This window comes from Coenobita brevimanus, chromosome 86 (assembly GCF_032717465.1).
Source record: "Coenobita brevimanus isolate Jiangsu-jjx chromosome 86, ASM3271746v2, whole genome shotgun sequence".
Lineage (NCBI taxonomy): Eukaryota > Metazoa > Arthropoda > Malacostraca > Decapoda > Coenobitidae > Coenobita > Coenobita brevimanus.
The window spans coordinates 7412816-7484904 of record NC_137039.1 but is presented as its reverse complement, the minus strand read 5'-3'; the positions used below and the strand labels follow the sequence as shown (position 1 = coordinate 7484904).

The following is a 72089-nucleotide window of genomic DNA, read 5'->3' as shown; positions in this document are numbered from 1 at the left end:
AGAGAGAGAGAGAGAGAGGGAGAGAGAGACTGTGGTGGATAGTGGCAAGTCTTAGCCTGCCGGTCTATGGAAGACAAGTTGTTATCTTGGATTCAGGAATTCAGGATATTTAGCCAGTATCTTCTCCAATACAGGTGTTTGTAAATGGTGCATGAGCTGCTCATTAAGTGTAGTATTTCCTCTTAGCCTAAAGTCTGTGGTTTTAGGACACACCATTATATAATGTCTCAGCGTGTGTTTGTTCTCCTCTTCACATAGGCGACATCGGGAGAGATCTGGCCGATCTGTCTGGGTAATCTCCCAGATGTAAGGGTAGCCAATTCTCATTCTTGCCATCACCGTCTGTAGTCGTCTTCCTCTGAGTCGTTTATAGTCGGTTCTGTGTTGTTCGGCCAACCCTAAGTAGTGTTGAAGAGTGGTGCTCTGTGGGTTTTCTCTAGCGAGTTGTTCTTTGTATTGTTCGTGAAGAAGCCGTCCCACAAGGCGAGATATCTGGCGGACGGAGAGGTGAACGTCACAGTCCACCTGACCTCGAGTAGTCGCCTCGTTAGCTAGGCGATCAGCTAGTTCATTGCCCAGTATTCCAGTGTGGGAGGGAGACCAGACAAAGGAGATCCGCTGTCCAGCTTCTTTAGCATCGGATAATAATTGCCTAATTTCTCCCACTAGAGGATAGTTGACTGGATTTCTGCTGGTGAGCGAATTGAGCGCTGAGGTGCTGTCCGAGACAATGGCTGCTGGTGCGCCTCGCCGTCTTGCTTCACGTAGGGCTAGGAGGAGCGCGAGGGTTTCACATGTTGTGGTAGAATGATCGGGAAGCCTTGCTGTGAAGCCTTGGACTGGGACGTTGGAGCTGAGCCGGTACTGGATTACTCCCGATCCTGCTCTGCCACCATTTTGTACACTGCCATCACAGTAGAAGATGTCATGTGGTTGTAGGGTGTGAACTATGCTGTTAAAGAGGCCTGGCATAAAGTGATGGTTTGTACTTTGTTATCTGATAGGGGCATAATATGTATGTCAGGGACTGTGATTTTCCAAAGAGGTAGTGCTGGTAAAATGAGTGTAGGGGCTAGTATCATGTCCCTAACATCAAGAGAGTTAATTTTATTGATAATGATTTTCGTCCACTTTGTGGTGAGGTGAGGGTTGTCTGGTCGTAGATAAGGTAGGATTGAGTATTTGACGACTGGGACACGGATTGTACGCAGGAAGTGAGCTAGACCTGTTTGAGTTATTTTGTCATGAATGGGAGGGATGTCTAATTCTAGACGTAGTACGTGTAATTTAATATTTCGAGTGCACCCTAGAATGATCCTCATGGCCTCGTTCTGTATGCATTCTAGTTGATTGAGTTGTTTGGCATTAAACAGTATGATGGGAATAGAGGAGCCAACAGAGTCATATGTAACCATGCGCATACAGTGTAGGCGCTGGCATGCATAATTATGTTTTATTTTTTGTAACTCTAGCCTGTTGGCCTCCTGTTGATGTCCCACGTATATTTCTACATACTTGTGTGCTGGCACAGTTTCCAAGGGATGTCCTTGCAATGTTGGAGCCGGTTGTTGATCAGGTGGGGCAATTACTTTGGTTTTGTATAGGGCAATAACTAGACCCAGGTCATTGCAGCTCTGTTCAAGAATGTTTAGTGATAGGGTGGTGGTTGGATTAGAGGGGCACTGAAGGAGGATGTCATCGGCGTAAATGTGTAATTGACAGCCATCGGGGAGGGTTTTGGTGGCCAAGCCATTCATTAGAATGTTGAAAAGGGTGGGACTGAGAACTCCGCCTTGGGGTGTTCCATGTTCAGTATTTCTAGTCTGGGACCGATGGCCTTCAAAAAGGACGGTACCGGATCTATCAGTCATGCAGTCTTGTATGATAGTGAGTAGTGTGCCTGAGATATACTGGGAGAGATGATGAAGAATGGGTGCTTGGTTTGCTTTGTCAAATGCCCCCTATATGTCTACAAATACATTATATTTATCATGAGAATTTGTTAGAAATGACTGAATACAGACATGAGTACCCTTGCCTTTTATGAAGCCTGATAACCGTGGGCTGAGTTTATCTTCTATGAAGTAAAGGAGCCGATTTAAGACGAGACGTTCGAATGTTTTGCAGAGGCATGAGACGAGTGAGATGGGTCTGTATTCACCTTTACGACCTGGTTTGGGAATAGAGATAAATGATGGCGTGTTTCCATGACCTAGGGAGCTTCTGTTCTTCCCATTTTAAATTGTATAGTTTAAGGAGAGGGTTACCCGGAACTTCCGCTAGAATTCTTATAATCTGATATGTTACATCATCTTCCTCAGGAGCAGTATAGATTTACCTTGTTTGAGACCGTGGAAAAGTTCTTGTTCAGTGAATGGGGTATTGTCTAAGGGATGTGGTGTGTTACAGTCTCTAAGAATGTCATCCTCTCTAATGGGGACTAGCCTTGCGAGTGCAGTTTGGACTGGGGCTGGGAGGGTTGTGGTGGAGGATGCACTTGAACATTGTTGAGAAAGTGTCTCGGCTTTTGTGACGGGATGAGGGTATCGGTTAAGGGGTGAGTTGCGTTTGTGGATTTGCTTAACTTTTTTCCATACATAGCCCATGTCTGAGTCATGTGAGAGGGTTTTTACAAACTCCTCCCATTCCCTTTCTTTTACATGCTGTTTGATTGTGATTAGCTGATCTTCTAGCCTCTGAAAGATGGTGTAACTTACATCAGTTTTGGTGCTTATCCATTTTCTTTTAGCTTTGGTATATTGGTTCTGAAGTCTGCGGACAGCAGGGTCAGCCTTATACCATTGTTTGATCTGGGACATTGGGGGCCTCTTTGATTTGGGGGCATAGTATAGGATATGAGAAGTTTGAGGTTGTCTATGAGGTCAAAGGACTGAGCATCAGTGGGCGTGTAGAAGGCAAACCATGTGCCAAGGTTTCTAACTACATCAGCCTTATATTTTTCTGGAATGAAGAGTCTAGCTGTAAAACAAATAACTCAAAGTCAAATGGCCACCCCTAATGGGATTATGGCGTCTGGCATAAGATAAGAAGAGTCTAGCCCTGGGCGGGATAGATGTCCTTCAGGAGGGGATAGAGAGGGTGGTTTGGATGGCAAAGTGGTCTGACGTAAATGTATCAACTATTGTGGAGACTGATGGAATGTCAGTGTTGAATAGTAGAACACAGTTTAATCTATTACCTCGTGTATGTGTTGGTTGAGCAGGGGAGATAACAGATACAGATGGATATGTTGATAGTAGAGCAGAAAGAGCTGTCCCACTGGGGCTGGCATAATGTGCCTGTGACAGTGGTTGTGGTGTCGGGTGGACAGCATTGAGGTCTTCCATGAGAACTGTGGGTGCATCACCAACATTGTCAAGGATGTCACTCACCTGCAACTGTGCAGACCTAACATAGATGTTTAACAAAATTAGTTTGCCTTGATGTAGTGTGATTTCAAGTTCGTGCAAGCCTGTATGAGTTGTACGTACATTGCATTCCTTAACAGGAATGGACTGCTTAATATACGTAATGAGGCCATGAGTTTCATTTAATGTGGTGTATGATGCATATCCTGACAACCGTACCCGTCTGAGGTGCTAAACTCTCGCCTCCTGCAAGCAGACGACGTCTATGTCATTTTCTCTTATGTAACTGTCGAGCAGTGTTTTGCATTTAAGGAAGGATGTAATGTTCCATGTGATGAGAGTAAGAGGTGTTTGGGTGGAGGGATAGCGTGTGGGCAAAGATAGTTGTTGTGGTGTGGTGGTACTGTTATGCTGGATGTTTTTAAACCGACTTCTCGCTCTAAAGACACCAGCTACTGAGCGAGGTCCTCTTTCTAGACCGAAAATAGAACACTTACAAAGGAACAGGGCATAAAAACTCGGCAGGATACCTTAACACATCTATTGTCTCAGTTCAATTCCCTTTCAATATACATACAAAGATACACTGAATATGGATGGGGTAAAGTGACAGGTTAATATTATTAATACTAGCATAACATACCACGTTGAGTACACCGCTTCCCGTCCGATCAGCGAAGTTAAGCAATGTTGGGTCTGGTTAATACTTGGATGGGTGACCGCCTGGGAACACCAGATGCTGTTGGCATCCCTACGTGTCAAGTGGGGTTGGTGAAGGATTAGTGCCCCTCCCTGTAAAACAATTAACTCTAAGCCGTTGGCCACCCCGTTTGAGATACATGGCGTCTGGCAATGAATGAATGAATGAATAACATATCACATGGGCACGGTGTTTACGTCTGAGTTACGAAGTAATACACGGGAGAATATCACATAGCCGTGGTGTTACTGTTCATACACTCGGTCTCTTTGGACTATATGTGGTAGGTTGGTCTCTTTGCCACACACTAGGATATTACTCTGGTTCTGGGGTGCATAGGCATATGCACAGTACTCTGGATAAACTGGAATAGAGACCTTTATGGGTGGTGTCTCTGTCTCACTGTTTTATATCACTGATAGTCACTTCACTATAAAGTCTTTTACCACGACACTGGGATCTGGAGGCGTCGTCACTGGGCTGCTGAGACCTGGGTTTAACTGAGGTGGCGCCCAGGAGTGGGAGGGAGCCCTTCTGGGGAGCCCTCCTGCAGAAGGCACGGGACAGCTCTCTGGGGCATCGTGGCCTGGGAGCGTGTCTGGTCTGGGGTGCAGGGAGGCCCTTTTCTGCTCGGGCCTCGACCTGGCAAGGGGCCCTCGGGCCTGGGGCATACAGCGTCAGGAGTTGGGCCTGCCGCTTCTTGCTTCTGGCAGAGGGCTGACGGTGAGTGGGGCCAGAGCAGTCCCGCCTTGGGGTCTGTGGGCTGGCCCTGGGAGGCCTGGGACTGCAGTCACCTCCTGGTCGGGGCGCCATCAGGGGTTGTCTGCGGCACCTCGTCCACGGCGCGTCTGTCAGGATCCGGCGTCATCCAGGGGCAGACTGTAGGGCACGAACCCCGCCTTCGACGACAGGACCTCGCCACCACTCCTGGAATGACAGCACCTCCAGGGAACCACACCTGGAGGGAGAGAGATAAGGGCATCCCATGCAGCCTAGGGGTGGAGGGTGGGCCGCACAAGGGACCTTCCCCCCCCCCCTGGGAGAACCCTCGGGACTGTGGATGAAGGGAATACAGTGGCCGTCCCTTCCCCGACACGTACAGTGGCCATCATCATGGTTCCACAGCCCCTTGGGGTAGCAGCAGAAGGACGTACAGTGGCTGTTCCTTCCCCGGCACGTATAGTGGCTATCGCTGCGGGGCTGCTCCCGAAGGAGGAAGAGGCAGATGAGGGACGTACAGTGGCCATTCCCTCCCCAGTACATGCAGTGGCCGTTACCGTGGGGCTACTCCCGTAGGAGGAGGAGGAAGTGGATGAGGGACATACAGTGGCCGTTCCATCCCCGACGCATACAGTGGCCGTCGTAGCAGTTCCACTCCTCCTGCCTTTCCCTGTCAGTGTGTGCTCAATAGCTGCCACATCGAGGTGGTTCCAGATGTGGCTGCAGCAGAAGGATGTACAGTGGCCATTCCTTCCCTGATGAGTACAGTGGCTGTCGTCGTGGGGCTGTAGGGGAAAACAACTGAGGGACGTACAGTGGCCGTTCCCTCCCCGGTATGTACAGTGGCTGTTACCATGGTGCTGCCTGGGACTGTATCTGGAGCAATCTCACCCCGATTCTGGCGAGGGCTGCCAGTGTTGTAGTTGAGCAGGTTGAAGGGAAGAGGGACATATGGCCGGGATGTACCTGGGCCCATTTCGCTCTTGGGCCGGGCAACTGTCATCACATCCCACCGTGGTATCCTCCCGGGATGGGGGTGGGGATGCAGCTACGTAGTGGGGTGGGGGGTCTCACTGCGGGAGCGCTCATATTAGGTACGATCAACCATAATTCTCGTCTGTATTACTGAGAGTGAGAGGCAGGAGGGTGGGAGGAAGGTAGGCTTATTGGTTCACTGAGGGCGTCTCGCATCCAGGCCACTGTTATAGTTCCTTGACTGTTTGATAGCAGTGGCTGCGTTCCTCCTTCTTTTTGGTGTCCAGGTTTGTGTACCTGGTTTTCATGGTAGCCAGAGGGATTTCCAGGCTGAGATCTCTTTCGTTGAGTGAGGACGGAGGTAGAATATTAACTGGAGAGTCTCTCTTGTTGTGTGGGATGACTGAGGATGACGAAGGGGTTGGAGAAGTTGGAAAGAACGATTTGAGTAACGTTTCTAGGATACTGGTTTGCTTTTGTGTTTGCTGTTCGATTGTCTTGAGAATATCAGTCTGTATTTCCATTTGGGCTTGATACTGCTGTGACACTGCCTGCATTATGTTTGTTTGTAGTTGTGCAACGGCATCAATTGTTTCCCGAAGTACTTTCTTAATCGTTGTCTTGATGGCAGAGATGATTTCTTGGCTGGAGTCTATAGTGTTGTCGGCTATGTTCGGTGGAGTGACTGCATTGGGTGTTTGCTGCGTGGGTGGACTTGTAGGGGTGCATTCACTCTGACTTCATGCACTCAGAGTAGCAGGGCCTCTCCATGCACTTCTGGGGATCAGGGCTGGAGGGACTGCACTGGGTGTTTGCTGTGTGGATAAATTTGTGGGGGTGCATTCACTCTGACTTCCTGCACTCTGAGTAGCAGGGCCTCGTCATCCACTTGCGGGGATCGGGGGGAAAGCTTCTTCATCGTTGAGCCTGAGCAAGGGGTGCCTGCCTGGCAGCCAGTGGCGCTGGCTGATGCTGGTTGCATGTTTGTACTTAGAGGCGTGATGGAGGAGTACCTCTCAATAGGTCTTTTCGGGTCAATTATTCTTGATGCAGTGTGTTCACCGCTGCAGTTTGCACACTTGGGAGTGAGATTTTCGCCTTCATTCGTTTTTCTTGCACATGAACGCGAATCGTGATCCCCAACACAAAACCGGCATCGAGCTGAATATCTGCACTGGGATGTAACATGGTGCCAGCGGCAGCACTTTAAGCACATTATTGGGGGTTCTACATATTTTTCAGCCGGGAAGGGCGACCCACAGCCTGCAGTTCTTAGCATGGGTGGGAAGACAGTGCCCTCCCAGAGGACAATTAAGTTGTCTGTAGGGTTTCCCCTGGAAGTGTGTCTGGTGACGTGAGTAATGGCACTATATTCATCCAGCAGCATTTCAGGGTTGAAGGCAACAGGATATTTTTTCACAAAAAGTTTGGTCCGTGGAGATCCACTTTCATGCAGAATAACGCCTTCCATACCTGTGGTTGTGAGTAGCAGTCTGTCCTGGTGGTCTGATGATTTAATAAAGGAGCCGTATTTCCCATGTATGATTGTTGTTTTCCCCAGGTGTAGTGCACCACGTGCTTTCATAAACCATTGTAATTTCTCGTCATCGGTGAGTTTGCGTTCTTTGGGGAAGACCAGGTTCTTGAATTTTGGAGTTGTAGGCTGGGTGGTTGGTTCATTGGTAGCAGGGACTGTGACTGGTTCATTATTATTAGGCACACTCTTGATCTGAGGAGTTCTAGGCTCAATGATAGGTTTAGTATTGGTGGACTCGGTTATAATTTGTGCACTCTGGCTACTAGTTTCCTCCATTTCATCTACTTATTTTGTCGTCTATGGATGCCACTGGTTTTGAGTTCAGATTCACCTTCACATATAATGCTGTGAGCACTATGTTTGGACAGGGTAGTGAGAGATCGAGACCGATTTCCGTCGTGGGTCGCCGTCGTGTGGCGAGAGAGTGAGGTCAAGCAGTGACCTCTGACCTCTATGGTTCCCAGCACGCGACTGCTCTGACCGTTGTTTAATAACCGAACTGAAACTTAACAAATCAATCACTAGTCTGACCGAGATTCGATCTCAGGCCCTCGCGCTGCACACGCCCGCACATTACCACTGAGCCAAACAGAGGATCCCCGCCTGCTTCTGGGCAACGCGGGCTTTTATAGACCCCAATACACTTGGTTTGGGCGTGATTGAAAGACAAACAAACAAACAAACAATGCGGCTCTTTTATATATTTATAGATTATGCTTCCGTCCTTCTCAATAAAATTGCCATGTCATTTCCTGAACTGTGCACGTTCACCTCAGTTTTTCATGTTAATTTAAACTAAAATTAAGTTTTCCTGGCAGAGGACTGCGTTTTTTTTATTTTTTTTATTATAATAATTATTTTTACTGCCACTGTTTTGTCATAGTACTCATGGTCACAGTTATGTGAGCTGCCTGCCATGGGGTGTCTGGCAAGGTGATGCAACAATTCAGAAACAAATATGAAAATAATTCAACACTTCCCCTTCTTGTTGATTATATTTCAGGTGGTCCAAGCTCAGGGTGCGGATGCTCAAAACTTTAGTCCCGGTCGTTGCTCGCCAGCGCATTGGCTGCCGTCTGCGATGTTCAAAACAGTATGGGCGCCATGTTGTGACGTCAGTGGGACTATCTCTGGTCGCAACTCCATCAAAACCAGGGATGTTCTACGTACGATAATTATCGTATTTGTACTATAATTTGGGATGCTTGTACGATGTACGATATCACATTCAAAATATACGATAATTTTTGTCTATTTCGGCTTCCCTAGATTTTTTTAAATATATGGTTATAACAATATTCACTATTCCCGCCACACGGTTCATTGTGCCCACACCCCAATAACCCACGCTTCCCCTGAGTCACTCATGAAATTCCTTTCCCCTCCCAGTCCCATGGGAGGTCAGGGCCAAGCCCGGCCGACCCCATAAATGTCAAGGACGGAAGTTCAAACTTTACTTGATGCTTGGTAGTGATCTCGTTCAGTGCCCTGGCCAAGCTGTAGTGCTGCTGTACCCACTACCCACTCTGCAACTTTGCATAGGACTTCAGTAAAGTCGTAAGTACAGTTGATATGCTGGTATACATGAAGCTTTGTAGGATATTCTTAATTTCTTACCGGGAAAGGTGAGTGTAAGGAAGCCAAAGTAATGTACCGTATTATTACTAGTTTGTATTCACCTAATTGTGATTCTCCTGGATTGACTCAGTCAAGCTCATGATGTCCCGTCTACATTTACCATTTCATCATACTTTTTGTACACACCATCTAGTCTGGTAACTTGTTTTAATTGAAAATTTAGCTGTACGATAATTTTAGGGTAAGATACGATAATTTTCATGCTACGGTACGATATATTGGGTCTCTGGGCAGAACATCCCTGATCAAAACTTACGACTGGTACCGAGCAGTGCTAAAGCCCATTCAGCACGGTCGTAAGGAAGCTTTGAGCCTCTCATCAGCGTTATCTACCCCTCAAAACATTAGTTAAGGCAAGTGTTTGTAATACATACAAGCATATAGCAGTATTTTATTATGGCAAGGATCCCAGGGAACTCTCTCATGCAATATTTGAGCTTGGTTATCGAGTTTTAAGTGACTAGCTATTGATGCCTCTTATGAATTGTAGATGTGCAGCATAATTTTATCTCATAAGACTGTGAATGCCTCCCTATGATGCCACATATTTGCCGTAAATTGTAGGCTACTCATATATTTTCATTAGGTATGGCATGTGAGCTTTTTTGCTTCTACAAACCCTCGTTCTAAGTTAGATGTTGGCAGAATTGGTATTTTTTCCGGTATATTACACTTTAGGACACAACTGGAACTTCACATTTTAACCTCCATTCTCTGGAGTATGCTTATTGAATTCCAGAGGTGTCCTAAACTGTTAATTTACTTTTTTTTCCTTTAGGGACTTTTCATTACCTCAGAATTTTATTATGACCAGTATGGGCTGTGAAGTGATAGGTTACCCTAGTGTCTTTAGGTAAGGATAGGGTAAATGTTTACAAGTGCACCTACCTTATGGTAATGAATTTGATATAGCTCAATAGGTATATCTTGATGTCTGCGTCAAATTATTCTAATCAATCCATGGCAAAATAAGTCTTTGAGATATTAACAAAAACCCACCACCACTTTGCACTTAGCTTAAAACCTAACCTAACCTACCCTAGTCTAATCAGAAGCCTAACCTATCATTACTTAACTGCACCCCACTGACCTAAAAACAACTTATCACCGTAATCATGAGGCCTTGGCTTGACAACCTCCAAGCAGGTTTGGGGTTTAGGTTAGGTTAGTGAATTTAGGTAGATTAGGTTAGATTGGGACTAAAACATTGTTAGTACTAATGGTTATTAAAAAATATAAAATCTGTCAAAGATTATAAATTAGAAAAGAAAAACATTGCAAAACAGGTCTTAAGGAAAAAATTTCCAGTTTATTGACTAAACTGAATGCTTGAATTTTGTTTTTACGTCCGAAACATCACGCTGAATTCTAGTGACAGCATTGACAGGATCAGTAACATACTGCCAAGCTGCCGCCTTCATCCTGACTTATGTTGTGGCACTGTCAAATGAAAATTTTCCCAATATAATGTCTTGCTTCTCTGCAACACTTGTTGCCATAGCCAGCAGCTTTGCATCAGTGAAGTTTGGGTGCCGAGGTCTCTTGGCTTTAGGTTCAACTTCCATTGTGCAGTAGGCTAGTATTAGCAGACAGAGAGGCGTGTGGCGAGTATCTCTGGCACTGGCAGTGATATTTGTTGTTACCAGCATGCACGTGTTGTCTGTTTAGAAACAACCTCCTTGATTCTTATTGGCTGCCTTTTTTGTTACATTGATTCTCATTGGTTGCGATCAGATCAGCTGGCAAACTGCCTGCCCTCTGCCGCATGATGGGACTAACACTTATACCCACCCTACGACTGACCACTTCTTGTTTGAACATTGGTGGAGGTGGTCAGTTATAAGGCGGAAATAACTTATGACGGGACTAGAGGGGCGACCACCGACGGCGGGACTGAGATATGACCAGTTTTGAGCATCCGGCCCCAGCTTCTAATCTGCGGTGAAATCTGGTGAAGCTTACAGCAATTTCTGGGTACAGTAGGTTGACAATCTCAAAGTTACATATTTATATACACGTAATATGATTATTCGTATATCTTTAAAGTACACCGATCGTTCACTTAAGGTTACTAGGCAACTATATAAATGCTTGTATGCAGCCTAATGTTAAATGACGAAGTGAAACATCGTTCACCACATCATTATATTTATATTTTTTTCGTTACCACTATTTGATGCCACATTTTACATTTATTATAGGAACAATAAACCACAATCACTTGGCAATCATATAACTCAAAATCTAGTATACTGTATATGCTAAATAAACTAAGATGAAAGTACCTGACGGGGAATCGTTCAGGCGGCGAATTGTTTTGTTTTTGTTGTGAGGGCGAGTTGTGCTGACCATTGACTAAGCCGCACTCTGCTTGCCCCTCAAAACGCATACAAATAAGCCACCAGCCACTACACAGATGACCTATGTTTAGCATTAACTCCACATCTACCTACATCAGCATCTGTAGCTTTGTGGGTCTTTTCCCCGTCAGGACCATCGTGTGGAGGGGGCAGAGAAATCATTTAAAACTCCACAAACTAAATGGTGACCATATTAATCCCAGTCTCTGTTTGTTGGGTGTAATTCCGAAATAATACCCATTACTCTGGCATTCAAGGATAGTCACCACCGGTAAGTTAGTGTTAACCAAGTGATATGCTAATGTTGATGTGTATACGGTGTTCTCTGGTTAGTTTTAGTTTGTCATTCTTTTTTCAGAGTTCTCAAGCTGTATTCACCTTTTATGTTTTATAGTACGGTAATCCAGTTTTCATGACAAAGTAGAAATCATTGGCTTTAATACTGGGAATGGTAAATGTACGTTTTATATCATGCAGTAAATGGATCTTACCAATTCAGTCCATACTACTCCAGTTTGTTCTCTGTATTTTCTTCCTCATGGTGGTAAACAATTTACTTCTGATTCATTCTTCATGAAATGAGCACAGCCTTTCCATATTTTCTGTTGAAATATGTCTTTCACAGGTTACCTGCATTACCACAATTACTGGGCTCATTTATAAACCCACCCCTGAAAGCTGGGTTAGGTTTGGTTAAATCATTAAGTTCCCATTGCTTTGACACAGGATACACTGATGCGTCCAGTCGGAGCAGTGGTTGGTAAACAACGCAGCCAGCTGGATATATCGTAGGTGAACATTGTCGTGGGCGACCTGGCCACTTCCATAAATACCCAAAATAGGTACGGTATAGTTTTTGCCTTTGTCCATTCACTTCTTGCAGTCACAATGGAACAGTTAACTATCTGTGTTGTTTATGTACCAAAATTACTTACTTTGAGATTGTGAGTTTGGTATAATATAGGTGGAATTGCCGTGCGTGTTTGGTAAAGCATTATCATTTTCTGTTGACTTTTTTGCTTTTGTTTTATCATTACCGGTATGTTCCTTATGCCAAAACAGCACTTGTAACGACAGACAGTAAACGTACACTTTACTTGAAGCAGTAGAAGGACTTTACCAATTCAATTCATATTCCTTCAGTTTGTTTTCTGTTTTTTTTTTTTTTTACTATTTTCAGGATGGTAAAATTACCTTTAACTGCTGAAAAATTTTCCACATTTTATCATCACGACCTTTAAGCCATACGTACGATTGTCTGTCCAGCTCAGCATACCTTACTCAAAGATGGTTCTCATTTCCCAGCTCCCTAACTGGATGCTAGTCTAAGCTAGGTTAGTTTAAATTAAATTAAATTATTTGGTACAGTTAAGCTAGGTTAGGTCAGTCCCTTCCACCTTCGCTGACCAAACAAACTGACACAGCGGAACAGCAAAAAATAACGGACAAACGGATTTCACATGAAATGTTTACTTACCACCCCAGAAATAATCAGAAAAATATAACAGACTATCAGGAAGAAGATGAACTAATTTGGTAGGGTGCTTCTGCTGTTTCAAATAAAGCATGTGTGTACCCGGCAGACTTACTGGGTAGTTGAATCTTGGTTGAGTTAGGTTAGGATGAAATGTAAGGTTAGGAAGAGGAACTAAAAGGTGACGGGGACGTATGTTGGAGTAAGAGTCCGCCATTGCTCTTCAGAAACAATTGATACAGCAGAAGGACCCTGGCCAAAAACATTAAGGAAAGAAGTCTAATGTGACAGATTCATTTACCACCCCAAAAATAACCCGAAAACTTAAGATCAAGAAGTGAATTGATAAGGTGCTTCTGCTGCTTAAAGTAAAACTTATTTTTACCTTGGGAATTATTTCACATGTTGACTGTCAGATGTTGACTTTTTTTCTATATTAAGCAAATCATGCGAACAGTACAGTAATATCCCGCTGTACGAACCTCCTTTATGCAATACCCCGCCATTGCGATGTAAAACAATTAACACCATTCCCCACCTGTCAGTGGCCAGTCTCTGGTTATCCGATGAGAATTGTTTGTTGATTTTAACTGATCATTATTTTTTTCAGATTTTGATGATATTTTAGACTTAATTTTTGTATATAGGTTGATTGATAAACTGTTTTTAGTCTTAGATTAATGTTTTAGTCATAGATGGGGTGAACACTGTCATTTTGAGATACAGTTCACTAAGTTTGATTTTTTTTTTTCCAGACATTTTTTATAATTTTCAGATTTTTGGGTTTAGGTGAGTTATAAACTGCTTTTAGGCTAAGTTTAGCTTGTTTTAAAGCTATCTGGGGGTTTAGGTGAGCTTGAAACTTGTTTTTGGACTCATTTGGGTGGGTTTTGGACTTGGTTGGGAGGGAGATCCCAAGGCTCCCAAATGCATCCCTATACAGTACTGTATGTTTTATGTTTGAATGTCCCTGGTAACTGATACCCTGGTTCAGTGATGGGTTTTCCCAAATGCACCTCATTGTTATAACGGGGACCTACTGTACCATTCCACTAAGCAGTCTTCAGTAATACTGTTCCACTATGCAGTCTTCACGAGTATTACTGTACTGTACTTGCAAATTCATTATAGGGCAATAATTAAAGTGAAAATTTCCAGACTCAGGGAAGTCAAGCTGGCTTTTCAGAAATTAAACTTCAAGATACAATGTCGTTTGATAATTGTCAAAGTTCTGTGTCATTTTTTATTAGATCTGGCTTGTATAATGCTCATAAATAGTTTGAACAGAACAGGTGGTATGATTGAAGAATGATCTGGTTAGGACCAAAGATATCTTTCATTTTTGTTAGGTTTGAAATTTTTTTATTATAAAAGCCTGAATTTCAGTTCTTTTTCAGTTAATACATTTCCTTAAGGGACATTCTTTGACCCATAACTACAGTGACATTGTTTTCTACTAACTTATTCAAGTCTCTGACTGTAACCACGGCATCACAGTATTATGTGGAATTCCATGGAAGTACGGCCAACCATCCAAAAATTGTGAAATGGATCTACAATTTTCAAAACGTCCCGTGGCCAAGATGACATGTTCTTGCTGGAAAAAAAAAAAAAAAAAAAAGTGATTAGTCAGGTAATGACAAATGTGCCAAATCAGTGTTTTGAGGTAAACAGTGTTAAAAATTTGTCTCATTGTAGGTCATTAACCAGTAGCCTGATTTTGATAAACAATGTCTCAAAAAATAGAGCTGGTAAAGTACTTTAAGACACATGAGAATAAAATACAAAATATATGATATACAGTAATCCCTGTACTGTCCAGATGCCCACTTTCTGGACATCCCCACTTACCGGATATTGTGGGCCTGGACCTTCGGAACCCAAAAATGGCCAAAAAAAAAAAAAAAAAGTCTGAATTTTTTCCCACTCGTAATTTGAAATTGCCGCACGGCGCTGAACAGCTGTTACACCACGGACCCTCACCCTTTCCTTCCTCCCCCCTCCCTGTCAGGGTTGCCATTTGGTATTTTTCATTACCATATGTGGGCCAATTTGGTCATGAAATATTCGTTTGGTAATGAATCAGAGTAATGGATTACCAAACGGATGTTTCACATGTATGAGGATACACAGGATGGAGATGGTGGATTGTTTGCACTCTCTGATTAATCTACTAACGTACATAACGTGAAAATAATCAACATGCTGTTAATTATAAGAAGAGTGATTACATGTATTTCCACTTGTATATATAATTAGTGAAGAATAAATGCTAGCTTTACGAATTTGGTAATGAAGAGTTAAATTTGATAATGAAAACTGAGGAGTTTGGTAATGCGGCTGTTGCGATCTGTCAACTCTGTGTCCCCATCACAACACTCAAAACAGTTACTGCCTAACTTTGATCGCGAGTGGTAGCTTATCGTAATGAAAGCCACACGTGCTCATTTTTTTGTGAATAAACTGCAATACCTCGCCGCTAGACCACACGGGAATTTACAGTGTTGTGCAGTTTTAAGAAATCAGAATTTAGAGTGCAAAGGATTAACTGTGGAGTGCAAACCTGGCAGTTGAAACTGGCCTGATGCAACTAGCAATGTGCAGTGTTAAACAGTTATAACTCACAGTGCAAAGAGTTACTGTAACTGCAGCACAACACTGGATTACTGTACGTTCTTGAAGAGCATTTTCACCACTGCCAAAACCTTACAAAAGGTGGCCACAAACGTGCTGTAAGTACCCTGGCTGAGGTACAGTCACTTCTAATTCCTCATTCTTTGGTTCCTTTTCATTTTTATGATGCTTTATGTCCATTGTTGGTGTGAATAGGGTCTTAAATAGGTTCAAATAGGTGCTATCCATGTCCGGTAGGGAGCTATTTAGGTGGCTTTCAAAGTTAGGCTGGGTTAGGGTCCATAAGTACCAGTCCAGGAGGCAGGGGCCCACTATCCGGACGGAACCACTTTCCGGACATGCCTTTGGCTCTTTTACATTGGATAGTGGAGGGATTACTGTATCAGGCTATAATGCAGTTCAGTTATTAACCCCATACCATTATACCCCTATGGAAAAAAGAAAAAAACTAATTTGAAAATAACCAAAAATATGAAAAGGACAATCACCAACCCATGTACAGTAGAGGTGCATGTATTTAAGTGCTGTGGAGGGTGTGAGGATAACAGTAGTCTAGTGTATTGTCAGTCTGCTGCCTTACGTTCATCACTAACTTGTTTCAGATTAGGGCCAGTGCCTCGCTTGACAGTTTCCACTGATCCAGCTACAGTCACTTTGTCAAGTACAGAACGAACTCTACGCTTGAACACTGAGGAATGATGATCGACAAACATCGTAAGTCACATTGGCATACCGGTACTCAACACAATAACTAATCGTACATGTCTTGCCTGTTTTATGGCCCTTGACATGAGGCTGCTTCATAGGAACACTTTTCACATGACTGGCAAAGTAACTGGTCTGTCTGGTATAATCACTCATTGCCTAAAAAGCTGTAAATAGATCACTTACTTTACTCATTGTCCAAGTTGTTGAAGCAGCTGAGCCACACTTCCAAGAAGGACCAGTTTTCCTAACTGGCTTTTCCTTTTTTGTGTTATAACTCACGTATGCATCCCCAGCATTTTGTTTTTGCCTGGCAACTGCACATTTCCCAAAAGTTGGATTATGTTTTCACTTCTGCGTATGCTCAGAGACCTCCTGGTCATTATCACTATGTTAGTCACTCATGTTGTAGTATAAATCACTGTAAATCTGAGGTGAAAGTAATGTAATAAACCAAAAGCACATCTGTGTGGCTTACAGTGTAAACAGAACTGGAAAGGGCAGGATCTGGCCACACCTACCAACCAACACGCCCACAAAACACGGCTGCTGATTGGCTGTGAGTGTGACGTCATCATGAGACCCACTGCTCACTGGCAGCCTGGAGGAGTGCTCGCTGGCATGTTCACCTTTCTTCCACTACACCTTTCCTCGGGAGAGACACAGGCCACGTGTACCAACCCACAGCGTGTTGGTACAAGAATCCAATTTGTTGTATTGGACTTTCGACCATATTTTAAAGATGAACATGCTGTGAAAACGTTTCTACTGGAGAGAAAAGTAGCAGACGAGTGTGTTGCGACCTAAATCTTAATTTTAGATGTTTGGCACGTTTGTTGTTTTTCGACTAAATGCCTCAAATACGGTTTGGTCTCACTATACAGTAGGGTTGTGTCAAGTGAAAACCTGTTGCATAATGATTTATTGTATAGTGAGGTTGATATAACATAGGTTCAGTGGGGTTAGGGAGGATGCCCTCAACTGCAAAGCCTAAAATGCCCCAAAAACCTCTGTCACAAACCTGTAATGGTGCACTGTTTGGAAGTTGCGCTACACTGAGTGGCAAGCCAAATGATTTCCTGTAAACCAGGAAATATCTGATATGATGGGTGTTAGCCTTATAACCAACCAACACATGTTCCTTACATGCCAGCAAATGGGTTGGTGGAGGGTTAGTGCCCCTCCCTGGAAAACTATCTATCTATCTATCTATTACCAGACCCCCTAATCCTGCATGGGGTGGCCACAGACAAACTGCCTCCATGTCGCCCTGTCCCCTGCCATTTCACTGCTCTGCTCCCAGGGCGCACCTCACTCTCTCATATAACTCTCCAGTCCATCCCTCCATCTCATCCTTGGCCTCCCCCTCCATCTCCCCTCATCCACCTCACTCACATACACTCTCCATGTCAGTCTCTCACTCTCCATCCTCTCCTCATGGCCAAACCACCTCAGTGTGTTTCTCCTAATGCTTCCTGTCACATCCATATCCACACCACAATGCTCCTTCACATCCTCATTTGTTAGTCTGTCTCTCTATGTGACTCCACAGACGCTTCTCAAATAACTCAATTCCACTGCTCTCTCTCTTGACTTCTGTCCCTACAACAAGGTCCAAGCTTCACATCCATACATTAGAGTTGGTATCACAATACTGTCATGTAGTAACTTTTTCACTTCCTTGCTCACTTCCCTGTTTCTTATCACTGCTTTCAAGGAACCAGCAACCTTTCTTCATTGTTGTACCCATTCAAGCACTTCACCCTCCAAACTTTCATCCTTAGTCATCACACTACCCAAGTACTTAAACGCACTCATATTTTCCATTTCCTCATCGTCCAGCCTTACTGTACATTCACTGATTTCACTTCTCTAGAAGACCATAATTTTACTCTACCCTACATTCACCTTTTGATTCCTTTTCTTACACACTTACCCAAACTCATCCACCAAGCCTTGCAGCTCCCTTTCATCTTCACTTAACAACACAGTATCATCTGCAAACAGCAGTACAGGGAATTTCCAAACCCTGCCTTCTCTCATTAGGGCGACTTCAACATCCACTACCCTACCTTGTATCTCTGATAACCACATCCATATACAGATTGAACAACCATGGAGGCATGGCACATCCCTGTTTCAGTCCAACATTCAGACAGAGAAATTCACACAATTTGTCCACATGCACTGCAGCCTTAGCACCCTCATACCTACTCTTCACGGCATTCAACAACTTCCCATTTACTCCATATATTCTTAATATTTTTCATATTCCTTGTCTGTCCACTCTGTCATATGCATTCTCCAAATCCATGAAGGCATACAACATTCTCTTCTCTAGGAACTTTTCCATGAAAGACCTAAGGATGAATATCTGATCTACACAACCTCTTCCCTTCCACTCTCTGTTCTTGAACTAATTCCTCTGTTATTTCCCTATTTCTATCAATAAGTATCCTACCATATATTTTTCCTATTGCACTCAGAAAAATGGCCCTATGATTACCACACACTTCTTTTTCCCTTTTTCCTGTGTACATATATATATGTTTGTTACATACACCTGCAGGAGATACTGAAAACCAACTTTTAAAAATGTTTCAGGCAGTGGAAAGAATGCTGGACTTTGTGTGAAGTCAGAAGCAGCCTGCTTGAGGGAGATTAGTGTTCTGGCTCATCGGGTTAGATGTTTATTTTTTAGAGCCTACAGTTGGATACTTTCTGAACAGACCTTGTATAACCAACCCACCCATTCCCTACCTGTCAGCAAGTGGGTTGGTGCATGGCTATTGCCCCTTCCCATATAGTCCAGCAGCTAAGGCCAAATTATCAGGTCAATCGTTCACTTTGTCAGGAAAGCATTAAATTTTGCACAGGTGTAGAATGGACCCATACAATAATTTTTCGAGATGGACCCCCCCAAATTTGGGTCCCCTGGTGGCTGCCATCTTGGATTTCAAAATACAGTTGCGTAGCAACTCTGTTTTCTTTAATAACTCCAATAATATGATAAATAGAAGCAAAATTCCAATGGCTAACCCAATGTTTTCAGGGTCTGGCAATCCAGTGGGATCATTGTTGGACCTGGCAGAGGTCGTCCATGTTAAGTCCAGTATGGCTGCCAGCTGAAATCAGTCTTTTGTTATAATGCAAGGCTATAAAAGATAGACGGAAAATGTCAAAGGCAAACCCTACCTTTTCATTGGAATCATTTTCTTGATCATCTGGTGTTAGTCCAGTAATTAAAGTAAAGAAATCCACTCAGGTTGGACAAAATTAATTTATTTTGTTTCTCAACTGATTTTGACAGGAAATTAGGTCTGCTACTCAGGATAAAAAATCTACCCTGATCTGCTCACTGCTAGTACCCCAAATTTACCCTAATCCAAGATGGCCGCCATCACGGGTACCGAATGCCAAAAATTAGCATATCTTCCAAACTAATGGGCTATAAATGCAAAGTGTCTAATCCTATGTTTTTCAGGTCAAGTAGTTCGTTTATGATGGTATTATTTGTCTGTATGTGACCTATTTGCAGATAATTGCAATCATACTCTAAATTTTGTGCAAAAAATTGTCATATTATTCTACTTTTTTCTGTCTTTTTTTGTAATTCACACCATGCCTTCACTGTCGTTATTTGAAATGTTTCTAGATTGTAAATGGCTTTCGTTTAATTTCTACAGGTTGCATGTGCATGGAATAACAGCATATTTGTGGTGGAGGATAGATGAACTAACTTAAAGACTGAACAGAGATGGCGTGTGTCATCTGCAGAGAAGTGATTGACCTAGACAAGTCCAATGACTATGTCAAACTGACAGAGAAAGGTTGTGCTGGCATTAAGACGAACAAAGAGAGAAACTTAGATGTCCCAGATTTGGTTTTTGACAAAAATCATGATATCCTTGTGCACAAAGTATGCATGAGCAGGCACACAAATCCCAAAACCATCAAATCTGCCAAAAAGTGTGATTCTTCCGAAGTGGTCAAGGCAAACCTGAGATCAGGTGAGGAAAATGTCTTTGATTTCAAAACCCACTGCCTCTTCTGTGGAGTGTTGAAATGTCTCTTGCACAGAAAAATCCTACCAAAGCTAGTTACAGATACGGTCATGTTATGACTCTAGGATTTCAAGAGAACATTCTAAGTCACTGTCACACCAGAGAGGATGATTGGGACTTGAAGGTCTAGTCTCGTCTCTCAGTGGTAAATGATCTACCAGCTGAGGAGGCCCTATACCACCACACATGCAAGGACCTCTTCATGAAGGGAAAGGCCCTTCCGGAATTTGCATCTGAAGAATGCAATTCTTCCACCAAGAGAAGAAAAGTTGGTCGACCTAGAAGCACATCCAAAGTTGGTGCTATTCAATATGCAATCGATTTTCTGGAAAAGAACGACGATGAAACCATTACATTGCAAGACCTGTACCAAGTTATGCTCAGAGAGAGTGTCATGACCGAAGAGGAAATCTACACCCCCAAGCAACTGAAGCGAGAGCTGGAGAACCACTATGGAGCAAGGGTGTCAATTACCACCATCAGACAACGCCCTAATGTCGTCACTCTGACGTCCAATGTTAAATCCATCATTCAAGAAGCCCATGACAAAGCAAGTGAAATGAAAGAACTCTCCGATATGGACAAACTTATTGAAACTGTTGGGAAATTCATAAGAACAGAGATGAAGTCTATGGAACGTCATAAAGAGGAGTATCCAACTTCAGAGGATATGCGTTCTGTTGATTCAAATGTTGCATACCTGCCTCATTCATTGCAACTACTCCTAGGCAGCATTATCAAGAGCAGAAATGCAAAGTTGCATGTGGCCTCAATAGGTCAGTCTATCATGCAGTCCACGTGTCCTCACTAGTCAAATGCAACTGCCACGGCAAGTGCGACAAAAACACCTGTTCCTGTCGCAAGAATGGACTGCTGTGCACCCTGGCATGTGGTCACTGCAAGAGAATCACCTGCACCAATGCTGGAGTGAACAGTGAAGAGGTTCTAGATGATTAGACTGTCTGGGTGTTAGATTTGGGTATTTGATGTGGATAAGTTCAAGTAGACTAAACTATACATAGGTAGTTTGAGTTGTTCATGGGGTTAGATCATGCCCTGTACACTGACTTGTGGTCATAGCAAGGAAATCACCTGCACCTATGATGCAGTGAACAGGAAGCAGAGTCTCTGGATGACTATTCTCTCAGGATGTTAGATTAAGTTCGACATATATGATGTGGATAAGTTCAAGTAGAGTAGATTATAGGTAGTTCGAGTTTTCTAGCTGATTTAGTTACATGTATTTACCTAATTGTATTTACCTAATTGTGATATACAGGAAATGAGCTACGCTCGTGGGGTCCCGTCTCTGTTTCTCAGTAAGTCAAATTTAGCTTTAAACTCGTTTAAGTTTTTAGACTGGACGATCTCTTTGTCCAGGTTATTCCACTGGTCTATACATCTATAAGGAAAACTATATTTCTTGATATCCTCCAAGCAGCTTGGCTTCCTCAGTTTCATCCCGTGTCCTCTTGTTACTCTCTTATCCCATAAAAACAGATCTTCTTTGTCAGTTTTATCTACTCCCATCATGGTCATGAACACTGCAATCATGTCACCTCTCTTTCTTTCTTCTAAGGAGAGCAAATCCAGCTTTTCTAGCCTCTCTCTGTATGACAGATCTGCCAGACTGGGGACCATCTTGGTTGCTGTTCTTTGTATTCTCTCAATCTTGTTTATATCTTTCTTTTTGTGTGGTGACCACACTACTGCTGCATATTCCAACCTGGGGCGAATCATGGCCACTATCAATTTTTTCATCATCTCCTCATCCATATAATGAAAATCTATCTATGTATTGCCAGACGCCTCAATCCCGTTTGGGGTGGCCACAAACAAATCGCCTCCAAGTCGCCCTGTCCCCCGCCATTTCACTCCCCTGCTCCCAACTCACACCCCTGCTCCCAACTCACACCCCCCTCTCTCATATACCTCTCCACCCCATCTCTCCACCTCATCCTCGGCCTCCCCCTCCCTCTTTCCCCCTCCACCTCACTCACAGACACTCTTTTCGTCAGTCTTTGCCCCTCCATCCTCTCCACATGGCCAAACCACCTCAGTGTGTTCCTCATAACGCTTCCTATCACATCCACATCAACACCACAATGCTCCTTTATATCCTCATTCGTCAGCCTGTCTCTCCATGTGACTCCACAGGCTCCTCTTAAATAACTCATTTCCACGGCTCTCACTCTTGACTTGTGTCCTTCCAACAATGTCCAAGCTTCACTTCTGTACGTTAGAGTTGGTATCACAATACTGTCATGTAGTAACTTTTTCACTTCCATGCTCACTTCCCTGTTTCTTATCACTGCTTTCAAAGAACCAGCAACCTTTCTTCCCTGCTGTACCCTTTCAAGCACTTCACCCTCCAAACCTCCATCCTTACTCATCACACTACCCAAGTACTTAAACGTACTCACATTTTCCAATTCCTCACCATCCAACCTCGCTGTACATTCACTGACTTCACCTCTCTCAAAGACCATCACTTTACTCTTCCCTACATTCACCTTTAGATTCCGTTTCTTACACACTCTCTCAAACTCATCCACCAAGCCTTGCAGCTCCCCTTCGTCTTCACTCAACAACACGGTATCATCTGCAAACAACAGTACAGGGAGTTTCTAAACACTATCCTCTCTCACCAGGGCCACTCCAACATCCACTACTCTTATATTAGTCAGGAGTTTATACATCTCTCTAACTGTCTTGTTAATGTGTTTTTCAGGTGACAAACTGTCCTGGACCAGCAAACCCAAATCTTTCTCTTCTCTCGCTTTTGTGATTGGTTCATTACCCATCAAATAATTCAATGATGGCCTCTTGGTACTTTTACCCATTTCCAATATTTTACATTTCTTTGCATTGAATTTCATTTCCCACATCCGGCTCCATTCATGTATCCTATCCAGATCCTCCTGCAGCATTTTGCAATCCTCCTCAACCTCTACCTTCCTCATGATCTTTGCATCATCAGCAAACAGACTTGCATAACTGTTCACTCCAGCTACCATATCATTTACGTAAATCAGGAACATTACTGGCGCCAACACCGAGCCCTGTGGGACTCCACTTGTTACTTCCCTCCATCCAGACATCTTATCCTTTATTACTGTCCTCATTTGTCTCTCTCTCAAAAAGTCTCTCATCCATTCTAGGAGGTTCCCCTTCAGTCCTCCTATATGCTCTAGTTTCCACATTAGTCTCTTATGGGATACCTTGTCAAAGGCCTTCTCCAAATCTAAATACGCACAATCCACCCAACCTTATCTTTCCTGAAGCACGTCAATCGCTCTTGAGTAAAAACTCAACAAGTTGGAAACACACGACCTTCAACTTCTAAATCCAAACTGACTATCAACCAAAATATTCATCTCTTCCAGATATTTTATCCATCTGTCTTTCAGAATTCTTTCACACACTTTAGCGACCATGCTGGTTAGGGACACTGGTCTATAATTCAGAGGTTCTTCCTTGTTTCCTCCCTTATAAATTGGTACCACATTTGCCATCTTCCATTCTTGAGGCACTTTCCCCTCTTCAAGAGAACACACAATTAAACTGTGAGTCTTATCTGCCAGTTGTTCTCTGCATTCCTTCAATACCCAATTAGAGATTCCATCTGGTCATGGGGCTCTCCTTACATCTTGAGTTTCTAGTAGTTTATACACTTCCTGTACTTCCACTTTCATATCTTTTATCACTACATTTCTAGTCACTACCTCCACTTCCACAAACTCCTTTTCATTAGTGAAAACTGACTGGAAACGTTTGTTAATTATTTCTGCTTGCATTGCTGCATCCTTATAGACCTCTCCTACATTCAGTTTGGTGACTCCTTCCTTTTGTTTCAGTTTGCCATTAACAAATCTATAAAACAGTTTGAGTTCATCCTTACATTTGTCTATTATACCTTTTTCAAAATTCCTTTCTTCTTCTCTGCGTATTCTTGTGTATTCATTTCTAATTCTTTTATATTCTTTGTTCTGTTGTTACCTCTCTTTCTCCAATTTTTCCACGCCGTGTCTCTCTCTTTTTTTGCTATCATACACCTTTTATTAAACCACTTTTCCTGTTTTCTTTCCACATTACTCTTGACACAAATTTTTCCACTCCCGAATTATACAGGTCTAGAAAAATATCCCACTTCCTCTGTATCTCTGTTGTTTCTCTGAATTTTCTCCAATCTGCATTTTCAAAAAATTTTCTCAATCCTGTAAAGTTTGCTTTCACAGTGTTGTACCTTCCCTGCCTATAAAGCTCGTCTCTTGGCTCCATGTTCCCTGTTATCATCTGGAACTCAGTGACCACATGATCACTTTTTCCAATAGGACACAGATATTTCAAGGATTCTATTACATCGGGTTCTTTGGTAAACAGTAAGTCAAGTCTTGCTGGTGTGTCCTCACCTCGGAACCTTGTCTCATCTTTGACCCATTGCGTCATCACATTGTTCATTGCTATATTTAATAATATAGTGCCCCACGAATCCTCGCCGCCTCCTGAGTCCCATTCCTCCCAGTTCACCTCTTTACAATTAAAGTCACCCATTAAAATTATATTGTTGCTTTTGTTAATTAGTTTCTGTAAATAACATGCCATGTCTGACAGCATTTCCTTGTATTCATCATCACTCCATGCTCTTGTCTTAGGGGGAGCATACACTACTGCCATATCTTGCTTGTTATTCTCTCCAGTTTCTAATTTCATATTTATCACTTCAGCCCTGCCTTCTCCCATTTCCACGGTATCTACATTTATGTTGTTCTTCACTGCTATCATCACTCCTCCTCCTGTTTTTTCTTTTCTGTCTCTTCTCCACAGTTTGTATTTGCCATCTCCCATATGAACATCAATATCTTCTCTTAACTTGGTCTCTACAAAGCACATAACGTCAGGTTCATGTATCCTCAAAAGATCGTTGATTTCTAACCTTGCCAATATTAAACCATCAACATTAGTATATGCCACCTTCCAATGATTTTTGGTGTTTTCTATACCCTCTTTCCTCCTTGTCTCCGCCGGTACCACTTCCTTAACTTCTGATCCATGACTCTCCAATAAAACACTGTCTTCTCTTCCTCCGTTCTCTGTTTGTTTTTTACCTTTGCTTCCTTTACTAAGTCCTTTATATTAGCTCTTTCTTCCTCATTTGCATCTCTCCTTATCCAAACATTCTTAAACCCTTCCTTGTCCGATAGTTTCCATGTTCTACTGATAATTTCGTTAACTGTTGTTTGGGACTTGAACTTTACCTTCAATGGCCTTGCGCCTCCTTCCTCGTATTTTTCCAACCTGAACACCTCTTCAATCTCTTCTTGAGCTTCCATGTTTTCCTCCATGACTATTGATATTATTTCTTTAACCTTACTCAGTTCTTCTCTTTCTCTGTCTGATCTTATTTTCATATGTTTTTCTTTAACTCCTGAAATTATTATACATTTTTTCTTATCTGCTACATCTCTAACTAAAGATTCTCTACTTCTCAACACCCTAACCACTTCCCTCTCCACTTTTTCCTTGCTTTGTTGGTCTATAATCTCTCTCAAATTTACATTTCCCTCTTCCTGAATTTTCTTCCACCCCTTATGTTGCTCCTTGATTTCTTAATGTGCTCTTCCTGCATTCTTGACTTGGATTCATACTCATCTAGTTTGCTTTTCATCATGTCCCTTTCCTCTTCCAACCTCTTATTCTCCCTCTTAAGCTGTTTTATTTCATTCGAGGCTGATTCATTGTTTACTTTTAATTCAGTAACTTCCCTTTCTTGTTCGTCACTACGTGTACAGATTTTTTCCAGTGTACTCCTTAAACTTTTGATCTCGTTTTCCTGCTCTGTGGTCTGTTCCTGTAACTCTTTAATTACTGGCCATACCTTTTTTATCTCCTGGTCATTCCTCTCCGCTGTTTTCTCTACACCTGCTATTCTTGTCTGGTTCAACTTAATACTTCCTTTTCCCACATCCTCTTCACAAAAGCCCTCAAATTCTTTCTCACTGACCGTAAACAATGCATCGTCTGTTTCCTCCATGATTCAACCATATGGAGACTTTCTGTTTTCACTTTATCTTGTCTCTTTTATGACCGAAACTGCGTTTTTTTTATTACTGTCCAGCAGGATCACCACTCACGCACTCATTAACACAGTCACAATTAGGCTCAGCTTCCTTTCGTCGGTGATTCAGCTTTTATTTCGCTACAATCATGGAAGAGGTCCGTCTCTATCGGCGACCTGTGTGTGTGTCATGCAGTCAGGGAGTCTTGTCACATTCAAGCTTTAGAAACATCTGTCTTATTAAAAATGCTATAAATGAATTCCCTGACCCCAAAAACATTGAATTAGACACTTCGTTTGCATTCATAGCTCTGTTCGTTTGGAAGATGTGCCAATTTTTGGAATTAAATACCTGTAATGGTGGCCATCTTGGATTAAGGCAAATTTAGGGTATTAGCAGTGAGCAGATCAGGGTAGATTTTTTATCCTGGCTAGTAGACCTAATTTCCTGTCAGAATCAGTTGAGAAACAAAATAAAGCAATTTTGTCCAACCTCTGCCATTTAATTACTGGACTATGTCGGCCATCTTGAAGTCCAAAATGGCTGCCCAGTTCTGTGAAGTTTATACTCAAACACTATCTATCTATTGCCAGATGCCTCAATCCCGTTTGGGGTGGCCACAAACAAAACGCCTCCATGTCGCCCTGTCCCCAGCCATTTCACTGCCCTGCTCCCAACTCACACCCCCCTCTCTTATATGCCTCTCCACCCATTCCCTCCATCTCATCCTCGGCCTCCCGCTCCCTCTGCCCCCCTCCACCTGACTGACATACACTCTCTTCGTCAGTCTTTCATCCTCCATCCTCTCCACATGGCCAAACCACCTCAGTGTGTTCCTCATAACACTTCCTATCACATCCACATCCACATCCACACCACAACGCTCTTTTATATCCTCATTCGTCAGCCTGTCTCTCCATGTGACTCCACAGGCTTCTCTTAAATAACTCATTTCCACTGCTCTCACTCTTGACTTGTGTCCTTCCAACAATGTCCAAGCTTCACTTCCATACGTTGGAGTTGGTATCACAATACTGCCATGTAGTAACTTTTTCACTTCCATGCTCACTTCCCTGTTTCTTATCACTGCTTTCAAAGAACCAGCAACCTTTCTTCCCTGCTGTACCCTTTCAAGCACTTCACCTTCCAGACCTCCATCCTTACTCATCACACTACCCAAGTACTTAAACGTACTCATGTAGCACAACATTTCCAAGACTGTTTCAGGTCTGTTACTGGATTTTCAAATACCCTAAACATACGTTTGTTCTGGTGCTGGACATCGTTTCCATGACGAGTTGTAGTCTTACACTATTTTTACATATTACATATAAAGGTGTTTATACATAATTGAGGAGTTTGTAATATAGTGTGAAGATAATCAACCAAACACCATCTTACTGTAAAGTGTGGCATGGGAAAGGATGAGCGTCCAGACTTGCAAAGCCAGCATTTTCTGTTATAAACAACGAGGGTAAGGGAAGGCGATAGAAGAATATGAAATGTATATACGTTTAAGTCTTGGGGAAACATATATATACCCAGTTGGTATGCTTTAATGTAATTAATACTACTTTATTGAAGTATAATGTGCATGGTAGAGTTGTAATTACTTCTACTCATGTATAAATCCCAAAGTATCTGTGGGATGGCACCTCTATATTATGCTGACCCAGGGCCACTCCCAGTGGGGAAGCCGGCCGGCTATAACAGAACACTTTTATCACTCAAACGGGAGAGATGTATTACTCTGAATTCTCTCTGTGTTGCAATTGTATCTTTCTGTGGCGAATAGAGATAAATCACAATCTGCTCAAGTGTCTGTTCACCTGCACACATTACCTACCATTCCTTCAACAGGATCTACACTGTTTCCCACCATCTCCTGTGTGTGAGAGAGACATTGGTGGAGAGTGTCAGCTGGAAGTGACTTCAACCAGGCGGAACATTACATCATTGATAACCTGCTTGGAACAGTGCAGTCACGCCTAAGCTGATACGTAATATTGGTGATCAGCTGTGGGGTTCCAACCAGCTGATACATGATTTTAGTAAGTTACTTTTGTCAGTTGCTGCCTCCCATATTGAAAAGGTACTGCCATTAAGCCATATTACATTTTCAGTGATCCTTGTTAATTTCATTATAATTCTAATTATATACTGTATATACACTGTATATGGCTAGTGAGGGAGTGATCGCCCTCTACCTACACAGATCAAAAGCCCTCGGGAGCAGGGGGGTGGTTGCTTTCTCAGGCAGAGGAACTCCTTGAGAGTGAAATGGCTGGGAAGCATGCCGGCACGTGACTGGCTACAGCATAGCTGGGTCTTTCGGGTGTGGGCAATCAGGCAAGTTAGCTGCCTACTGCGACTGCAACACAATGGCGAGTTGTTCAGGAAGTTAGCCAAAGAAACCTTGATGGACTCTGAAAGAACAATAATGGCCCCCAGTCCCGTGCAGCCCTTAAATGGGCAGGGGGTGCTAAGAATCTCACGGTTGCCTCAATTACAATCTAATTCCTTTGTCAATGCAAAAAATACAATTAAAATTGGTAACTGGAATGTGAGAACGCTAAATCATGACGGTAAAATCGATGAGTTAGTGAAGGTTTTTCAAAATTACGGACTTGATATTTGTGCTCTGACAGAAACTAGATTAACTGGAGTCGATAAGTTGGATTTGGAGGATGGTATACGTTTATTGATATCTGGTCGACAGGACGGAATGCATTATCAGGGAGTAGGATTGTTGCTGGGTTGTAAGGCAAATAAGGCTTTATGTGAGTGGGATCCTATAGATGAGCGATTGTTATACGCACGGTTTAAATCAAATCATGGCAACATCAGTCTGTTTGAGTGTTATGCACCTACTAATGATGCACTCGATGAAAGGAAAGACACATTTTATGAAAAGTTGCAAGAAGGAGTAGGAAGGGTACCTAGACATGATGTTTTGATCTGCGTTGGAAACTTTAATGCAGTAATGGGCTGTTCAAATGAGGGATTTGAGGCATGTATGGGTAAGATGGGAGTTGGTAGTAGGATGAGTGAAAACGGAGTGAGGTTTGGAAGCTTCTGTCTAGCAAATGACTTAGTCATCGTGGGCACACTCTTTCAGCATTGCAATATACACAAGACAACTTGGGTGTCGCCGTGTGGAAAATATAAAAATCAGATTGATCACATCGCTATCAGTAGGAGGCATAGAAGTTCTCTGCTAGATGTTCATGTTAAACGGGGAGCGGATATTGGTAGTGACCATCAACTCAGCATTGCAAAAATAAGGTTTAAACTTAAAAATCAGAAGAAGGAAAAATCTGGTGTTGGTAGATACGATACTCGTATTGCTAAGCTTAGAAGGGAAGGAGAAGAAAAGGAGGAATTCAGATTAGAATGCAGAAATAGGTTTTTGGTGTTGGAAACGTTGGAAGAGGGGGAGAGAAGTGTAGATGAGATGTGGGAGGATGTGAACAAAGTTTTGCATGAGACTGCTGAATGTACGATTGGAAGGAGACATAGCTTCAGGAGAAAGAAATGGATATCAGAGGAAACGTGGGATATGATAAAAAAGAGAGGTGAGGCTAAATTGAGGAGTGAGATGCAATGCGTTGATGAACAAGAGATTGAATTAGCAAGAGCTGCGTACTGGAGTTTGAATTCAGAAGTAAGAAGGTTAGCTAGGAGAGAGAAAAGAAGATGTGTGGATGAAAAGGTTGCAGAGACTGAAATCTTAATAAACAAAAATGATGGACAGAGTCAAAGAATAGCATATGAATCGATTAGAGAACTGAGTGGTAATGCAGGTAAACGCAAGGAAATACCAGTTAGAGACAGGGAAGGAAATTTATTGACCAAAGATGGAGATATTAAAAATAGATGGAAAGAGCATTTTGAGACAGTTCTTAATAGACCAATACCACCAGAAGAGGATATACCGTCTGCTCAGGAAGATTTAAATATAGAAATAGGAGAGTTGAGGCTTGCAGAAGTGGAGAAAGCAGTAAAACAGTTAAAGAATAATAAGGCACCAGGGGAGGATGGTTTATTTCCGGAAATGTTTAAAGTGGAGGGGGATAGATTAATAATGATCTTGACCAAGCTATTCAATAAGATATGGGTGACGGGGTTACTACCATCAGTTTGGAAGAATGGTGTAATTGTTAAAGTTCCGAAGAAGGGAGACCTGAGTGAATGTGGTAATTGGAGGGGAATCTCTTTGTCACCGATAGCTTTGAAAGTTTTCAGTAGAGTGTTGTTAAATAGGTTGGAGCCAGTGGTTGAGGGTATTCTGAGGGATGAACAGGCTGGTTTTAGAAAGGGATGTGGTTGCAATGATCAGATCTTTATAGTTAGGCATTTGATGCAGCAAGTTAATGAAATGAGAGTACCGTTAAGTCTTTGTTTTGTTGATTTTGAAAAGGCTTTTGATAGTGTTTCAAGAGAGACTATGGGGAAGATCATGAGACATTATGGAATACCAGAGGAGTTTGTGAGGGTCATTATGAACATGCATGAGGACACATTTTGTAAAGTGATGGTTGATGGTTGTCTGAGTGATTCGTTTGAAGTCAAGTCCGGAGTAATTCAAGGTGGTGGTCTATCGCCTTTACTATTTATATTGGTCATTGATTACATTATGAAACGCGTTGGAACAGAAACCGGTGCTGGTATACTTTGGGGTGAGAACAGGAAACTTTTGGATTTAGATTATGCAGATGATATAGTTTTGATTTGTGATGGGCCAGAAGAGATGCAGAGAGTGTTGGACTGTTTGGTGAGTGAAGGTCGCAAGGTGGGTTTGGTTATTAATTGTGGAAAAACTGAAATAATCAATATGAATATGGAAAATGTGCAGGAATGTGTAATTGGAGGTATGGTTGTAAAGCAAGTTGATAGGTTTAAATATTTAGGTACTTATTTAGCCAAGGATGGTTCTTTGAACTTTGAATTCGAGGAAAGGTTAAAGAAGGCTAATCAGGCAATGGGAATGCTTAAAAATATTTGGAATAATAACAATTTCTCTGTGCATACAAAAATCAAACTTTATAAGGTAATGGTTAGGAGTATCTTAATTTATGGACACGAGTCTTGGTACAGCACAGTGACTATGGAAAATAAATTCTTGGTGTTTGAAAATAAAGCACTTAGAAGAATATTAGGAGTCAAGTGGTGGGAAAGGATACCAAATAGTTGAATTAGAGAAATAACGGGAGTGCAGCCGATCGATGAATATGTTAGATTCTCACGATGGAAGTGGCTAGGACATGTGTACAGGAGACAGGGAATAGTACGAGGTACACCAGGGTGGGTGGCACTTGGTAGGAGAGGTAGAGGAAGGCCAAAAGAGACGTGGGTGAGGACAATGAGACGGGAAGCTGGAGATGAGTGTTGGGGAGATCTTGAGGAGTTAGCACAAGATAGGATGTGGTGGTGTGAGTTCATCGAGGCCCTATGCATCCCCGAGGGTGCCACAGGAAATGATTGATTGATTGATTGAATTCTAATCAGGCTGAATGTTTTGAATAAGCTGACTGGAAAATGATTTCAGAGCCAACTGTTGGTAGGTATAAACATAACGAATGTAAAAAGTGAATATCGAAAACTGAAATATAAAAGCCCAGCTTGCTTGGCCCAAAACTGAAATATAAAAGCCCAACTTGCTTGGCACAAAACTGAAATATAAAAGCCCAACTTGCTTGGCCCAAAACTGAAATATAAAAGCCCAACTTGCTTGGCCCAAAACTGAAATATAAAAGCCCAACATGCTTGGCCCTTCTCCACATACCGGTATATGAGAGGCCATTTCTGCAAAATTGAGTACCAGTATGAAGTACACTCAACCCTCGGCTATCACGGGTTCCGCTATAGCGTATCTCACTATCACGCCTATATAAAAAACTACCCAAATACCTTTATCACGCACTAAATGCCTGCTATCGCGCACTGGAAATGTTTGAATTTTTAAAAAAGGTCGGGCTCCGGTGTCCGCCCAGCCAACAAAAGCTTCACTCCGTGATTGGTCGTGTGATGTCAGCGCCAGCCAAGCACTAATTGGCCGCCCGACCGAGTCTCCTGCCCACCAAACCATTCAAGTGCGCACCCTCAGACCGTGAACAGTGACAGCAAGAACAATAACCTTTTTTATGAAGTTAGCAAGAGAGTGAAAGATAAAAATTGTAGATTACTAGTGGAGAAGGGAGAAAAAGTGAGCAGATGGAGAGAATGCTTTAAGGAATTGTTGAACATAGAGGATGGAAGTAATGCGAGTATAAGTGGCTGGGGAATGGCTGGGAGAAGGAGGGAAGTGAGAAGACAGGGAGAAATCAGTAGGATAGAAGTTGTGGAAGCAATGAAGAAAGTTAAATCGGGGAAAGCCTCAGGAATTGATGGAGTGTGTGGTGAAATGCTGAAGCATAGGAGAGAGATAGTAGTAGAATGGATGTGGAAGATGTGCAGATTGGCCTGGGAGGAAGGTAGAGTCCCGGAGGATTGGAAGTCAGGTATAATTATTCCCTTGTACAAAGGAAAAGGGGAAAAAGAAGTGTGTGGTAATCATAGGGGCATTTGTCTTCTTAATATAATAGGAAAAGTGTATGGTAGGATACTTATTGACAGAGTTAGAGAAAGAACAGAGAAATTAGTTGGAGAAGAACAGGGAAGCTTTAGGAAGGGAAGAGGTTGTGTAGATCAGATATTCTTTCTTAGATCTTTAGTGGAAAAGTTTCTAGAGAAGGGAAAGAAGTTGTATGCGGCGTTCATGGATTTGGAGAAAGCATATGACAGGGTGGTTAGACAAGGATTGTGGAAAGTGTTAAGAATATATGGAGTAGATGGAAAGTTGTTGAATGCTGTGAAGAGTATGTACGATGGTGCGAAGGCTGCAGTGCGTGTGGATGGTGAACTAAGTGAATTTTTCTCTTTGAATGTTGGGTTGAAACAGGGATGTGTCATGTCTCCATGGTTGTTCAATCTGTACATGGATGGGGTAATAAAAGAGGTACAAGGTAGGGTAGTGGATGTTGGAGTGGCCCTGGTGAGAAAGGATAGTGTTTGGAAACTCCCTGTACTGTTGTTTGCAGATGATACTGTGTTGTTGAGTGAAGACAAAGGGGTGCTGCAAGGCTTGGTGGATGAGTTTGGGAGAGTGTGTAAAAAACGGCATCTAAAGGTGAATGTAGAGAAGAGTAAAGTGATGGTCTTTGAGAGAGGTGAAATCAGTGAATGTACAGCGAGGTTGGATGGTGAGGAATTGGAAAATGTGAGTACGTTTAAGTACTTGGGTAGTGTGATGATTAAGGATGGAGGTTTGGAGGGTGAAGTGCTTGAAAGGGTACAGCAGGGAAGAAAGGTTGCTGGTTCTTTGAAAGCAGTGATAAGAAACAGGGAAGTGAGCATGGAAGTGAAAAAGTTACTACATGACAGTACAGTATTGTGATACCAACTCTTACGTATGGAAGTGAAGCTTGGACGTTGTTGGAAGGACACAAGTCAAGAGTGAGAGCAATGGTAATGAGTTATTTAAGAGAAGCCTGTGGAGTCACATGGAGAGACAGGCTGATGAATGAGGATATAAAGGAGCATTGTGGTGTGGATGTGGATGTGATAAGAAGCATTATGAGGAACACACTGAGGTGGTTTAGCCATGTGGAGAGGATGGAGGGTGAAAGACTGACGAAGAGAGTGTATGTGAGTGAGGTGGAGGGGGGAAGAGGGAGAGGGAGGCCGAGGATGAGATGGAGGGATGGGGTGGAGAGGTATATGAGAGAGGGGGGTGTGTGTTGGGAGCAGGGCAGTGAAATGGCAGGGGACAGGGCGACTTGGAGGCGATTTGTTTGTGGCCACCCCAAATGGGATTGAGGCATCTGGCAATAGATAGATAGATGATATGACCATGGCCAACATACCCCGTCCCTGTCCCCCTACCATCACCCAACATAATGCTGCGGCACCTGGCAGGGAAAGAAAGAAAAAGAAGAACCTAAGTTATGCAGATAAACTGGAAATGTGAAACTTATAGACAATGGTGAGACCAAGCGAAGTGTGGGGAAGAAATATAATATCAGTGAATCAACAGTGTGGGGTATTTATAAGAATCATGATCACATTATAAAACATGCTCATTTTTGGACTATTATATGTTAATATGTGGTACAAAAAGGGTATCTTAGGGGTAAATATTGAGGTCATGGCACCAGTTAGAATTATTTCCTTAAGTTCTTCAATTCAGCTATCACGGATTCGGCTGTAGCGCAGCCATTGTGGGACCTATTGGGAGTGATAGCCGAGGGTTGAGTGTACATTTATACCATTTTCTTTCAGTTCAGAGACTACAAGTTCATTCTCAAGTCCACCTTACAAGACACACAGGAGTTATGTCAGTTGGTAAGTTCATGTATGTATACAGTGATTTATGGTGCTAAAGTACTGTAATTGGATATGCGGGTGTTGGGGTCTTTGGCCAGGAGAGTTGAGTGGAATGGCTGGGTGGATTGGAAGCGGAAAGAGGTAGCGGTTGCAGCATACCGGCTTTATCTGCTCTTGAGTGCAGGAAAGCAGAGGCACTGGCCTTCTTTCTTGCCTTCATGGGTTATGATACCGTGTTATTCTTTGCGAACAGAGGTAAGATGACAGCCTGGAAGGCATGGGAGGTGTTTCCTGACATCACAGCCAGTTTTCATGGTCTGTCCGCCAAACCTATGTCTGTCTCCAGTGAACTCCACAAACTAGAACGGTTCATGGCAGTGGTGTATAACAGGACAATGGACTTGAAATCTGTGAACGATGTGCACAGGTTCTTATTCCTGAAGGGGGCAAGGACAATTGAACACATTCCCCCCACAGCTGATGCTGTTGAGGAACTTGACTAAAGAGCATAGTACCAGGCTGGACATGTTTGGGGCCAAGCTTTAATTTCCTAACCAGAGCTCCCATCACCATCTGTCTGGGGTTGGCAGAAACTCAACAGTACTTGGCATCCTGTAAGGACAAAGTTGTTTGTTGTCCAGAGCACCTGCTCAGAATTAATCAGTTGCCACTGTAAAACTGTTTGTAAAGGGAACTACAAGTGCTACAAGGCTAACTTGCTGTGTACGTCATTATGTGACTGTGATGGACATTGTTTTATTTTAATATTTGAATTTGATTGAAAAGACATGCAAAAGATGTTTGCCATTGTATCAGAGTTATAACGGAAATGGGCTGCAGCAGGTAGCCACCTTGAATTCCAAGATGGCCGACCTTCCACATCGGACAGTGATTCCATTGGATTGCCAGACCCTGAGAACATAGAGTTAGTCACTGGAATTATGTTGCTGTCAGTCATGGTATTGGAGTTATTGAAGAAAATAGGGGTTCAAAGGTGACCATCTTGAAATCCAAGATGGCCGACCTTTGCCGGGTCAAAAAAATCATTCCATTCAAGTGCCAAACCCTAAGAACCTGGGGTTAGCCATTGGAATTATGTTTCTATTATATTATTGGAGTTATTGTAGAAAATATGGGTTGAAAGGCAGCCATTTTGAAATCCAAGATGGCAACCACCAGGGGCCCAAGATTCTGGAGGTCCATCTCAAAAAATGATTGTCTGGGTCCAGTCTACACCTGTGCAAAATTTGGTGCTTTCCTGAAAAAGTGAACGATTGTTTGCCTTATCCGCTGGACTAGGCAAACCACTAACTCAGAGACGAATGGCCACCCCTTATGGGTTTATAGTTTGGCTCTAGATAGATATAGGGGGCACAGTGGCTCAGTGGTAAGAGTGTCGAACTTGGAACCAGGGGGTCATTAGTTTGTACCACACCCGGTAGCTGATATGCCGGGAGGGGTAGCGCCCTCTTGTTACCTAGCAGGGCTACATGATCTAATAACGTCTAGCTCGGGGGAACATTTCCCCCTTTCTAGATCGATAGATAGACACACTCCTATCATTGTTTCTTAACTTTGCATCATCCCTTAACTACCTGGAAGTCATCACTATCATCTAGCTTGGTCTCATCCTTGATCACCCTTGTTTCTAAATTACCTACCATGCTTAACACTTCTGCTGCCACTTTACCATACCAGCCTCACTTTCCCACTCACATAACCAGTCCTTTACATTAATGACCTCACTCTCTTCAAATTTCTCTACTAAGTCTACCTGCTATCTATCTATCTATAGCCCGACGCCCTAATCCCGCAAAGGGTGGCCGCAGACAAAACGCCTCCAAGTCACTCTGTCACCCACCATTTGACTTCCCTCCCCCCAACTCACCCCCCCCTCCCTCATATACCTCTCAACTCCATCCCTCCACCTCATCCTCGGTCTACCCCTCCCTCTCCCTCCCTCCACCTCACCTACATACACCCTGTGGGAAATATTTTCCCCCAGAGCAGTTGCGCTCTCTAAATTTATCATAGTTTATCCCTGGTTAAAGGCAGAGGACGTAGAGACTGTTGTTAATTATTCAAGCGGTTTTAATAACCCAGAAAACGACGTTCTCCTTAATAATTCTTGTTATTGATAAATTAAATGCTACTGCATTTAACCCCCGTGGAGAACTATGCATTGTAAATACATGTAATTATGTGGTATTTTCCACTGACCTAAGCTGCGTCTGCGCGATAGGTGACGTGGCAAGCAGGGAAAGATTTCCCTGTTAAGGCAGATGTGGAATTAAGATATTTACATAGTTAAAGGGAATAATTGGTCTAACTTTAATTTAAGTGGAACTAAGATTAATTTGTTAGATTTACCCTGTACATATCATGATGTAATTTGACTGTATTTAGTACTGTAAATAATTAAGAGTTGGCAACCCACAATTCGATGAAGGGTTAGGGTTTGCCGCGTTCACCCACTCTGCTCCTAGCTCTCGTGGAGTTAGCACGTTGTACATACACACCATAAGGACGCTTGCTTGCCCAAGCAACGATACCAGGCAGCCTCATCGTCATCGGTTAACGATCACTCCCTCTTCATATAGCTAAGTAACCTTTACGAATTGGCCAATTCAAGGGGGGATTAGCGAAGAGATAAGATAGAAGATAGTATTGTAGGTGAGTTAAATTTAATTTACGTATCACCTAACTCTGAGACTTGTTTGATTTACTTAGACAACTTTAGGGAAGAGTAACGACCTACGAGTTGTGTACCGAGAAAATTCTTGCATAGCGGTGTCCCGGCAGGGATACCGACTTGGATACATTTAACATTTTTCACATTTTGGTGCTCAGAAAGAGGGCCCCGATTTGTTTAACAGAATTACTCTACATTTTTCACATTTGTGGTGCCCCGACCGAGTGAGGATAACCGATGTGTGCCGAGGCGCTGAATGTGTTTAAAGTTGCTTTTGTGGGGCACAGTTTACTACCACATTCGGTTGAAGTGGAAGACGTGGACGTACGTGTCTATAGGGCTCCGGGAGGAAAGGCAAGCTTTTTCTCTGAAGATGAAAGGCTGAATGCCGTACTAGACTGGGAGCATGACCGTACGGTCCTTTTCCTTGGAGGAAATGATATCCATGAGGACGTGGAGGTCAATGAAGTTGTGGAGAATATTTTAGCAGTGGTAGGAGCCATAGAGGGCTCTTGTAAATCCTCAGTAGCCATAACCCTCCTCGAGCCAAGGAACCTGCCATATGGCTCTCCAGTTTGTTATGGAACATATAAATTAGTTAGCAGAGCTGTAAACCGAAGTTTGCAACGGGCCAGGAAGGGAAGGGATTTCATACATTTTAATGCCAAGCCCTTCCAAGCAATGTTGAAATCTGATGGTATACATTGGAACCATCATGGTAGGGAAGCGGTTCTGCAGAAATTTATAAATTATGTAGAACATAAGAAAGGAGAGTTCTATGCTGTACAAGCTATGGGTGGGCCTATGGAGTATTGAGGTAATAAATTCTGAGCTCTGGGAATATGGGTGTTTTGGCAATTGAGTGTGGGGATGAAATAAAACCCTTGAGGTTTAATAACCCTGGGGAATAGGTTAAAGGTATAGACCTAATCCCTACACTCCTCAAAATTAAACTAAATAATTAGCTGAGCTGTAATGAATATTACGAAATTGGGAGAGGGGATAAATTGTACAATGAGGACTTAATCCCTACCCTCTTCAAAATTTAAATAATCAAATCATTACTAAGTTGAGGTAAAATTGTGGTTGGAATTCATAATTAAATTATTAAATTAGAACTCCGTCAACATGTCTGTTTCTTTATTGCAAAGATCTTCTAGTAGTAAGGCAGGATGGGTAACTAGAGCCATAAATGATTGTAACCAGTCGCTGGACCAAATACCTCTGTCCAAGGAGAGAATAAATAGTCTCCTAAATATTCTGAAAGATCGATGGAGTAAGTACGAAGACAGTTACTTAACTTTAGAAGCGGCTATAGTAAAGGCTGAGAATAAAGAACTCTTAGAGTCAGAAACTACGAAGTTTGAAAACAAATTAGAAGAATATTTAACAGTAGTAAAGACACTAGAGTCTGAATTAGCTGACACTGCCGCGGAAACACAAGTTGTGGCACAGCGGAGTAGAGCTGTGTTACCACAAATAACGCTTCCGGAATTTGATGGAGAGCAGAACTGGAAATCCTTCTGGGATCAGTTCAAATATTTGGTACACGATAGAACAGAACTCCCTAAAGTCACCAAACTTACTTATTTGTTAGGACAGGTCAAAGGAACACCATATCAACTGATAAAAGAATTACCAGTAGAAGAAAATAACTATGAAGTGGCTTTGACCATCCTTAGACAAAATTACGAAGACAGGGAACAAATTATAAATCATTTATTGCGGGCTCTAATAGAATTACCCATGCCTAGGCACGATTTTGATTCCTTGCAAAAATTTAGAATTGCAATAAGTTGTAAATTAAGGGCCTTAGGTACTTACGAAGATATTAAGACATCAGATTGGGTGCTTTCAAGAATTGTATCCTTAAAGCTACCACCGAAAACCAAGGATGCTTTGTATGGTAGGTACCAGAAGGATAATTTCTCCTGTGAAGAGATAGAGGAAGGCTTGATGCAACTCTGTAAACATTTGCAAGGAACATTAAACACTACTGAGGTCAAACAGAAGACTGAAGTAAAGAAAAAAACCACTAACCAACTGATTGGGAAAGTTAAGTCAGAGAAGACTAAGTATGTGCCTAAAGAAGAGATAGGTACTTTCCTTAGCTCCACAAAGGCCGAGGATAAGGTATTAAAGATCAGGAATAGACATGCTGAAGATATTAATGAAATAAAACCTTCCATGGTAAAAGACAGGAAAGTTTGTGTCTTTTGTGGTGAGCAACATTCCAGTGTATTTTGTCAACACTACCCTGATTATGCTTCTAGAGTAGAGAAGCTTCAGGAACTGGGGTGTTGTATAATCTGTATGAACTCCGAACATACTGCCGCGGACTGTAAGACTAAATTAAATCTTTGCTTCAAATGCAAAAAGGATCATCATCATAGTGCTTTATGCCCTAGGATGAAAATTGAGGTTCCTAAACCTGCAAGCGTCAATATGACAATTGCAAAAGGGAATGCTCCATTAGTAATGCCAGCTGCAGTACCAATAGCAGATGTGAAAGTATTGTTTGAGAATAGAAACCAATTGGTATGTACCCTGTTTGATACGGGTGCTCAGAAAACTTTCATATCTGCAGACATTGTGGAGAAATTAAAGTTACCAGTTATCGGCAAGGTAAATCTAGCCATTACAGGATTCTTAACAACTAGGAAGGCTCAGTCCTTTGATTTAGTTAGACCTGTAATACAATTAGGCAGATATAAATGCCGTATAACAGCAGCTGTGCTTGATAATATGGAGACAAGTATATACATAAAGGGATTGAAGGAAACCTCTGATCATCTACAAAGCTCAGGGATAAAGTTGGCTAAACGGAATGTTGAATCAGATACTGTGGGTCCCATAAAAATGATAATTGGTTCTGATTATTGTGGAAGATTCCTACATAGGACTTTCAAAAGGAATAAGGTACAGTTATTCAAGAGTCCAGGAGGTAACCTTATTATGGGTCAGTTGCCTTTTCCAAAACAAGTTAAAGGAGAGGCCAAACTAGTAGACTCAGTCTTTGTTACCCCCACACAGTCATTGATGGTAGCTAGAATAGGTGCAGAATTAGAACCTACTCAGATAAATGACTTGTTGGATGAAAACATTGAACCTGTACACAAACTGTGGGACCTAGACAGTATAGGTATACACTCTGAGGAACCAACCCCTGAAGATAAAATAACATTGGACTTGTATAATCAGTCTGTGGAATTTAAGGATGGACAGTATTGGGTAGGATTACCATGGAAATTAAACCACTCAGAGTTACCAACAAATTACCAAGCAGCTAAAGCTCAGTTAAATTCTCTTCTAAGAAAGTTGAGAGATAAACCAGAACATCTGACCCTATATGATAATATTATAAAGGATCAATTGAAGAATAAATTTATAGAAGAGGTAGAATACCCTGTTAACCACAAAGAAGGACACTACTTACCACATCATGCTGTAAGCAAGGATTCACTAACTACTCCCATAAGGATAGTATTCAACTGTAGTAGTAAAGCGTCCAAGGGATCAGCTAGCTTGAACGATTGCCTATACTCTGGACCTACACTAACAGAGAAGTTAGGGAATGTGTTACTAAGATTTAGAGAGAAACCTTACGCTTACACAGCAGACATTAGTAAGGCTTTTCTCAGAATAGGACTGAGAGATGATGATAGGAAATTTACAAAATTCCTCTGGCCTCATGATCCTCAAATTAAGGATAGTCCATTGAAAACTTACTGTTTCCGATCGGTGCTCTTTGGCTCTTGCGCTAGTCCTTTCCTACTTTGCAACACTTTAAAGCATCATTTTGAAAATGCCAAATGTCCAGAAATAGGGCAGGCTTTTTTATATGGATAATTTGCAAGGTGTTGCTGATACAGAATCGGAAGTTTTGAAGGCTTATGAAGTAGCCAATTCCGAATGTGGAAAGGCGAATTTGCCGTTACAGAGCTGGAATACAAATTCACCGCTTTTGAGGAATAAAATACAAGAGGACTATCCAGATACTGACATTCCCAAAATTCAAAATGTGTTAGGTCTTAACTGGGATACAACAGCTGATGTAATAAGTTTGAAACCAATTAAGTTCTCTGATGTCACTCTCACCAAGAGGTCCTTGTTAAGTCAGGTTTCCAAGCTATTTGACCCATTAGGATTGGTCAGTCCTATAGTTATTAGGGGCAAATGTTTAGTACAGGAGGCTTGGCGAGAAAAATTAGACTGGGACACTGAATTAGGTGAGACATATGTGGAACAATGGGAACAGATTAGAAAGGAGTTTGAAACTACATCAAGCATATGTATTCCCAGGAAAATAAACAGTAATGAGAAGTCGCACTTACACATATTTTGTGATGCTTCTCAGAAGGCTTATGGAGCAGTAGCTTATTGCGCAACAGGACAGGATAGTAAGATTATAATGTCCAAAGCCAGAGTTGCGCCAATTAAAAGAAAGAACCCTACCTCAAATGGAATTGGCTTCCATAGAAGTAGGAACTAAATTGGCCAGGTATATAACCATTACTCTTGATACTCAATTTGAGGACATTTACATATGGACCGACAGTGAGATTTGTCTTTACTGGATAGGGAAGGAAGACAGTAAAATTCCTTTCGTCCGTAATAGAGTGAAGACTATTAAAGAGCTGTCTTCCAAATTTAATTTCATGCATGTGTCCTCCAAACAAAATCCAGCTGATCTGCTCTCGAGAGGTTCGACCGTAAGGAGACTGATCAAAGATAATTTGTGGTTTAAAGGTCCTAAATGGTTACTCACTAAGGATTGGCCTGAACAGAAACAGTACAGTATTGCCGAGGTTAGTGTAGTGAACTTGGATCCAGTAGTACCTGAGCCAGAAGTGATTGACATCAGCCGATTTTCATCAATAAGACAACTTCTAAATACTACTAAATTGGTTGTTGAATTTTTGAATAAGAAGGTGGGGTTTCAGAAATTAGATCCCCTAGAATACTGGCTGAAAAGAGTACAAAGAAATTCTTACGGGGAAATATATAAACTTTTAGGCCAAGACATTGGAAAAGGGAATAAGCTGATGAAGAATTTAGGCTTGTTCTTAGACGGAAAAGGTCTGATAAGATGTCGAGGCCGATTGGTAAAGGCTGACTTGCCCATCCAAACCAAACATCCCATTTTATTACCTAAGAGTGGATGCTTTGTACAACTTATTATAAAGGAAGCCCATGATTCCACTCTCCATGGAGGTGTACCGCAGACCTTAGCCCAAATTCGGGAAAGGTACTGGATTCCTAAGGGTAGACAGGTTATTAAAAAATATCTCAAAAACTGCATCATTTGTAGGAGGTATGAGCAGCGACCTTATATCTACCCAGGACCACCAGCCCTACCGAAGGATAGGGTGAACATAAGTCGGCCCTTCCATATAACAGGAGTGGACTACACAGGGGCTATAACTGTTACGGGTGAAGAAACTCCCCATAAAGTTTACATTTGTTTATTTACTTGTGCCTACACAAGGGCAGTCCATCTAGAGTTAGCGGAAGACCTAAGCTCAGAGACATTCCTCAATGTCTTTCGCAGATTTGCCGCTAGAAAGTCTTGTCCTGGCAAGTTAATAAGCGACAACGGAACTAATTTCGTTGGAGCAGCTCCCATACTGTTGAACATAATGAACGACCCGAAGGTTAAGTCGGCGCTGGGAATCAGAAATTGTATTTGGCAGTTCACAGCTCCAAGAGCTCCATGGCAAAATGGATTTACCGAAAGAATGATTGGTATTGTCAAGAACTGCCTGAGGAAAACATTACATAGAACTAAGATCACGAGAGAAGATTTAAGAACAGTAATAACTGAAATTGAAGCCAGGATTAATAATAGACCTCTGACTTATCAAGATGACACTAGCGACTCTCTAGAGGCCTTAACACCGGCTCACATGTTACATGGCAGGAAGCTCCATCCAATGCCTTGTGTGGATATCCAGGAAGAAGTTGATGATCCTAACATAGAAAATAATGATTTAGGACAACACCTTCAGGAGGGATATCAACGTCTGAAAAGGGTGCTGGATACATGGAATAGACATTGGAGCAAAGAGTATCTTTTGAGCCTACGAGAGAGGTTTTATGGAGCTCAAGCTGCCAGCAACAAATCGGTTATTAACATAGGAGATGTGGTCTTAGTGAAGACTGAACAGCCAAGATCCCAGTGGCCATTAGCTAAAGTGATCTCCACACACCCAGATTCTGAAGGGGTGCTGAGACTCGTAAAAATAAAATGCAGGGGACATACCAGTATAAAAACTATTGATAAACTGGTACCCCTTGAGTTAGCAACCACTCCGGATCCAGAGAATGGTGAAGATCAAACGGGTCAAGAGGCGCGACCTAGTAGGGCCGCAGCACAGGGTTCTCGACAACTATGGAGGGAACTCTTGGCTAAGGGTCATATTACATGATACAACGGATCATTTTCCGCCGGCCCCAAAACTGTGGGAAATATTTTCCCCCAGAGCAGTTGCGCTCTCTAAATTTATCATAGTTTATCCCTGGTTAAAGGCAGAGGACGTAGAGACTGTTGTTAATTATTCAAGCGGTTTTAATAACCCAGAAAACGACGTTCTCCTTAATAATTCTTGTTATTGATAAATTAAATGCTACTGCATTTAACCCCCGTGGAGAACTATGCATTGTAAATACATGTAATTATGTGGTATTTTCCACTGACCTAAGCTGCGTCTGCGCGATAGGTGACGTGGCAAGCAGGGAAAGATTTCACTGTTAAGGCAGATGTGGAATTAAGATATTTACATAGTTAAAGGGAATAATTGGTCTAACTTTAATTTAAGTGGAACTAAGATTAATTTGTTAGATTTACCCTGTACATATCATGATGTAATTTGACTGTATTTAGTACTGTAAATAATTAAGAGTTGGCAACCCACAATTCGATGAAGGGTTAGGGTTTGCCGCGTTCACCCACTCTGCTCCTAGCTCTCGTGGAGTTAGCACGTTGTACATACACACCATAAGGACGCTTGCTTGCCCAAGCAACGATACCAGGCAGCCTCATCGTCATCGGTTAACGATCACTCCCTCTTCATATAGCTAAGTAACCTTTACGAATTGGCCAATTCAAGGGGGGATTAGCGAAGAGATAAGATAGAAGATAGTATTGTAGGTGAGTTAAATTTAATTTACGTATCACCTAACTCTGAGACTTGTTTGATTTACTTAGACAACTTTAGGGAAGAGTAACGACCTACGAGTTGTGTACCGAGAAAATTCTTGCATAGCGGTGTCCCGGCAGGGATACCGACTTGGATACATTTAACATTTTTCACATTTTGGTGCTCAGAAAGAGGGCCCCGATTTGTTTAACAGAATTACTCTACATTTTTCACACACCCTCTTAGTCAGTCTTTCATTCTCCATCCTCTCCACATGTCCAAACCACCTCAGTGTATTTCTCCTAATCTTTTCAACCACATCCACATCTACCCCACAACGTTCCTTCACTTCTTCATTCGTCAACCTGTCCCTCCATGTCACTCCACATGCTCCTCTCAAGTAACTCATTTCCACTGCTCTCACTCTTGACTTGTTCCCCTCTTGCAAGGTCCACGCCTCGCTTCCATACGTCAGGGTAGGGATCACAATACCATCATGCAGTGACTTCTTAACTTCCATACTCACCTCCCTATTTCTCATCACTGCTTTCAGTGTGCCAACAACCTTCCTTCCCTGCTGTACCCTTTCACGTACTTCATCCCCCAAAGTTCCATCCTTACTCATCACACTACCCAAGTACTTGAATGCACTCACATTCTCCATATCCTCACCATCCAACCTCACTTCACACTCTGTGACTTCATTCCTCTCAAACACCATAACTTTACTTTTGTTTACATTAACTTTCAGCTTCCTCCTCCTACACAGTCCCAAATTCATTCACCAAACCTTGCAACTCCCATTCATCTTCACTCAACAATACTGTATCATCAGCAAACAGCAACACCGGAAGCTTCCAAATCTCACCCTCATTCATTAGGGCCACCCCCACATCCACTGCCCTACCTTGTACCTCCTCCTTTACGACCCCATCCATATATATAGTAAACAGCCATGGAGACATTACACACCCCTGTTTCAGTCCCACATTGAGATCAAAGAACTCACTCAGCTCACCATCCACTCGCACCGTAGCCCTTAGCTCCCTCGTACATACTTTTCACAGCACTCAACAATTTCCCCTCCACTCCATATATTCTTAATATTCTACCTGCTAAAATGCAAATTAATTTTCTTTAAGGACTAAATACATGCAAAATGAGGGCTCATTAGGCAGTGTATTTAAATTCATGGAGATTCTTGTCTAATGGCAGCTCTTGTTGCAGGTCCACAGCTGAAATTGACTCTGCAAAGCAGACCTAAGCAGTGTGGTCATCAGGGAGCCACCTGAGTAATATATACATGGTAAAGTGTTGACAGATATATAGGCACATGTTGTGTTGTCCCAGTACAGTACTGTACATCCTACATGAGGTGCCTCTTCCAAATATATGTGGCATATACTCTCTGTTCATAATGTCTTTCATGGTAAGAAGAATGAATCACTGGATGACTGGTAGGAGGTGATCCAGGATCATTTAGCTGTTGTGATATCCTTTGTATTTACTGCTGTACAACTGCTGCATAGACACTGGATAAGAACTGGTAAAATAAGGAACCCAGTGGTATTTTAGACTGCATTAACAGCTTAAAACTCAGCAGTGAACTATTTAAAAATATGGTTACATAGTACTTACAAGTGCAGAAGCAGTTATTGTTCTGTAATAATGAACTTTGTATCAGCAGTATTGTTCAGTGGAGACTAGTTTATGGCAGGAATTAAGAGAGTTTGGGGGAATCTCATGACAGGGTGATAAAGGAAGAACCAGATGTAAAGATATATAGAGTCTAGAGGTGGATGACAAAATAATGGAGGTGGTAAAGGAAGAACCCGGTCTAAAGTTAGAGTGTGAAGTGCGTAACAGAATAATGGAGGTGGTAAAGGAAGAAACAGATGTAAATTTAGAATGTGAGGTGGATGACAAAATATTGGAGGTGGTAAAGGAAGAACCAGATGTAAATTTAGAATGTGAGGTGAATGACAAAATACTGGAGGTGGTAAAGGAAGAATCAGATGTAGAGTCAGAGTGTGAGGTGGGTGACAAAATATTCCTCAGTGACAATGAGACTGTCCTGGACACAGTGTCCTCAGCTCAAGTTAAGCAGTTCAGATGTTTAGAGTGTGGTAAAGCATTTCCTTTTAAGAGCCGTCTTATCCGACATGCAGTTATTCATTCAGGAGTGAAGAATTTTAAGTGTGATGAATGTGGTAAACAGTTTACACAGAAGGCTGATCTCACTAAACACCTATTAATTCATTCAGGAGTGAAGAATTTCAAGTGTGATGAATGTGGTAAACGATTTACACAGAAAAGTCAGTTCAACAAACACCTATTAATTCATTCAGGAGTGAAGAATTTCAAGTGTGATGAATGTGGTAAACAGTTTACACAGAAGGGTAATCTCACTCAACACCTATTAATTCACTCAGGAGTGAAGAATTTCAAGTGTGATGAATGTGGTAAACAGTTTACATGGAAGGGTAATCTCACTCAACACCTATTAATTCATTCAGGAGTGAAGAATTTTAAGTGTAATGAATGTAGTAAACGATTTACACAGAAGAGTGATTTCAACAAACACCTATTAATTCATTCAGGAGTGAAGAATTTCAAGTGTGATGAATGTGGTAAACAGTTTACACAGAAGGGTAATCTCACTCAACACCTATTAATTCATTCAGGAGTGAAGAATTTTAAGTGTGATGAATGTGGTAAACTATTTACACTGAAGGGTGATTTCAACAAACACCTATTAATTCATTCAGGAGTGAAGAATTTCAAGTGTGATGAATGTGGTAAACAGTTTACACAGAAGAGTAATCTCACTCAACACCTATTAATTCACTCAGGAGTGAAGAATTTCAAGTGTAATGAATGTGGTCAACGGTTTACATGGAAGACTGACCTCACTCAACACCTATTAATTCATTCAGGAGTGAAGAATTTCAAGTGTGATGAATGTGGTAAACAGTTTACACAGAAGGGTAATCTCACTCAACACCTCTTAATTCATTCAGGAGTGAAGAATTTCAAGTGTGATGAATGTGGTAAACAGTTTACACGGAAGGGTAATCTCACTCAACACCTATTAATTCATTCAGGAGTGAAGAATTTTAAGTGTGATGAATGTGGTAAACTATTTACACTGAAGGGTGATTTCAACAAACACCTATTAATTCATTCAGGAGTGAAGAATTTCAAGTGTGATGAATGTGGTAAACAGTTTACACGGAAGGGTAATCTCACTCAACACCTATTAATTCATTCAGGAGTGAAGAATTATAAGTGTGATGAATGTGGTAAACTATTTACACTGAAGGGTGATTTCAACAAACACCTATTAATTCATTCAGGAGTGAAGAATTTCAAGTGTGATGAATGTGGTAAACAGTTTACACAGAAGACGGGTCTCACTCAGCACCTAGTAATTCATTCAGGAGTGAAGAATTTCTAAGTGTGATGAATGTGGTAAACTATTTGAGAATAAAAGTAATCTCACTCATCACCTATTAATTCACTCAGCAGTGAAGAATTTCAAGTGTGATGAATGTGGTAAACAGTTTACATGGAAGACTGGTCTCACTCAACACCTATTAATTCATTCAGGAGTGAAGAATTTTAAGTGTGATGAATGTGGTAAACTATTTACACAGAAGGGCGATTTCAACAAACACCTATTAACCCGCCCCGCCCCAACCACTTTCTCACCAATGGTACCCCCCAATCCCGACCATTTTTGGACCCAAATTTTTTTTGCTAAAACTTTCGCTTTTGGTCAGAAACAATGGTCAGTCACAAAGAAATTGTTCCCTGGGGTCCATAATTGCCCTAAACAGGTATGCCTTGTCACACCTGGTACCTTGTTCTCTGTAGGTGGTCTGAGCCTCTATAACGTTTTCTATGGTATTATAAGTCTGGGAAACCAATGAAAGTAAGTAGATATGTATTTATTACAAACATAAAAACATGTGATAAAAGAGTAAATTGGATTTTATACAAAAATAGAGCTGAAATAAGCATTGTACCATCGTGCGAAAACTTGAGCAAAATCGGGCAGACTGGTCACGATGAATCGCTAACATTCGAAAATCATGATACATATCATTTTTTTTACTTACATAATATTTCTACAATAACATTATACCATTTTACATTTTATTGAACTGTTTTTACGTATTCACAGGCCTTTCGATAACATTTAGCGTAATGTTAGCGCATTATTTACGTAGTTGAGTGACCTCGCTGTGACTGTTGTTTCAACTCGTATTGTGTTTTTTCTACTTACATATTACTTTCCTAATAACATTATACACTTTTCAACTTTATAGAACTGTTTTGAGATAATTTCAGGCCTTACGTAAATATTTAGCGTAATAATAGCGCATAATAACACGCACGGTGAAGTCGCTATGACTACTATTTCAACTTACAACCTATTTTTGTACTTATATAATAATTCTCCACTAACATTGCACATGTTTACACTTGATATAATTGATATCACATAATTTCAGACCTTACGATTCAACTGAGTGTCATATTAGCGCGTACTTACACAGTGAGTGTTATCGCGATATCATTTGTTTCATCTTACACCAGTATTCAACTTATAAATTACCTTACTACTAACATTACAACAAATTCCACTTTATATAATTCCTATCACATACTGACCAGAATGTTCTACTGAGCGTAATATTTTCACAGATTTACACAGTCGGTGTACTCATGACATCAATTATTATAACTTACACTATTTTTCAACTTATACGTTTTATTCATGCTAACATTACACCCGTTTCCACTTTATATTCTTGCTATCACATATTTACTGACCAGAGTATTATACTGAGCGTCATATTTTCGCAGATTTATACAGTGGGTGTAGTTTTCATATCACTTCGTTCAACTTACACTATTTCTCAACTTATACATTACTTTCCTGCAAACATTACACCCATTTCAAGTTTATATAAGACTTGGCACATACTGACTGGCCTTACCATTATACTGAGCGTCATATCGCCATCCCACACAGTTTCAGTAGTGTAGGAAGTTATGTTACTCTCTGAAACATGGCTGAAGGCACAACGCAACATTGGTGGTGGTTGGGGAGGTGGAGAGCGGCGCCTTTCATCACTCGCACTTCTCTTCCCTCTCCCTTTTCCTTTACCCTTTCCCTTCCCTTTCCTTCCTTTCCCCACATCCTGGGGCTGTGTGGAGGAAGCTTGGGAATATTGTATGGTGAAAGACGTGCTGGGGAGTGGCTCCACCTCCTCTCCCCTAGGCCTACGTGCACCACGTGCTCGTGCTGCCTCCCTCACACCACTTCCCTTTCACCCCGCACTCCCACCACACCACTTTCGCCTTCCCCAGACAAAACACTAGGCCATACTTTATTTGCCTTCTCGCCCCACCTTCTGATCCTCGGGGTGAGATTTTTTCCTTCCCCAACCACGAGGCAACATCATGTCCTAAGCCGCTGTCATCGTCATCGTCCTCATCCTCATCCTCATCCTCATCAGAATCTCTAGGGGGTGGAGAGAGGTCCATGCAGGTGTTTTGGGTGCAGGCTGGCCTTCCCTTGCCTTACGATACGTGACATACCGCTTTTTCCGGGGCGAAGGGACCTCCTCATCACTGCTTGTTATTTCCTCCTCAGGCTGCACGTAATCTCGATCCACCACATCATCAAGTGGAGAATCACTATCTCCAGTGAAGGCATCCAGGGCGGATTGTATTTCGTCGTCTGAGAGACCTTTACGCGCCATGTCTGACCTGGGTCACTGCTAACAGGTGAGTGACCGAGACAAGGGCGATCGCAGGTCACGCGGGGTCTGGGACGCTGCCCGCCTGGGGGCAGGTAGGGGAGGCTTGGGTACGTGGGCGAATCGAAAATCTCGCGCGAATTTTGAAAATTGTGGAAATTATGAACCTTGCAATTGCAGGACATTGAAGTACGTCAACGGGATTAGCTGTGACATAACGTGAGGACGTGGAAGTACGTCAATGGGATTGGCAGTGACATAACGTGAGGACGTGGAAGTACGTCGACGGGACGCCGTGGGTTAATTCATTCAGGAGTGAAGAATTTCAAGTGTGATGAATGTGGTAAACAGTTTACATGGAAGACTGGTCTCACTCAACACCTATTAATTCATTCAGGAGTGAAGAATTTCAAGTGTGATGAATGTGGTAAACTATTTGCACATAAAGGTAATCTCACTCATCACCTATTAATTCATTCAGGAGTGAAGAATTTCAAGTGTGATGCATGTGGTAAACGATTTACACAGAAGAGTGATTTCAACAAACACCTATTAATTCATTCAGGAGTGAAGAATTTCAAGTGTGATGAATGTGGTAAACAGTTTGTGATGAATGTGGTAAACAGTTTGGCCAGAGAAGCAGTCTCACCAAACACCTATTAAATCATTGTGGTGGGAAGAGCTTCTAGTGTGCTGAATGTGGTAAACGGTTGACTCAGTTGATGTCATCTGACACTGTTTAATTCATTAATCTGCCCCGTGCCAGTGCCTTTTTAAAATGGTCTGACGTAATTGTGCGCTCAGTGCCAGTGCTGTTTTAAAGCAGTCTTGATTTTAAAAATTCATTGTGACCGCAATTTTCAAGCTAGGCGCGCAAGAATTGGTGTGCTTGTAGGGCAACCCTTCCTCTATCTGCTCTCAGGTGGCCTGGCCCATACACCCATGCGTTACCGCCTCACGCTCACTCTGCCTCACTCTGCTTGTGTTAGTCACACAGTGCAGTGATGTCTCGCCGTGGTCTCTCTGACGAGGAGATTCAGGACCTCCGTAGGGTTCCCTACACTGGGGAAAGCGATTTGGAGGATGACGACGTGCATGATAAGGACTACATCCAGCCTGAGGAGGAAAGTAGTAGTGATGATGAAATTCCCTCACTTAGAAAATCCAGGTATGTGGGCTGCACTAGGGCAACATGTGGTAGGAGGCCACCTGCATGTTGTTGTCTTGCACGTCACGACAATGAGGAGGAAAGGGAGGAGGAAGGTAGTCCTGTGGTTGAGGGGTGATTGGGGAGGCAAAGGATTTCACCACGTGGGGAGGAAATGTGGAAGATTTGGGAAAGCTCCATTGTTGGAGTAGAGTGACTCATCTTGCCCGCGCTCTCCTTTGCCCCCACGTGACCCAGCTCAGCCCAGCACCTCAGGACAAAGTCTTCCCGCCTTCCCCACACACAGCACCTCACGTGAAACTCTCCCCCATTCCTCACACTTCCCCATGCTTTCCCACAGCCCGAGGAACATGGAGGTGATGATGATGATGAGGAAATGACGTGGGAGTGGGAGGACGGTAGTGAATTTGTCCCCCACATTCACCCGTTCATCCACGAAAATGAAGCCGGGTGTAGTGTCCCTGAACTTCACCATACCTCCAGTAGGCTTGACTTTTTCTGGAACTACATTCCCGTGGAGTTTGTTTAGAAGATTGCTGCCCTGACCAACGCCTTTGCTGCATTTGAACGTGGGGGAACAACACAGGCACAACACAGCCGATTGTTTGAACCTGACGTGACCCTGGGTGAAATGTATGTGTTCCTAGCACTTGTGCTTTTGATGGGGATATTGAAAAAAAATCAGCTTCCCTTGTATTGGACTGTGGATCCAGTAATGGTGACACCATTTTTTGGCAAGGTGATGGGAAGGAATCATTTTCAGTACATCCTGAGCCACCTTCATTTTTTTGACACCCTTGACCCTGCAAACGCAAAGAACACAGACAGGATGAGGAGGATACGTCTGGTTTTTGATCACCTTCGAGAGAAATTCCGTACCTCCTTCTCTCCATACCGAGACCTTGTTATAGACAAGAGTCTAGTGCAATGGACAGGTAATATTGCTTTTCGTCAGTATATTCCCAGCAAAAGACACAAGTTTGGCTTCAAAATCTTCGTGATGTGCGACTGTAAGACTGGATATGTACAGGACATAGTCCTGTACACAGGTGTTCAGATGGACATCACAGAAGATAGAAGTTTGGGACTCTAAGGGGCTGTGGTAAAAACGATGATTGAGGAATACCTTCATCGTGGGCATGTCTTATACCTCAATAATTGGTACACAAGCCCCCTTCTCGCCAGGTACCTTCACCTGCAGGAAACTGGTCTGTGCGGCACCGTAAAGAAGAACCGTTGGCACATGGTGAAGGTGAGAAGGAAGCTTCAGAAAAAACGAGGTTGTTTTTTACAAATCACATAATATCCTTGCAACAGCCTGTCACCACAACCACGAAGTATTCCTCCTCTCGTCTGTTCATTGGCCTCTTGTACACCGCACAGACAGTGTAGATTACAGGGCAGAAGGGCAGCACCACGTCTGGAAACCAGAACCTGTCCTGGCGTATAATGTGAATATGTGACAGGTGGATCAATCAGATGCCATAATTTCCAGTGTTAACTGTGCCAGGCCCACGATGAAGTGGTATAAAAAATTATTCTTCCATCTCCTCGACATCACCGTCCTCAACGCTCGCTATCTCCGCGCACATACCACTGGCATCCAGGAGACCTTCGAGGGCTATATTCGTGAGCTGGTGCAGGAAATAGTGGGGGAATATGGGGAAGACAGAAGTGCTGCTCGCCACTGCCACACCTCTCCGCCTCACCTCTAGACACTTCCCCAAAATCGTCCCTCCAAGTGGAACACGTCAGAATCCCCAGTGGAGGTGTCACGTATGTGCAAACGGTACTGTAAGGCCACATATTTAGCAGAAGGACTCAAGGTATATGTGTACAGAGTGTGATGTAGGACTGTGCCTATACCCATGCTTCAAGGAGTACCACACTCTTGCTAACTATTGAGAAACAATAGTGTGGTAACGACGAGCGATAAAAAGACACTCAAAAAGTGTTGTAAATACGAAAAAAGATGCACAGAAAGTGTTATAAGTACTGCATACAGTGATGATATGTTGTAAATATTTTCTCGTAAGTGTAAGTACTGAACGTTGTGGAACAAAGTTTTACATATGTTCTCGTAAGTGTTAGACCATGTATTCACAGTGAGATGATCAAAAATACTCTGGTAATGTCTGTGTATACTGAAGGCATGTAGAGGTGTGTGGTATGTAGGAGGACTGCTGGGCCTTGATAGCAGGCTGTGAAGCCTATGCCCAGAGTCGGACACATAAAAAAAAAAAAAATAAAAAAAATAATAATAATTTACTGTAAGTGAAAGGGCTGTACATTGTGAAGTCAAGTTATGCATATTTTCTCGTAACTGTAAGAAAATGCATTCATAGTGATACGTATAGTGTTGCATGAGTAAGTGATTCTTTTCCCCCCAAAACACGATTTCCTTATGAAATACAGTAATAAGATTTTTTTTTTCTTTTGTGGGTGTGAAGTGGACAGAAAATTGTTAAAACCATTTCTATACCTTCCCTGAGTCACGTTGGCGAGAATACCTGAGTTTACCTTGCATAGAAAACGGGTTTTCTCTCACTGCCGCTGGGGATTCCCCGCCTGCTCACACCTGCGGGCAGCTGGACGGACTATGAAAAATGCACTTCCAGCCTCTGGTGAGTTTTTTTATGGTTAAATTCATTTTTTTCACATCAAAATCTATCATTTTAGCAACAAAAAAAAAAAAAAAATTTGGCCGGCAGGGGGGTGGCACTGAGGGTTGAAGTGGCCGGCACGCAGCCGGTTAAGGGTTGAAGAAATTCAAGTATGATGAATGGGGTAAATAGTTTGAAGTCCTCTCCAGTATCAGTTCAGGAGTTAAAAAATTTGAAATGTGGTGACTGGAAAACTGTTCAGAAAAAATTCTTATTCACTTGGCACGTGACAGTTCCTTCAGGTATGATAACAATTACATGGTTATGATAAATGTGGCAAAGGTTGTAGAAGGAATCAGGCTTTAACCATGTATGGTGCCATTCACTAACAAGTGATGGAGAAGACATGTTTTATCTCTTAGGCTGGATTGCCAGTTTAATAGAAAATGTTTAAAAAGTTGGTTGTAGGAAAAAAAAAAATACATGTGAGTGCTTAGGTCTGAAGTGCCCCTTTAGCTACTGTTGGTACTTGTGGCTGGCCACACCTAATGCAGCGTGTGATACGATCTACTGAGCCAAGACATTATTAACTATGGGTGATAATCAGTGATAGGTGGGGCACTCACCATCAACTCACTCGATGTAGTGCTGCTGTTGGGTGTCTGCCCTTTCCTTTCCTCCATCCTTCATTTCTTCCATCCTCTTTTCTCTCTTTCCTTCATTCTTTTGTTTTTGATTGGAGATATGAATGGAAAAGAAGGAAATGTGAAGGTGGATGGAGTAGTTGGTGAGTGGGGTGCGCCTGCAGAGATGGATGAGAATGGCAGTGCTTTAGTGGACATTTGTGCCGGGAGGGGGTTGGTGATAGCCAATACCCTCTTCAGGGACAAAATGATCCATAGGTATACGTGGCGAGAGATGAGAAGGGTTGGTGGTGAATTGAATGAACGGAAGGCAGTGATTGATTATGTGTGTGTGGATGGAAGAATGAGAAGGTGTTTACTGGATGCAAGAGTATATACAGGTCGGGGGAGTGAACTTTCTGACCACCACTTGGTGGTGGTCAGAATCGAAGTCCAAATGAAATGAAGAAATAGAAGAAAGGAAGGACAGGAGGAAGTAGTGCATACAAGGAGGGTGGAAATCTTACAAGAGGAGGAAGAAAAGGCAGAATTTAAGAGGGAAGTGGAGGAGTGATTGGGTAAATATGGATTGGAGCAGATGGGGGACGTGAAAGGTGTGTGCAAGATATTCACAGAAGAAATCTGTGCAGCATGTGAGGTGGTATGTGGGGTGAAGAGAAGGCAAAAAAGGGTGCAGAAAACAGCATGGTGGAATGAAGAGGTGAGAGAGACTGTGGCACAAAAGAAGAAAGCATGTAGTGTGTGGATGAGAAATGGGTGTGGAAGAAGTTGAGAGACGGAAGAGAGAGTTATATGTAGAGAGGAAAAGAGAAGTAAAAAGATTAGTAAGAAAGAGTAAGAAGAGAGTGGATGAAGAATTTTGAAGGAATTTGAGTGTAAGGTGGATGTAACGTACAGTAAGACAATTTTCTGGACAGAGGTAAAGAGAGTTAGACAGGGTGGCAAAGAAGTTAGTTGGGGAGTGAAAGATGAAAGTGGTAGATTACTAGTGGAGAAGGGAGAAAAAGTGAGCAGATGGAGAGAACACTTTGAGGAGTTGTTGAACATAGAGAATCAAAGTAATGCAAATATAAGTGACTGGGGAATGGCTGGGAGAAGGAGGGATGTGAGAAGAGAGGAAGAAATCAGTAGGATGAAAGTTGTGGAAGCAATGAAGAAAGTTAAAATGGGGAAAGCCCCAGGAATTGATAGAATGTGTGGTGAAATGCTGAAGCATGGGGAAGAGATAGTAGTAAAATGGATGTGGAAGATGTGCAGATTGGCCTGGGAGTAAGGTAGAGTCATGGAGGATTAGAAGTCAGCTATAATTATTCCCCCTGTACAAAGGAAGAGGTGAAAAAGAAGTGTGTGGTAATCATTGGGGCATTTGTCTTCTTACTGTAATACGAAAAGTATATGGTAAGACTTACTGACAGAGTTAGGAATATAACAGAGGAATTAGTTGGAGAACGGGGAGGCTTTAGGAAGGGAAGAGGTTGTGTAGATCAGATATTCATTCTTAAATCTTTAGTGTAAAAGTTTCTAGAGAAGGGAAAGAAGTTGTATGCGGCCTTCATGGATTTCAAGAAAGCATATGAGAGGGTGGATAGACAAGGATTGTTGAAAGCGTTAATACTATATGGAGTAGATGGGAAGTTGTTGAATGCCATGAATATGTATGAGGGTGCTAAGGCTGCAGTGCATGTGGATAGTGAACTGAGTGAATTTTTCTATTTGAAGGTTGAATTGAAACAGGGATGTGTCATGTTTCCATGGTTGTTCAATCTGCATATGGACAGGGTTATAAAAGAGATACAAGGTAGGGTAGTGGATGTTGGAGTAGCCCTGGTGAGAGAGTGCAGTGTTTGGAAACACGCTGTACTGTTGTTTGCAAATGATACTGTATTGTTAAGTGAAGACGAAGGGGAGCTGCAAGGCTTGGTGAGTGAGTTTGGGAGAGTGTGTAGCAAACGGAATCTGAAGGTGAATGTAGGGAAGAGTAAAGTGATGGTCTTTGAGAGAGGTGAAGTCAGTGAATGTACAGCGAGGTTGGATGGTGAGGAATTGGAAAATGTGAGTACGTTTAAGTACTTAGGTAGTGTGAGGAGTAAGGATGGAGGTTTGGAGGGTGAAGTGCTTGAAAGGGTACAGCAGGGAAGAAAGGTTGCTGATTCTTTGAAAGCAGTGATAAGAAACAGGGAAGTGAGCATGCAAGTGAAAAAGTTACTACATGACAGTATTGTGATACCAACTCTAACGCATGGAAGTGAAACTTGGACGTTATTGGAAGGACACAAGTCAAGAGTGAGAGCAGTGGAAATGAGTTATTTAAGAGGAGCCTATGGAGTCACATGGAGAGACAGGCTGACGAATGAGGATATAAAGGAGCGTTGTGGTGTGAATGTGGATGTGATAGGAAGTGTTATGAGGAACACACTGAGGTGGTTTGGCCATGTGGAGAGGATGGGGGGTGAGAGACTGACGAAGAGAGTGTATGTGAGTGAGATGGAGGGGGAAGAGGGAGGGGTAGGCCGAGGATGAGATGGAGGGATAGGGTGGAGAGGTATATGAGTGAGGGGTGTGTGAGTTGGGAGCAGGGGAGTGAAATGGCGGGGGACAGGGCGACATGGAGGTGTTCGTGGCCACCCCAAATGGGATTGAAGCGTCTGGGAATAGATGGATAGATAGTGCATTTGTCCAGAGACACAGAGCAGCAATCATATCCTTCCCCATAAATAACTGAAAACAGTCAAGGATACTCATAGGATGGCTTTGATGATGTAGAATAATACTTGGATATACATCAGGAAAATCAGTGTCATATGTAAGGAGAGGGTTATGTCTGGTGTCAGAAAAAGGGTCAGAAAGAAGTGTAAAGTGTGTGGCAGTGCTGGCAACTGCACTGGTTGGGAGGGAGGGGGGCTACATGACTCGTCACTGGCCGCAGACAACGTCTCAATACTCTCATCATCACTACTCTCAGTTTCAACTTCACTAACATTGTCTGGGTCAAATTCAGTATCATCACTTTCCACTGAATCATCAGAGAACTCAAAATCACTCATTGACCCACCGTCATATTCATCCTCACTATCAGACAGTGGTAACTGCTCCATAACTGCGTAATGAATCACACAGTATTCTCCCCTCACGCAATGCAAGTGGTACTGAATTTGAGGGAAGCCAGTGACTGATATATATAGTCCTGGGAGGCATGTGTTGCCAAATATATGGGATGTTAATTTGGTAAATATAAATGAAATATTATGATTGGTGTGTAGAAATTGCATCACAGAATTGGCAGTACATGAGTGGTCAAAGTTCATAACATTTCACTGACGTATGGATCACACCACCAGGGGCTGGAGCTCTTTGTTTACAAACACAGACACAACTGCCACCACGTGGATGCACATAACCCATAAACCGAGTCCCTGGGAGCCCTGTACACACACAGGTTATAACTATCATATGCGTGTCATGGGGGGCACACTCGGTAGGGCATGTGCGCATGAAATTGTGACACACACGTGACACAACACATTTCCGGTAATGATGGGGTTAATGTACAGTGATTTTTCTTTACCCACACTTTACCTGTAAACACTGAACAGCAAGTGTACAGTAATGTATAGGCAGTGTACAGTATAGTGCAGGATTTTGGTGGTTATCAATAATTATCTGTGCCAGGGGTGGAATGCATTTTTTTTTTTAATGTTTATTGTACATGCAACTTTTCTGTACTGTTTGCTTTGTTATTCTCTGATATGTAGTATTTACCCTAATGTAACAGGTAATGTACAGTGTGAGTTCCCGTTACCCACATTTTCCTTATAAATACTGAATGACAAATGAACATAGATTTATCCAAGGCCTACTTGCAGTCTTTCATTGCAGTGTAATTACTCCCAGAAAGATTAGAATAAACATAATTTATCTAAAGCCTATTTCAGTCTTTATTTGGAGTGCAATTACTCCCAGAATTGTAAGAATAAACACATCAGTTAGTAAATAGAGCATTTATTGAGAAAAAGAACCATTTAGACCTACCAGTATGTTATTGTGTATGAGTATACAGCCAAACAATGCTGTATATTTAACAATCTTTGTTCGGTAAAAGCCACAATGCCTTGGAAATTACTAAACAGCACGGTGTTGGGCTATAACATCAAGGGTTTGGTACCATTTTCAGTAGTTAGTTATATCAAGGGTGCACTGTATTAGGAGAGGGCTGTTCACTGTGATAGTTGTACAGCAGTACAGGGCATTCATTTAGTACACAATAAACTGGGCAGCAAGGTGCACTATATCCTGCACAACATCTGTACACAAAAATATTGTACATGTATGTACAGTACCCTTGCATCCAACACGGTAATATTTTCATGCACAGGTCCCGTGTTGGACCAAAAACGTGTTGGACAAACAACAGAGCTTATGGGGAAAAATGAATTATGTCAGCAACCCTAGGAAAAGTCACCCTAAATACGTACCATATACCTTTACATATATTGGTACTACTGTAATTATAATAAATGGTGTTGTACTATGAATGATAACTTACCTTTTAGGATAGTGTTGGTGGGTTTGCTGGGAATGGAAGGTGGTATCCGAGGCTGTAGGTAGTCCTACTGGGTCCCCGGAGGATGGCTGCTGGCATCACTAGCGGGTAATGGCTGCTGCTCCTCCTCAACCTTCCTCATAAATCCTGTGAAATCACACTCAGAATCACTGTCCTAATCCTCATGCATGGAAGATCCTGCTTCTGCCTGTCTTAGCACTCCGTAAGCCTGCACTGCTGCCAGGATTTTGTCTTGGTTTTTTATTATGGTCCTCATGCTGGCATCATTCACGTCGTAGGCCTTGGCGATGTCTACTTTCCTCTCCCTTTTCTTCTTCCTCTCAATGATTTCTAGCTTGGTGGCCTGAGGGAGATGCCGCCACTTCTTGGGGTTCTCAGAAGGCTTCCTAGGCATCGTGAGCAGGATAAAATGCAGTAGCAAGGGCGGAAAATGCAGCGAGAAAAAAGCACCTTCCAATGCAAATTATGCGACTGAGTGGCACTGTGGCGTGAGAAATTTAAACAAAACATCATGCGAGAGCAGAAGCATTTTTGATTGGGTGACATCACGATCACGTCACAATAGCGGGTGGGGGAGGCAACTTGATCAGAAGTTTTGATTGGCTGTCAGCATCACAGGAACATCCAGTATGACCGTGTTGGACCGGGGGTGATCTTGCTAGAGGCGAACTCTTCGGATTTTGCCCACTTCTCGGAGCTCTGTGCGTGTTATGCTAATGCACCCATGTTACAGTAATTAAATTGTATTAAATCGTACTAATTTTTTGCTCTCAGTGCTGGACAAACACGTGTTGGACGTGAGGGTACTGTACTGTTGGTCTTGCAACTTACCTTTTTTATAATACATTTTATTATGGGATAATTGTGTTTAACCCGCCGCGTCCCGGAGACGTGAATTCACGTCCTCACATGATGTGCACTCATATCTCGGAGACGTAAATTAACACGGCAACATTGCAAGGTCCCTAATTTGCACAATTTTCAATTTTCGCGAGTGATTTCACGAGTGATTTTTGGCACGTATACACGGGACACCTTCCTCTATTCCTCTACAAGATGCCAAGCAGGGACAATGCCTTACACCGCATAACCTCTCCCCTCCCCCTGCACGCCATTATCTCGGCAATTCACCTGTTACCAGTGACCTGGCCAATAAAGACATTCAGGGCCAGAGTGATTCCTCAATCGATGACAATGTGGAGGACAAAGTTTACATAGCATTAGAGGAAGAAACAGTCAGAAATGATGATCAGGTAATGTGGTAAAAAAAGGTCATGAATGGTGATGAGTTAGTGAGTGAAACAATGCATATAATGCCTATGTTACTGTTTGAAAACCTCTTGTACTACATATAAATTCGTACCAAGTAATTAAATAAATACTGTTTATGAGTGGATAAAATAGTTACCCTCCCATAGAACTCGTTTTCTTTGGTGCCAGCCTGTTAGAAAACCCAGTCAGGTAAGGAGGAACTCGTACCTGGATCGAGTATTTTAAACCTCAGGTGAGCGATTTCTGTCAAGTGGGGTTGGTGGAGGATTAGTGCCCCTCCCTGTAAAACAATTAACTCTAAGCCATTGGCCACCCCGTCTGGGATACATGGCGTCTGGCAATGAATGAATGAATGAATGTGAGCGATTTCTCTGTGAATTTTCGATGTTTCTCACCAAAAGCGGATGTTTGAGCCAAAAAAAAAAAAAAGGTCCAAAAATGTTGTGACTGGGGCCTACCACTGCCCAGGAAACATTGGGATGGGGCGGGATATGGCTAGTGCACCACCTTGTAGTGAGAGTGTGCTTTAAGTGTTTTTAATTTACTGGGGCAGGTCTAATGGAACACAATTTTTACAGTGCTTTTGATTCAAGATTTTCCTTTATATTTGTCTTATAGGGGGGGGGGAGGGCACTTTAACTGCAAGGTAGAGCACTGGCTGGGTGCTTAAATCACTAATGTCAAGCATGTCATGAAAAATATAAGGCAAAAATCAAGTAAGATATGTCACCCTTGATAGCATTAGTACATGATATGTTTGCAGTGCACATTTTTCACCAACACAGTGTATTTTTTCACCCAAATTACCATGCACTAGGAGATGTCCAGCGTAATAGGAACAGCTTACATACAAATAAATGCATATTATGAAGGCATGTAATCAGAGGGTATGATGGAACTAGGCAGCAAGGCAAGATATGATAAAGTTTTAATGGTTGTGAAAGAAAAAGATGCGGGAATGTGTTGAAAGTATATTAATTCATTCATTCATCATACAGTCCAGTGTTGCCCCATGAGAGGGCTAGGCAAGTTGGTCCTGGCATTTAAGATGTGAATGACCAGCCTCTTTCATCCCTGAATGTAATTATGTGAGCAATAAACTCCAACCATCCTGTGGATATAAACCTGCACTGGCTCAGTCTGATTGGAGTGCCTTAATTACCCATTAAACCACCAGGCGCTATAATTTGGTTATATGTTACCACCCAGTATAGTAAATGGTTTCCTGGTGTACAGGAAACCATTTGGCTTGTCACTTAGTGTAGGGTCACCCGTGGACAGAAGGAAGAGGAATGGAAAGTATAACTACTGTATGTTGTTTTTGGGGTAGGATGTGATAATCATTTATGATGGCTGTATGACACCAATTGGTGGGAGGTGGGGCCCTTACCATCCACTGACTCGATGTAGTGCTGGTTTGGATGTCTGCCCTTTCCTCTCTTCCTTTCTCTTCTGTCTTTCTTTCCTTCATTCATTCCTCTTCCTTCTGCCTGTGGTGACTTTACACTTCCTCTTCTGATTTTCTTACCTTCATTCTTTCCTCCTTTTCCTGCCTATGGGTGACTTTACACTGAGTGACAAGCCAAATAGTTTCCTGTACACCAGGAAACCATTTACTATGCTGGGTGGTAACCATATAACCAAATTATGGCACCTGGTGGTTTAGTGGGTAATTAAGGCACTCCAGTCGGATTGAGCCAGTGAAGGTTTATATCCAATGGGTGGTTGGGGATTATTGCTCATGTAATGCCACTCAGGGATGAGTGAGGCTGGTCACTCTTATCTTCAATGTCAGAACCAACTTGCCTAGCCCAGGGTTCCTACGCTCCTCATGGGGCAACATAGGATTGGATGATGGATGGATGGATGATGCCACCAATAGGTTTTCAGAGTGTGATTTACTATGACACAAGATGTGCTGTTCCTATATTATGATGGGACAGTCATTCACAATGGGATGGCATCACAAACAAGGATTCAGATTGTGATTTAAAAGACAGTGTCCATGTTAGGACAGGACAGTCCTTCACAATGGCTTGGTGTTAACTAATTATGCCCAGTCAAGAGGCTACATGCAGGGGTAGATTAATCACTAGGCTGAATAACTCACAGCCAAGGCCCCCACCACTGAAAACAAAGAATAAAAAAAAAATCAAATAAATTGATATATAAATGATAACATTACAGTGACAGGCATCACACAAGACCTCATGATGGGGGCTGCTTCCCTGGGTAGGAGCCCCAATATCTGGTTTAGCCTACAACTGGTGGTCTCGCTACAGCCCCCAGAAAGTTAATGTGACCCTGATTACTTGGGCCTTATTCAAGGAGAGGATGTTAGTCCTCAGGACAGGGTCAAGCCATCCCACCCCATCCTGGAGTGGGATGGGTCGACCATCAGTGTCCTGGGATGGTACCAATGTGACTGCTCTCAACAGGGTAAAAGAATTCCTGGTAAAAGGATGGGCTACTAATCTGAAGACTGGGAATGGTGACCCAAGATTAGGGCTGACCCAACAAAGGTGGTAAGGGTCACTGCTGTAAAGATCTGGGAGGAATGCCAAAAGCTGTTAGTCCATCACAGGGCAGAAGCAATGTTCCTGCATCCATATCTACCCAAGGACACCCCTGAGGTGTTCACAGGCGAGGAGATTGAGGGAAGTTTAGAAAACCATCTTAGGGTAGCAGTGGCCAAGCATGGCAAAAATGAGACCGTAGTATCTATCGTGTGGTTAAGCCACGAGACAATGTTATCCACCCCATGTTTAAACCATTCAGGTCTCCAGGCCACAATCATGGCTGGATCAGTATGGGTCTCCTGGCCACAATCATGGCTGTATCAGTACGGGTCTCCTGGCCACGATCGTGGCTGTATCAGTATGGGTCTCATGGCCATGATCGTGGCTGTATCAGTATGGGTCTCATGGCCACGATTGTGGCTGTATCAGTATGGGTCTCATGGCCACGATTGTGGCTGTATCAGTATGGGTCTCAAGGCCACGATTGTGTCTGTATCAGTACGGGTCTCATGGCCATGATTGTGGCTGTATCAGTATGGGTCTCAAGGCCACGATTGTGGCTGTATCAGTATGGGTCTCATGGCCACGATTGTGGCTGTATCAGTATGGGTCTCATGGCCACGATCGTGGCTGTATCAGTATGGGTCTCATGGCCACGATTGTGGCTGTATCAGTATGGGTCTCATGGCCACGATTGTGGCTGTATCAGTATGGGTCTCATGGCCACGATTGTGGCTTGCCTATTTGCCTGCAACTCAAAACTGTGGCTGGTGAATGTTATCAGTAGTTCTCTCAATATTTTTTCATTTCCTGGGTATTACACAATCCAGTTGTGAAGAAATAAACACAGACTTATGATTTTAGGTTAGTAGGAGTGTTTCTCTGTCATTTTGTATACAGAAATGCACTGGCTTGAGACACCACACACCACTTGCTGTGCAGCTTCCCATGGTTATTGTGGCTCTTGTATGCTAAGTAAAGCCCTAATATTTTGTGGACAGATGAGTATTAGTTCCTTATGCATGAATATTGTGTGTGTTTCTAAATTTACAAACCTTGATTTTTTGGTCAAAAATGTGGTTTCTCAGGCTGGACCTATTTGTGGCCAGAAAGGGTTAAGCCACATGATGGTGCTATCCAGCCTGTGGTTAAGCCACATCATGGTGCTGTGGTTAAGCCACATGATGGTGCTATCCAGCCTGTGGTTAAGCCACATCATGGTGCTATCCAGCCTGTGGTTAAGCACATAATGGTGCTATCTAGCCTGTGGTTAAGCCACATGATGGTGCTATCCAGCCTGTGGTTAAACCACATGATTGTGCTATCCAGCCTGTGGTTAAGCCACATGATGGTGCTATCCAGCCTGTGGTTAAGCCTCATGATTGTGCTATCCAGCCTGTGGTTAAGCCATATGATGGTGCTATCCAGCCTGTGGTTAAACCACATGATGGTGCTGTGGTTAAGCCACATGATGGTGCTGTGGTTAAGCCACATAATGGTGCTATCCAGCCTGTGGTTAAGTACATAATGGTGCTATCCATCCTGTGGTTAAACCACATGATGGTGCTGTGGTTAAGCCACATGATGGTGCTATCCAGCCTGTGGTTAAGCCACATGATGGTGCTATCCAGCCTGTGGTTAAGCCACATGATGGTGCTATCCAGCCTGTGGTTAAGCCACATGATGGTGCTATCCAGCCTGTGGTTAAGCCATGGTCACATGGATATATATATTCAGTTAATAACAGAGAAGCAATAACAAGAGCATTGAATTTCGAAAAGGTGATCACATGCGTAGTCCTGTGCACACAAGGAAAAAAAAAAGGCAAATATTTCCAGGTGAGTGCAAGACAAATAATGGTCGTTTTCTCTGTTGAGTTTTACTAATGCAGGCATCAGTGTGAAAAAAAAAAGAAGTGATGAACAACCAGGATGCTGCGAATCTGGCGATGTTCATGATAAAAGAAGTGGAATATGAGTAGAAAATATTTGTGGATATGTAAGTAGCTTGCCAGAAAGAGAAGTGAGAGCATTTGTTATAAATTGGTCAGAGAACTAAGTTTGGATGAGCCAGAAACCATGAGGCTGTGGATATGACTTGGTAAAACCAAACAGCTTCATGTGTTGTCTTGTTTCTCGTATTATTGACAAGTAGGATACCAAAGTGGGGAAGTCTGTGTCAGTGAGTGGGCAGCAGGCTAGGATGTAAGCAGTAGCTGGTGAAACCAACATCCAGTGTATATTCCCTGCATGCTTTTCAAATTATTTGTGTATTTCATCTATAATAATATTATATTATGTGATGATACAGCACAAAAATTAGCATTACAATTTGTGTAATGAACAGGACACCAGCAAACTAGAGCATTTGACTGTAGTTAAGGCCTCTTCTGTCTGTACTCATTGATAGATAATGGAGCAGATCTTGATCTGGTTCGGATTTGAATCCAGGTTTTGCTCCTCTAGTTTATGATAAAAGAACAATAGCTGGTTGTAAGGCTGATTTTACCTGTGATGGTTTTCCATGGCTCTGCATGGCCCTGCTTACCATGTATAGTGATGATGATAAATTAAATTGCACTACCAATATTTCTGCTGTGTACAGTTTTAAGATATGAGGTAAATGCCATATATAGTATGTATGCCTGGGTGGAAGCTCAGAGGGGTAATCATCAAGGAGACACAAAATCATCTTGTTTTGCCCCCTCCCCTTCTCCTTGTATTACACTTTTTTTTTTTCTTTTTTCCATGAGTGCATTTTTAAGATTCAGTGGAGGCCATCTTGTGCGCGAGACAGATGGACACTGTCTAATACTATTTTGGCACAAATTTTCCCTCATCAGTAGTGATTTGCCCAAACCCAGCGCAGTGATTGTAACATACCCTCGTCAACTGTGGCCTGCCCATACCCTACCTAACCTAAATTTTTGTGACCTAACCTAATTTATCCAGGCCTGGCCTATTTTAATCTAACCTTGACCATAACTTACCTAATTTTGCCTAATGCTACCTAACCTAACCCTGATCATACCTAATCTAATTTTTGCCAGTCCTACCTAACCTAGCCTATATTAATCTAACCCTGACCACACCTAACCTAATTTTGCCTAATGCTACCTAATCTAACCTATTATAACCTAACCTTAACTGAACCATACAGCATTTATCTTGTCCTAACAGTTTTCTGTAATCTAACCTTAATAATCCTAACATCCTGGTTTTGGCATGTATCAAATTGTGATGCCATTCTAATGCGGCACAGAAGGCTGGTCCATTTGTACCCCTGTTGTGTCAGTGGGATTAGCTTAGTGGTTTATATGTGCAGGTGTGAGGAACCCTCCAGAAGTCAAGCATTATGCTGTAGGATTAAGTTGATGGTTTATATCTGGAGATGAGGAACATTCTAGAAATTAAGTGTTATGCCATAGGATTAGGCCGAAGTTTTATGTCTGGAATTGTGAGGAACATTTTAGAAAATGGACATGTCTTACCTTGGGAATTTGTTTTTGTCGTGACTGTTATTGTGTATTATAGATTTAAGTGGATTATTATGTGATACAATGTGAGTTCCCTCCCAGGCTCTAGAATATGTGTTGTTTTAGAGATAGAGTCAGTTTGGGGGGGGGGGGGATAATGTAAAGCCTCCTAGTTTGGTTTGTGTGTGGCGGCCAACAGAGAGCAGTTCAGGGTGATGAGTAGTCAGTCAGACAATGAGTGTTAATCAGTGAAAGACAGAGTAGCCAGTATATGAACAGATAATGATTGAGTATTAGGGAGTAATGATGAAGGTAGCATGAGAGAGAGAAAAGCCACAGTATTTAGCCAGTATACCTCACCTAAGCCAGGAAGGAATAAAACCCAAAAATGTTTAGTGGCTTTTGATCATGTCCGGTTTGTGTACTCATTGTTCTAAATATATCAACAAACTCTGCAGTGCAACACATTGGCGTCAGGAGTGACATATGTTTTGAGAGAGAGCATGGACAGGTTGCCAAAACAGTGGATATATCTCTGGCAAATATACTTGCAGTGTTAGCAGCACAGAAAGAACAAAAGAAATACTTGCAGTGTTAGCAGCACAGCATGAAGAAAAGAAACATATACTAGCGGTGTTGAGAGAACATCATGAAGAACAAAGACCTTCAACCCTGTTACACACGTCCTGACTTTATCCTCCACTATACAGGACACCTCTTGCCTCACCTCTCTTACCTGGCCGCTTATTCTCTCTACCTTACTGTTTGCCACCTCTTGTTGCTTCAGTTTCATCTCCTCACACAGCTGGTGAAGGTGCTGTCTGCCCACTCATCTCCTCACACAGCTGGTGAAGGTGCTGTCTGCCCACTCATCTCCTCACACAGCTGGTGAAGGTGCTGTCTGCCCACTCATCTCACACAGCTGGTGAAGGTGCTGTCTGCCCACTCATCTCCTCACACAGGTGGTGAAGGTGCTGTCTGCCCACTCATCTCCTCACACAGCTGGTGAAGGTCCTGTCTGCCCACTCATCTCCTCACACAGCTGGTGAAGGTGCTGTCTGCCCTCTCATCTCCTCACACAGGTGGTGAAGGTCCTGTCTGCCCACTCACCGGTTCCTCTACTTCTGCATAGTGTTCTGCTGGAGCTTCTTTCTGTTCTTCTTGATATTTCTTTTGTTCTTGATAAATTTCTTTGTTCTAGATATTTACTGTGTTCTTGCTGTGCTTCTAGATATTTAGTGTGTTCTTGCTGTGCTTCTAGATAGTTACTGTGTTCTTGCTGTGCTTCTAGATATTTAGTGTGTTCTTGCTGTGGTTCTAGATATTTAGTGTGTTCTTGCTGTGCTTCTAGATATTTAGTGTGTTCTTGCTGTGCTTCTAGATATTTACTGTGTTCTTGCTGTCTATCTATCTATTGTCAGACGCCTCCATCCCGTTTGGGGTGGCCACAAACAAATCGCCTCCAAGTCGCCCTGTCCCTCGCCATTTCACTGCCCTGCTCCCAACTCACACCCCCCTCTCTAATATACCTCTCCACCCCATCCCTTTATCTCATCCTCGGCCTCCCCCTCCCTCTTCCCCCCTCCACCTCACTCACATACACTCTCTTCGTCAGTCTTTCACCCTCCATCCTCTCCTATCACAACCTTCTTTCTGATCGTCAGTATGGGTTCCGTCAGGGACGCTCCACAGGCGACCTTCTCACCTACCTTTCAGACTCCTGGTCATCCTCCTTTCGGGACTTTGGCGAAAGCTTTGCCATTGCACTTGACATCTCAAAGGCTTTCGATCGAGTCTGGCATAAATCTTTAATTTCCAAACTGCCCTCTTACGGTTTCTATCCTTCTTTCTGTGCCTTCATCTCTAGCTTCCTTTTTGGTCGTTCTATAGCCGCTGTTGTAGACGGCTATCGTTCATCTCCTAGATCTATTAACAGTGGCGTTCCTCAGGGCTCTGTCCTATCACCAATTCTCTTCCTTTTATTCATCAATGACCTTCTAAGCTGTACATCTAACACTATCCACTCATACGCTGATGACTCCACCCTTCTCCTTTCCATTCGATCCCCACAACGTCCATCTCAGCAGTTACTTCAACAGGCAAGGGATAAGGCTATGGCACACCTTATGTCTGACTTGGCTCGTATCTCTGACTGGGGTAAAATAATCTGGTAGTTTTTAATGCATGAAAGACTCAGTTTTTGCACCTATCAACCCGACAAAATCTTCCACAGGTATACCCACTTATGTTTAATAATACTCAACTTAATCCTGCATCATCCTTGAACATCCTTGAGGTTTCATTTACTCGGGACTTATCTTGGAAAGATCATATTACATCTCGTAAAATCTGCTTCCAAGCGATTGGGTGTGCTAAGCCGACTCCGTTCCTTCTTTGCCCCTGCACAATTGTTGACTCTATACAGGGGTTTTATCCGCCCCAGTGTGGAGTACAACTCTCATGTGTGGGGAGGCTCCCCACATACAGCTCTTCTCAATAGGGTGGAGTCAAAGGCTTTCCATCTCATTAACTCTCCCCCTCTTACTGACTCCCTTCAACCTCTGTCTCTTCGCCGCAATGTCACTGTTCCTCTGAACTGTCTGCATGCATTCCTCCACTTCTACGACGGGCACGTAACACCCGTCTAGCAGCAAACTCTCACCCCTTTTCTGTCCAACTCTTTAATGCAAGAGTTAACCGTTACTCTCAGTCCTTCATTTATGCAACAGGTCAACTCTGGAACTGTCTCCCTCTGTCTGTATTTCCTGCTTCCTATGATCTCCAGTCTTTCAAACGCAGTGTGTCCAGGCATCTCGAAATGAATGGATCTTGAATATGGCTCTCTCTTGTATTTTGTTTTTCTCTTGGAAGGAACAGTTTTGCGGGCTCATGGCCTTTGGTTCCTTCTTCTTCACATAAAAAAAAAAAAACCTCAGTGTGTTCCTCATAACGCTTCCTATCACATCCACATCAACACCACAACGCTCCTTTATATCCTCATTTGTCAGCCTGTCTCTCCATGTGACTCCACAGGCTCATCTTAACCCGTCACGTCCCGAGGCTTTCCGCATCTCCGACATCCCCCAGTCCCGAGGTATTTTCGATTTTTTTTTTTTTGGCTAAAACCTTCGCTTTTGGTGAGAAACATCGAAAATTCATAGAGAAATCGCTCACCTGAGGTTTAAAGTGCCCAATCCAGGTAGGAGTTCCTCCTTACCTGAGTGGGTTTTCTAACATGCTGGCACCAAAGAAAACGAGTTCTATGGGAGGGTAACTATTTTATCCACTCATAAACGGTACTTATTTATTTACTTGGTACGAATGTATATGTAGTATGACAGTATATTGGTTTTCAAGCAGTAATAAAGGCATTATAAGCATTGTTTCACTCACTAACTAATCACCATACCTGACCTATTTTTGCCACACTACCTGATCATTATTTCTGGCTGTTTCTTCTTCTAATGCTATGTAAACATTGTCCTCCACATTGTCATCGATTGGGGAATCACTCTGGCCCTGAATAACTTTACTAGCCAGGTCACTGGTAACAGGTCCTTTGCCAAGACAATGTCGTGAGGGGGGGAGGGGGGAGGTTATGCAGTGTAAGGCATTGTCCCTGCTTGATATCTTGTACAGGAATAGAGGAAGGTGTCCCGTGTATACATACGAAAAATCACGTGCGAAAATTGAAAATTGTGCAAATTAGCGACCTTGCAATTGCACGACGTACTGGTACGTCGCCGGGACTGGCAAATGCAAATCGTGGTGACGTACCCATACGTCGTCGGGACGGGGCGGGTTAAATAACTCATTTCCACTGCTCTCACTCTTGACTTGTGTCCTTCCAACAACGTCCAAGCTTCACTTCCATACATTAGAGTTGGTATCACAATACTGTCATGTAGTAACTTTTTCACTTCCATGCTCACTTCCCTGTTTCTTATCACTACTTTCAAAGAACCAGAAACCTTTCTTCCCTGCTGTACCCTTTCAAGCACTTCACACTCTAAACCTCCATCCTTATTCATCACACTACCCAAGTACTTAAACGTACTCACATTTTCCAATTCCTCACCATCCAACCTCGCTGTACATTCACTGACTTCACCTCTCTCAAAGACCATCACTTTACTCTTCCCTACATTCACCTTTAGATTCCGTTTCTTACACACTCTCCTAAACTCATCCACCAAGCCTTGCAGCTCCCCTTCGTCTTCACTCAACAACACAGTATCATCTGCAAACAACAGTACAGGGAGTTTCCAAACACTATCCTCTCTCACCAGGGCCACTCCAACATCCACTACCCCAACTTGTACCTCTTTTTTACCCCATCCATGTATAGATTGAACAACCATGGAGACATGACACATCCCTGTTTCAACCCAACTTTCAAAGAGAAAAATTCACTTAGTTCACCATCCACACGCACTGCAGCCTTTGCACCATCGTACATACTCTTCACAGCATTCAACAACTTCCCATCCACTCCATATATTCTTAACACTTTCCACAATCCTTGTCTATCCACCCTGTCATATGCTTTCTCCAAATCCATGAAAGGCGCATACAACTTCTTTCCCTTCTCTAGAAACTTTTCCACTAAAGATCTAAGAATGAATATCTGATCTACACAACCTCTTCCCTTCCTAAAGCCTCCCTGTTCTTCTCCAACTAATTTCTCTGTTCTTTCTCTAACTCTGTCAATAAGTATCGTACCATACACTTTTCCTATTATACTAAGAAGACAAATGCCCCTATGATTACCACACACTTCTTTTTCCCCTTTTCCTTTGTACAAGGGAATAATTATACCTGACTCTTAATCCTCCGGGACTCTACCTTCCTCCCAGGCCAACCTGCACATCTTCCACATCCATTCTACTACTATCTCTCCTCCATGCTTCAGCATTTCACCACACACTCCATCAATTCCTGAGGCTTTCCCCAATTTAACTTTCTTCATTGCTTCCACAACTTCTATCCTACTGATTTCTTCCTGTCTTCTCACCTCCCTCCTTCTCCCAGCCATTCCCCAGCCACTTATACTCGCATTACTTCCATCCTCTATGTTCAACAATTCCTTAAAGCATTCTCTCCATCTGCTCACTTTTTCTCCCTTCTCCACCAGTAATCTACCATTTTTATCTTTCACTCCCCTGCTAACTTCACTTCCACCCTGTCTTACTCTTTTCACCTCTTTCCAGAACATTTTCTTACAGTCCCTCCACTTTCCACTCAAATTCCTTCCAAATTCCTCATCCACTCTCTTCTTTCTCTTACTAATCTTTTCACCTCTTTCTTTCTACATATAACTCTCTCTTCCGCTTCTCAACTTCTTCCACGCCCCTATTTCTCATCCATTCATTGTATGCTTTCTTCTTTTGTGTCACAGCCTGTTTCACCTCTTCAGTCCACCACGCTGTTCCTTGCACCCCCCTCTGTCTTCTCTTCCTTCCACACACCACATCACATGCTGCACATATTTCTTCTGTAAATATCCTACACACACCTTCCACGTCTCCCATCTGCTTCAATTCATATTTGCCCAATCGTTCCTCCACTTCTCTCTTATACTCTGTCTTTTTCTCATCCTCTTGTAACCTTTCCACTCTCCTTGCAACTACTACTTCCTCTCGTCTTT

General features: G+C 42.6%; 1 protein-coding gene and 1 pseudogene across 1 annotated transcript; both read left to right on the top strand.

Moving 5' to 3' along the window:
- Positions 1–3997: 3997 nt before the first annotated feature.
- On the top strand, positions 3998–4115 carry LOC145410843 (5S ribosomal RNA; annotated as a pseudogene).
- A 41731-nt stretch (positions 4116–45846) lies between these two features.
- Positions 45847–50863, top strand: LOC145410560 (uncharacterized). The gene is made up of 3 exons (XM_080280678.1): positions 45847–45858; positions 46426–47856; positions 50693–50863. The coding sequence occupies exons 1-3, from the start codon at positions 45847–45849 to the stop codon at positions 50861–50863; spliced, it is 1614 nt and encodes a 537-aa protein (XP_080136804.1).
- The last annotated feature ends 21226 nt before the right edge of the window (positions 50864–72089 follow it).

What these genes read in the sequence shown, in the direction of transcription:
- LOC145410560 (XM_080280678.1), top strand. An exon ending in CGGGTCTCACTCAGCACCTA is followed by an intron (nt 47,857 to 50,692) that starts GTAATTCATTCA and finishes GGAGTGAAGAAT; the next exon opens with TTCAAGTGTGATGCATGTGG.